At 38.8% G+C, this 72,089-nt stretch overlaps 1 protein-coding gene across 1 annotated transcript; it reads left to right on the top strand.

The window, feature by feature from the left end:
• The first annotated feature begins 27,944 nt into the window (after positions 1–27,944).
• Positions 27,945–60,588, top strand: Pum3 (pumilio RNA binding family member 3). Its single transcript, XM_048340565.1, has 18 exons — positions 27,945–28,003; positions 31,784–31,875; positions 32,808–33,026; positions 33,509–33,644; positions 34,210–34,285; positions 38,163–38,256; positions 38,511–38,577; positions 39,778–39,952; positions 41,088–41,191; positions 42,073–42,151; positions 44,395–44,493; positions 45,246–45,299; positions 46,588–46,668; positions 52,314–52,456; positions 53,128–53,350; positions 54,200–54,287; positions 56,877–56,967; positions 60,307–60,588. Exons 2-18 carry the CDS (start codon positions 31,791–31,793, stop codon positions 60,437–60,439), a joined length of 1,947 nt encoding a protein of 648 aa, XP_048196522.1. The 5' UTR covers positions 27,945–28,003; positions 31,784–31,790; the 3' UTR covers positions 60,440–60,588.
• The last annotated feature ends 11,501 nt before the right edge of the window (positions 60,589–72,089 follow it).

The following is a 72,089-nucleotide window of genomic DNA, read 5'->3' as shown; positions in this document are numbered from 1 at the left end:
GAGAGACAAAGGGTAAAATACAAGAAACAACAACAAAAGCAATACTTGCAAAACTGTTTGGTGTAAGTGAACTGAACACCTCAGGGGGGGACAGGGGGAGGGGGAGGGGGGTATGAGGGACAAGGTAACAAACCTTGGTTACAAGAAATGTAACCAATGCCTAACGTGTGAAACTGTAACCTCTCTGTACATCAGTTTTATAATAAAAACTTAAAAAAATAAAATAAATTAATTAAATTAAATTAAAAAAAGAAGCAAAAGTGTTGGCAGTGACCACAAGGGGGCGAAAGAGCACACGTGAAAGAAGGAGGCACGTGGAAGGAGGCTCACTGTGCAGGAAAGTTGGAACTACAGTGGCTGGACCACAAAGCAGGCACCTAACAAATCCAAAATGGAAAAGCACAAGTTCAATAAGGTGGTCTCAGGTCCAAGGCGATAAATTTGGTGGCATTTAGAGGAAGATCTCTTCCTCTCTGGCAGGAGGGTCAAGCCAACATAAGGTCTCATCACAAAATGTTTGAGACTGAAGATGCTGTGTGCTCATTTGGCTAGATTAGGTTATTTGGAGTTTTGTTTGTGTGTTAGAATATGGCAGCCAGAGGCAAGCCAAAAGAGAACAGTCTATAGTAGGCTTCTGTGTCCAGTGCCTTTTCTAGTTACATGGTTGTCAGAGTTGTCTAGCATTCATACTTACTGATTCCTCAATATCTTACTACCTCTTTTTCTCTACAAAGTACTTTGTGGATTCCTCTCTGTCCTACTTCTTCCAGTGGCTTGAGAATAAACATCTTCCTAGCTGTTGATGACTGAGTAATGAACTTAGCATATGATGAGTGCATTCCTGGAGAGTTAGTACTCATTATCTTAAGTCTTGGAAGCTGAGTACAGAATATATCCATATACATTGTGAACAAATTTGGGCTGATTAATGTGATAACCATGAGAGTCAGGCCAAAATCTCAATTCACTTTGTCTGGTTATTTTAATGTGTCTGTTCATACACATGCACACACACACACACACATACACACTCATACACACACACACACACAGAGACATTTCTGAAGACTTATAAGAGATTGATTTACATATATCTTCATGTTTCCAGTTCCATTTATCTACTACCTTTGCATGCAGCAGTCCCAGTCCAGTCCCTACTACAGTTTTATGAAATGTAAGTTCTCTGCCATAGCATGTGCTGAGGCTCCACTGTCAAAGAGGCTGATTAGTAGGCTTTGTTTTGTATGAACTCTTGCAGTATGAAGTCCTGATGGGAACAAAAGCCTGAAGACAGTTCTCCCCCTGGAGGCTAAGGCAGTAACTATCATGACAGAAATGTGAGTGATTATTGTGATTATGTGATGGATGTTTGTTGACTCATTATTATTTTATGCTTGGACTATCAGATTTTCCAAGTATGTGACCCTTCTTCCTGACTTTCTAGAATCTTCAACTGTTAGAAAATACTTATCCATCTTATAATGATTGTGCCCAAATGCCTCAGGTGAAAATATTTCTTAAAACTAGACTCTGGCCATCTTGGCAAGACATAAAGGTAGATGTGAGCTTTCCAGACTGATGCCCAGGAAAGAGCCAGGGAATGGAATGAGGACAGAAGAGTGGCCAAGGAAATCAATATTAGCCCAACACTAGGGACAACTAGCCAGAAGTCACCCAAACCATATTCTGACCCTGATATAAAATAAGAAGCTGGGATGGGCATAGGAAACAAGAGAGGAGAATGAATACAAAGAAGAGGTGAATTAGAGGAAAATTATAGATGAATCAATGGAAATAGTAAAGACTTATCAATAGACATTTCCTTGGGTGGCTGAAAATTCATGTGTGTGTGTGTGTGTGTGTGTGTGTCTCCATCTACCCATTGAGCCATCTACCTGTCCATCCATGCCTGCCATTTTGCAAAGGATTTAAGCTAACTCCCAAAGACAAGTTGTATACGATGGTAGACTATAAACAAATTGGACAATATAACACAGAAATACAAGAATATAGACACAATGGAGTGAAAAGTGATCCTGATAACTCACACACACTATAACTGGACTTGCCTGTGGCAGAAGCAGTGATGTATATGAGAGAGTCATTGTCCTGCAAAACTCAAGGGTATTGGGCCCTGGCAGGTCTTTCTGTCCATACCCACTTCTCTGGCTGTACCTTGCTTGGGCTCAACCATACCCATGTGGATTTGGGGGAGGTGGTTTTCAATATGCAAGGGACAGAGGTACAGTAGTGAAATGTGTGTGTTTGTGAGAATTATGTATGTTAAAATCCAAATATAAAACTTGTTCCAGTTACATAAGGCAAATTAACAGAAAGAACAGAACCTGCTTAACTTTGGAAGAACAAAAACTTGTCAGAGGTTATAAAACAGCATTAATTTTTCTTTCAGAGATCAAAAATAGCAAATTCCAAACCCTTTTTTTGTTTTTCAGTTTTTGAAGTCAGAAAAAAGAAAAGAAAGAAAAACAGATTCACAAATGCATTGACAGGGTCTCTGATGTTCTTTGCTTGTCTGACAGCTCCCTCTACTGACCATGCCCTTCTGTCCCCTCACAGCTCAGCAGGGAAGTTCTTTGAAAGTGACAGGCAGGGGAAATGCCTTTGAGTCCTTGCTTACAGATTGGACAAAAGTCAGGTTCTGTAAGGGATGATCATAGATCTATTTGACACGGGGAATTAGAGCCATCCAAGTTCAGTCACTGATAGGGTCCCCATGCCTGGAACTGAGGAGATCTGAGACAAAGGTAGATGTGGGAGAGTGGTCAACACACTTGGATGAAAGAAAATAAGAGGAATTTGTCCTGACCTTGAGAATAGAGTACACAAAGGCCAGGCAGACGGATGAGACCAAACAACACAGATTCACTCATCTCCTACCCCATGAAGCATGGAAAAAGGTGAGCCCTCATCTTTGGTTTATATAATCCCAGTGCTGTGAAACTCACTCCTTCCTGGATGTATTGTTTGATAGGTTTTATCAGAACACAGTATTATGTTGGATGAGTTGAAATTCACCTCCCCACAAATTCCATCCTTTTTCGCCTCATTTTGACATTGTTTGGGATAAACAATGCTACCTCACATACTAACCCAAGGATGCTTCCTGGACAGGAAACCTATGAGACAAATATTGTATAAAATGTTTAAACTCTCCCAATCCACTGCCTACTCCCTATCCCATTCTCTCTCTCTCTCTCTCTCTCTCTCTCTCTCTCTCTCTCTCTCTCTCTCTGTCTCATACTAGAAGCCCTTGAAAACAAAAGCTGTCTTAATCTTTTCTACCCTAGGCCCCAGAATATCAAACACTGGAAACTTCCATGAACTAGGTGCTTCTCAGGCTTATCCTTATGCCATCTGTTAAATACTTAAGGAAGGCAGCACTATTTCCTCTGTTTACATGTGGGGAAGTGTATGTTTTATAGACAGATGTGACTTGTACAAGGAAGGCGGTGGAGCCACTCAGTGATAGAGACACTGGCTTGAAAATCAGTTTCCTGACCAATGGCCAGGCAGTTGAGTCAACAAGACTCTGCCCCTTTTGCACCTAGACCACATTGCATATAGAAAAAGCCCACAGTGGTGTTCACTGGATGGCACCAAACGGTGCTCATACCAACCCAAAGGTAAGAAAAATAGGCAAAACAAGGAAGACTTAAGCTTGACCCCCAACCTTTGTTCCTCATCTCAGTGCCAGCTTCCATAAAGCAGCCTCCCTTTCCCATCCACTCGTTCCATCCACTTATCAGTTTTGACTTTGTTTTGGCCCAGCCACTCCTCCATGCCCTTGACTCTAATTGCTTCTTCCATGCAGGATTCCTGTCTTCCTAGTGTTCTGGTAAGTACCTCCAGCTCCGATTATTCCAAAGAGTGGTACATTCTTGATTTAAGAAAAAAAATCAACTCCTCATTATCCTGTTCTTGTAACCTTGGTAGATTATTTAACTCCTTTGAGCCTGGAGTTTCTTTTTTTTTTTTTTTTTGCCAGTCTTGGGCCTTGGACTCAGGGCCTGAGCACTGTCCCTGGCTTCTTTTTGCTCAAGGCTAGCAATCTGCCACTTGAGCCACAGTGCCACTTCTGGCTGTTTTTCTATATATGTGGGTGCTGGGGCTTCATGAATATGAGGCAAGCACTCTTGCCACTAAGCTATCCTCCCAACCGGAGCCTGGAGTTTCTTTTTTTTTTTTTTTTTGGCCAGTCCTGGGCCTTGGACTCAGGGCCTGAGCACTGTCCCTGGCTTCTTCCCGCTCAAGGCTAGCACTCTGCCACTTGAGCCACAGCGCCGCTTCTGGCCGTTTTCTGTATATGTGGTGCTGGGGAATCGAACCTAGGGCCTCGTGTATCCGAGGCAGGCACTCTTGCCACTAGGCTATATCCCCAGCCCCTGGAGTTTCTTATCTTTAAAATAGGAAGCAGAACTCATGCTTGACAATGTACTGAATGGAGCTGAAAATCTGAAGTGAAAAGCCCAACACAGTGCTGGCACCATATAATATCTAAAAACTAGAAACAATCGGTTGTGGGTAGAAACAAAAAACAAAACAAAACCTGTACTTGCTCTTTCTACCTGGGCAGAGGAACAATGCAACAATGCTAGGAAAACAAGAAAATTACAAGAGTATGAAAGTAAATAAAATTCAGGATCATGGGCTGAGAATGTGGCTTAGCAGTAGAGTGCTTGCATAGTATGCATGAAGCCCTGGGTTCAATTCCTCAGCACCACATAAACAGAAAAAGGCAGAAGTGGCACTAGCCTTGAGCAAAAGAATCCAGGTAGAGTGCACAGGCCCTGAGACCAAGCCCCAGGACTGGCAAAAAATAAAAATCAGGATCACAGAAGCCATAGTATAAATGTAATCTTCACTTGTTATTTTAGAGCAGAGGATCAAGAATCTCTGTCTTAGGTTTAGGCAAGTCATAGCAGAGCGTCACAAGAGCCCAATAGCTATACCCTTATGAACACATAAGATGATGCTAAGTGAAATGAACTCCATGTTATGGAAACGATTGTTATATCACAGTTGTAACTGCTTTCAATGTCCCATCTGTATCTGTAGCTTCTATTATTGATAATGTTCTTGTATCACCTTCCTGTGGTTGTACCTACACTATTTCTGTAATCTTATCTGAGTATATTGGAAATCGTGTATACTGGTATTAGAAGTAGTAGGAAATTGAAAGGGAATACCAAAATTGAGAGACACAGGGTAAAAAAAAGACAAACAACTACAAAAGCAATACTTGCAAAACTGTTTGGTGTAAGTGAACTGAACACCTCAGGGGGGGGAAGGGAAAGGGGGAGGGGGGAGGGGGATATGAGGGACAAGGTAACAAACAGTCCAAGAAATGTATCCAATGCCTAATGTATGAAACTGTAACCTCTCTGTACATCAGTTTGATAATAAAATTTTGAAAAGAAAAGAATCTCTGTCTTGCATTTGGCAAAGATACAAGGGGCTTTAAAGGCCTTTTTGATTCCACTAAATAAGTAAAGGTAGAGACAGATAGCAGATATGTAAAGAGAACAAGGTCTCTAGGAACTGAAGGAAGCTATTGGTGAGTATATGTGAAGTATGGTGGGAAAAATAAATAGGGAAGGGGCAGGGGCTTGATATGCCATAGATGATGAAGGTTCACAGAATCAGTGGCTCAAGGAGCAACTACAAACATGAAGATGCTGAGGGTGAAATGATGACATAGACATTGTGTTTTTGGTCATTGCCATAGGAGAAAAGTTGGATTGTGCTTTATTGCTAGCCAATATTGAAGTGCACCTGAGCCCCAAAAGCAGAAGATAAGTCTCATCACTTTTGATTGACGGTGGCTTGTGAACTTTTTCAGTGTGTCCTCCAATGGTGGGAGGTCTGAAATTAGGTGTGTATTGGAGAAAACCCAGAAGACCAACAGCTGATCACTAAATCATAGAACTGCATCTGATGAGCCTGAGTATTTGGAACTACTTGGGAATATCTCTTGAAATCTAATCCTTATGTGGACTGAATTCCCTGAATCCAGACCTCCATTTCCTAAGTTCTGTCAGAGATAAAGTTGTACGGATGGGATGCCAAGTAACCAACTATAAACCAAGACATCTTGAATTTGAATGTACCTGAGAATCAAATGCCAGAAAAAGCAAACTCTGGTTAACTTCTTATGGGGTGAGGCCTGACTCTTTTATTTGATGCACAGGCATAGTAGTATATTTGTAAGTTTGGGCACTATTGTACCCAAATATACACCCCCCACCCCATGACACCAGGTAGATTCTTGAGACATTATTGGTGTTCATTTAATTTTAGGACTGATTTATTTTTTTCCTTTTTCATAACCCTTCCCCAATCCTTGCAAAAGAAAATGCAAAGAAGAAAAAATTAGTAATAGTAGATGCTTAGAATCCCAGATTATAGATTACTGGTATTTCACCCAATATTTATCTGAAGGAAAAAGTATTTTTCCTTTATTTATTTATTTTTTTTACTTTCATAGTTTGGCACTAACCCACTTTTGTTGATTTGGCATTTCCTCTGTGGATAAACTTTCTGGCTTTGGGGAAAAAAGCCTCCTTTCTTTTCTGAGGCACTTTTAACCTGCAGGATCTCCATTTAGCTTAATTGGCATATTTATGTATTGAGATGGGTGCCTAGAGGGCTTGGGCCACAGCATCTTTTATATAAATTGAAAAAAAATGAAATGAGCTGTTCTCACAGTTGTGTGCCCTTCAGTCATGGAGTGTGCTAAAAGGCTCATCATTTACAGGCTGCGAACGCTCAGGAAGATCAATAGGCATAATGCAACCTGGAGCCATTTAGAAACGCAGAACACGGGGTTTTCAAAGCCCAATTACTTTAGGAGCTTGGCCATTACTAATTCCCTGTTAAATCCTTCGTAGGCCTTCACTTTGGTGTTAAGGAATGGCTTCAGGTCTGGATGAATCATCCTCTGAAAGCTAAGCCAGGAGCCTTCTCCTGAAGGTTGGACAGCCTGTCAGCCTAGAGTAGCCAACACTCCTCGCCAACCTCCTCTGGTCATAAGCCCAGCTGCATACTGTCACTTTTCAGGTCACTTCTGAAGCTCAGCATGCTTGGAAGGCAAGTGTGGGGATTGATTCTTATTAGTTTAATACAGCTATGGTTAATGGCTTATAGATTTTTATATACTCTAGCCCAGCTCAGCATGTCCATTAAGTCTCTATTAAGGTTGACAGAAAAGAGAGAGATGGTCAAAGGGCCTGGGACACATTCATAGCTTTCCTGCAAGCCAGACTGAGAAATGGCTCTTGAACAGGAGTTCTTATGACTCCTCTGGAGACTAGAGAAGGAAGGAGAGTAATTTTTGGTGGATATCAGGGGAGCTGGGGATCTGAGCTTGAGAATGCCTGTCTTAGTAGAGGCAAAGTTAGTATTAGGATAGCACAAATGTTCTATGGCTGTAGGTTGATAAAACAGACATAGGTAAACAAGTTTTAAGGATTTAGCTGCTGCTAAGATGGTCACAGTGGATTGTATGTGGCTCTGCAAAAGATGTGTCCATCTGGAAACTGAGAAGGCAGACGTACTTGTACACTTTTTTAAAAGATAAATATTTTTTCAGATTCAATTTGGAATCTCAAGATGAAATCATGTTGAATTACTAAGTTGAAAACTAATAACAAATGTCCTTGTAAGAAAATAAGATAATCACGCATAGAAAAAGGCAGAGTTGAAAGCTATGCACCTACAGGCCAAAGAGTATGAAAGACGGATAAGAAAGACCAGAAAATGGGAGAGAATTATGGATTACCTTTCCTCTCACAATGAAACAATGCTGAAAATTCCTTGATATTTGGACTTCCTACTTCCCTAGTCCTTGGCAATTTGTGGCAGTAGCCCTAGAAATCTAACACAATGATAAACTACCCAGGCTGCTAACTTCTTTCTCTACATTTGATCCAAGAGGAACTCAAGTACCAGGATAGAACAGAGGTGCTAGCTCCTTATGATATATAGTGTAAGATGACCCTAAGGAGACAATTGTCATGTTTTACACTGGGACACGCAGAGGGCTACAGCAGAGAGGAAGAATAACAATAACTTGAATCAACAATTTAAAAAAAACACCTGAGTGCTGGTGGCTCATGTCTCTAAGTCCTACCTATATAGGAAAACTGAAATCTGAGGACTGTGGTTCAAAGACAACTTAGGCATGAAATTTCCATGACATTCTTATCTCCAATTAATTATCAAAAAGCCAGAAGTGGAGCTGTGGCTCAAGTGGTAAGGTGCTAACCTTGAGCATAAAAAAACTCAAGGTCAGCGCCCAGACTCAGAGTTCAAGCCCCAGGACATGCCACCCTCACCCTATAAGGGTCAAGGAAATATTATTAAAGTCTGATTGTGCCTCTCCTTGAGATTATACAATCACAAATGAATCCTTTGATTTTAAAACATTCCTATAAATTTCCAGACTGTCTGTGCCAGGGTGCACAAGATTATAAGGACACAAGAACCAAAGCCTTACAAGGGTGGGGTACTGAATGGAACTATCTGAGCATCTATTACTTTCTTCCTTTTTCAAAATCAGAGTGCTTGAGGACATCCCTGGAGGCAGTTGCCTTCCCCTACTGCCATTTCTCTCTAGGATTTTATAAGTGTGACTCTGACCAGCTGCCTAGCAAGATGGCACAAAGCCCATTAAGATTACCAATGGCCTTAGGATCCCCAGGGCTTGTTTCTGGGATTTTCTTCTCCCTTTCCTCCAACTTGTTGGAACTCACACTGGTGAGCCCTTCGCCTTCCATCCAGAACAGGATTATAGGAATAAGAATTTAGAAGAAACATGAAAAGTGCTTATAATATGGAAATAGTTTATAGACCTTTACAAATTTAAAGAACAAATGCTAACAATTCACCTATTATTTTGATTTAATTATTTTCTTTTAACATCTCCCTTTGAAGTATAGGTTGTCCCTGAACTCACCATCTTCCTGTCTCAGCCTCTCAAATGCTAGGATTACAGGTATGTTCTACCATGCCCAGAACTAGCTTTTAACTATGCAAACAACATGAGCAATGATTTCCAGTAGAAATGCAAATATATATATATATATGAAAAGTCAAATTTCCTAATAATAAGTGTAAAATGTAAAAATGGAATAATATTTTATTTATTTATTTATTTATTTGCCAGTCCTGGGCCTTGGACTCAGGGCCTGAGCACTGTCCCTGGCTTCTTTTTGCTCAAGGATAGCACTCTGTCACTTGAGCCACAGCGCCCCTTGTGACCATTTTCCGTATACGTGGTGTTGGGGAATCGAACCTAGGGCTTCATGTATGGGAGGCAAGCTCTCTTGCCACTAGGCCATATCCCCAGCCCCTGAAATAATATTTTAATACCAAGTTAAAAGGGTATGAACAATCAACTTCAGCTGTCTTTGACAATTGTGTAACTATAAATACCACTGGAGGGTGGTGGTGTGGCTCACATGGTAAAACGCCTGCCCAGTAAGCACAAAGCACCAATTAGCATACTTAGTTATTGTGCCTGACACCAGAACATACAGAAACTTAGAGGAGAAGGCATGAGAGCACCAGGGGGATAAAGATAAGACCAAGCATCATCAAAGGCCAGAGAAAGAAGTGCATTTTATACATTGTTAATTTGCAACTTCCCTAGAGAGTAATTTTAAAATATTTGTATATTTAAAATATTTATATAAATATTTATATTTATTGTGATTCTTTTTTATCTATACTTCTATATAGATGTATGCAAACATTAATGGCATCCTACCTCTGCTTTTTTTTTGGGGGGGGGAACAGTGCAGGGAGGAATCTTCCTTTTTTTCTTTCCTATTGATTGCAATGGCAGCCTTTTCCTTCTTGCATTCTGGTGTTCATAGAAATCTGTCACTTTGGTCCAGGTTTTATTAGGCTTCAAGAAGGGCAATTGTGGAGGCTGAGTGTGGTGTTTCAACTCTTCAGTCCTGGATCCTCAGAAGGCAGAAATCAAGAAGGGTAGCTCTGGGCAAAACTAATGTTATGGGATTCAAGGGAGGAGGTTCCATGTTCCTCCAAGAGTCCACCACTCAGAGACAGTCTCAAGCAAAAAGATGGACTTATTGGGGAAGCATAAAATGAACTGACCAGCCAACGACGCAGCACAGACTCGGGAGCTGAAACTGCAACAGTGAAAAGTGGGCTGACCCTCCAGGGACACAGTGCAGACTCGGGAGCTGCCACCGTGACCCCAAGCAGTCCTCAAATTGGGGTTTATAAAGGTAAAAGTGTAGCACAGATGTAGGGAGTTGACACTGGGGGTACAGCAAACAACAAGTTAAGCAAACGTAGCACAGATGTAGGAGGTTGACGCAAGGGGGGAGGGGGGTAGAGCAAGCAACAAACAAGTTAAGCAAGCTATTTACAGAAGCAGAATTTTGGGGTCAGGTTGACCTAATCTAGTCCCCCAACATTTCCTACCATGTTTCCCTAGTCAAGATGGAGTCAGCTCTACTCCCTACAACACTAAGAGACCCTATCAGAAAACTAATTAAACCAACTTTGAAGAAAAGGCATGAGAGTATGGAATATGGAGAGAATAGAGACCAAAACACTACATAGCAGGGCAAGAAGTACTGGGAAGAGTGAAGGAAGACATGACTAGGATCAACAAAGAGGTCACCCTAGGTGTCAGAAAAATGAAGGCAGAGTGACACTCTGCTGTATTAAACCATCTTATTTAAATTCATATGAAATATAAAAGTTAGTTTGAAGGACTTATTGAGTTCTCATAAATGAGATGTTACAACATTAGGGACAGTTTTTCTTTATTCTCTTTTCCACCCCATTCAGTATGTAAAAATTTATTTTTACTAAAAAAATTAAGAACTTTTTTATTTTAAATCTTCAGAGTCTGAAAGAAAATAACAGGAATTACAGAAGAAGACTGTTGTTATAAAATCAACTTAATGAAAAGACATCCTACGAGCAAACGTTTAGTGGGAGAGAAAGAAAGAACTCAGTAGATCTAGGCTTTCATTATATTGAAGATTCTGTACAAAATGCAAAGGGTGAAGAATTGCCAAGCAATTCAAAAGAACAAAATGGGAACTTTCTGTATCAGATATCAACACTATTATGCTGCTGCAAACATTGAGACATGGAGGTATTTGTGCAAATATAGAGAAGAAGAACAACGGTACAAAGCACATTTCCCGGACATTGATACTTATATAAGTGATCATTAATTTATAACTAAAGAATCATTAAAAGTGATAGAGAAAGGGGAATCTTTTTCCATAGTGCTGAACCACTTGAATATCCTTATTCGAGAAAAGGAAGAAGAGAGGAAAAGAAGGAATAGAACATCTTAATTCTTACTCTGAACCAAACACAACTTAATTTTACAGCATTAAGATTTGAATAAGAAAAGCACACAATAAACATTTTTGAAAGAAGCACAGTAGAATATCTTTGTAATCTTGGGGTATGAAAAGATTAAATAGAACCCATTAGCAAAGGAAGCGACTAATAAATCAGACTCTGTTAAAATTAAGGCTTTTATTCATCAGAGGACACCACTGTAGAAGGAAAGCAAAAAAAAAAAAAAGATACCCAAAGTACATGTAACTAATAAAAGGCTTTAGTTAAAGATATCTGAATTATACCTAGTATACATAAAAAATTACAGTTCAGCTGTAAATACGAACAAGGACATGTACAAAAGATTTAGACACATAACAAATGAAGAAATAAAAAAAATAACTGCACTCACTTAAAAAAAAACCAAAGCCACAGTGAGAGGTCACTACCTATTCTCTATATTATCTAATTTTTTAAAAAGTTGACAATATCAAATACTGTTGAGGATGTGGAGAAATGTAAACTCACACAAACTGTTGGTGAGGGTATAATTTTTAATGCGAATTGGAAAATAATTTATCTGTATTTAGTAAAGCATTAGATATGCATAAGGTAGTAAGATGTAACAATCTTACTCTTAGAAATGAACTCTAGAAAATGTCAACAGGAGACATGTAGAAAAACAATACCCAGAACAAATCACCATTGAGGTAAAATTAATACGTGGTGCAACATTTATTAGCATGCCATAAGACAAAAAAATCAATCAACAATTGTACATAAAAATATTTTTTAATTGAAAGACAAAGAAAGGCACACAAAGTAATTCCTTATTATTTAATTTTATGAAGTCAAACATTGAAAAAAATGGGCATATGTAAGGCCCTGGGCACAATCACTCACCCTTCAGGGCACAAAGTCAAACACAGTGTTGAGGATGACACTTATGAGGCAAAAATGAAGAACAACAGAAAGCCCTGAGCACTAAAAGGGAGTGTAAAAGGAATGTGATCAGTCTTGATGCATGGGGATTTTTTGGGGTGCTGAAAATGTTGTATTTCTTGACATGGCGAGTAGATTCCCAGAAAGTCACTTTTAATTATTGATTCAATTACATACAATCATAAATGTATGTTTTAATACATTTTTGCTCTAATTTTTCTAAAATAAAGGGTAAAATACATTAGACACTGAAAAAAAGAAAGCTATCCAATTTTGGAACACATATGCAAATCAGGGAATTATTGGTAAAATGGATAAATAACTTCTTCCTACTTTAAACAACATAGTTGGTACTTTGGACAATAGGTTGAAAGAATTCCCACCGTGGAATATTCCTGGACAATTGTGAATGGGTCAGTAATTATGGAAAGGATATTTGACTTTCACAAAGGTTTCATTTCACATAAATATCCAACTCATATCATCAGTGCTTCCCTGCATGAAGAGACATAAATAAGAATACTGTGGGCAGTTCAGAGCAGTAACCACTAGGAAAGGCATCCATCAAAGTCAAATACATAACTTGTGCTAGAACATGGTTATATTCCACCACAAAGTAGAAGCTACTCACAAGAGTCAGGACTCATCTCTTTTTCTCCTTTCTACCCAGAATATTGGGCAAAAGAGGACAAACACAAGAAGATACTTTTTTATTGCTTCATTTTATTACTATCTTTAAGTGGTTGTACAAAGGAGTTTCAACTCAACATGTTAGTTTATGAGCATAATGCCTTAAAAACCCAAACACATGAATTTAAACTGTAGTGTTTACTGTTTGGTACTTCCAAGGTAGAAAGTGAAGGAAACGTGATGAGCAGAAATAGGCTTACAGGGCCCATTCTAGCACAACACAGGTAAATCACATACACAGGATCTCATTCCCTAATACTGCATAATTAATTTCTAGAATCATAACAGCTCAGGATTAGTACTAACTTTAAAGATCACTAAGTAGACCTTTGGGTATTTTTATTTCAGGTTTTAGAAATGTCATATCGTCCTTACAAAATAAGAAATAACGAATATAAACCTGCTTTGTACAACTCCTTAAGGACAATATAAATAACAAAAATAATAATACCTGAACAAATAATCCTTTAAGTTGAATATGCATAGATTTACAAATGATGTTGTCTCTATATTTGTAAGGCTTTAGTAAACATTTTACAAGAGACTGTCACCACTCTGTAGTCTAGTGTGTGATAAGTTTTGACATCCTCTGCCATTCATCCAGTACTTGAGCTTTCTCTCTCGAATCCATAAAAAGAAATGCTAGAGCCTGTTTGTACTAATCACTTCCGGTGAATGAGAACTCTCCATCTCTTAACAACACCTTCTCATCTTTGAGCGACTGTGACTGAACCTTATTCTGATCAGAGACTAACCTAATTCTAGTTGTTTCCCTTTGCCTTTCTGCCCTAGTTGGTGTGTATGAACAGAACACAGTCTTGCACTGGTCAGCTTCAGGATTTCAGCAGGATTTCCTTCCCATGACTCCTGCTTCTTCTCTTGTTTAAATAGCCCTGGTCTTTTGTGCAAATTACCCATGAATATCCCACATCTTCAGTGTCTTGACCCCATTTCTGGTGATATTCCAAACCGAGTAAAACTTTCCAGGTGATCTGGGATTTAGTCTCATATATAATATAGTCTAAAGTTGCCCAAATTGACCCCCCTAGTCCTATCGATCCAGTGGATAAAAATAAGTTGTTGCGTTTTTTTTGGCCAGTCCTGGGGCTTGAACTCAGGGACTGAGCACTGTCCCTGGCTTCTTTTTGCTCAAGGCGAGCCCTCTACCTCTTTAACCACAGTGCCACTTGTGGATTTTTCTGTTTATGTGGTGCTGAGGAATCGAACCCAGGGCTTCACACATGCTAAGCCACATTCCCAGCCAAAAGTAAGTTTAAATGTCAGTGTAAGCTCATTGAAAGGGCAGAATGCATATCTTATAAGTTGATAAGATATGGGCAACTATTTTTTAATGGTCCTGGTTCACCTAAATATTTTTAGCATGTATCTCTCCATTCTTTTTGGAAAGCATTACATTAGTGAAATGGTCAGACCTGGATATATCAGGCCAGTCTAGTTAGCTCTGAAGACTACACACACACACACACACACACACACACACACACCTATGTGTGTGTGTGTATGTGTCTGTGTATTTCCCAGAAGACATATATTATGATAGAAGATAACAAGGTCTCAATAGTATCAATCCAGAGATCTCATTTGCATGTTCCCTTAGTAAAAGAGACCCTCATTATCTTAGGCCATGAGGCACAAAGTTAAATTGATTAGCTATCCTTATTCATTTTGTATAATAAGAATTTATCATAATTATTTATGAAAAACATAAATTACTAATGAAAGGTCCAACTTTTGTTTGTATTATGCAGTGTTAGTTGATTATACCCATATCTCTTCTCTGTTTGTCTGTTTCATTTGTCTCACTTGCTAGAAAATTTACATAGCGTCACACACACACACATATACCCTGATTCATATTTAATAGAAGTGTGCCCATAACCTATAAGCAGTACAAGAGTTTAATAATTCATAAAAGAAGGAAACATTTGTTTTCATTAAACATTATCTAGCTCACATAAAAAGGCAAAATGTATTTACACAAAAATAAGAGATTTATGAATCTTGTATTATTTATAGCTACCAATCTCAATCTCTGTTTTACTGCTTTGACTTGTGTGGAGGAGTAGAGATGGGGGATTCAACTCAGGACCTCATGCTCTTGAGCTCAAAGCTGGCCTTCTAAACCTTGAGCCATAACTCCACTTCCAGCTTTCTACTAGTTAAGTGGCAATAAGAGTCTTTCATATTTGGCTGCTCAGGCTGACTTAGAATAGTTTTGCACATATCTCAGCCTCTCAGTAGCTAGGGTTATGAATCTAAGCACCAAGGCTTGGCTTAATTTGAGTTTTAAGAAAACACCTGCTGCACATGCTAACATGACTCTCCATAAAAACTGACCCATGAGACTAACTGATGCTATTTATGGAGTCAATAAAAGACAATAGTGGAAAGAAAAGAGAATAAAATCTTGAAATTCTGAAATTACTGGCACCTATTCCATTCCCATCTGGTTTATTCCTTTATAACTATGAACATCAACTACCCATCCAGCCCTGTGCTAGACATCAGAAGGGAATGATGTGCAAAAACAAACAAACAAACACAAATCCTCTGTCAGGTAATAGAAATGTAAATATCCACATTAATAATTTCCGATCAAGACAACGGCTTTGAAGACAATTCTGCAGGATAGAGGATGTTTTCAGTAGAATGATGGAGATATTCAAAAGCTACCATGTTTTCTATGACTCTTCCACCCTCTGTCCTCCTCCTGGCCTCTGAAGAGAAAAGAGAGAAAAAGAGAAGCAAAGAAGGAAGGACAGAGTGGCATTCCTGGTATTCCTGGGGCTGAGTGACATTCATGTCACTCAGGTGAAGCTATTACAGAGAGGAGCCAAGAGATCCCAGGCAATGGCTCTGGTTTCAGGTAGCAAAGAGGAAAGGAGAGACTCAAAGAAGGAAACGTGGTAGGGAAATCCTAGTGCTCCATAGGTAAAACAAGAAGAGGAATGACAGGAGGAGAAATGGACTGACTGTCCACAGCAGGGATTTGCATTGGAAAAGAACATGTCAGATCTCTGAAATCAACACATTCCCTCTTTAACTTGAACCTGGCTAACGTGAGGGAGGATCATTTCCTTCAGTTAGCAAAACATGTGATGGTTTTCTTTAAAAACAAAAACACAAGCCGGGTGCCTGTGGCTCACATCTGTAATCCTAATTACTCAGGAGGCTGAGATCTGAGGATGGTGTTTGAAGACAGCCCAGGCAGGAAAATCCCTGTGAGACTCTTATCTCCAATTAGCTACTCAAAAACAAAACAAAACAAAAACGGAAGTGGTGCTGTGGTAGAGTTCTAGTCTTGAGCATAAAAGCTCAGGGATAGTGCCCAGGCCCTAAGTTCAAGCCCAATGGCTGACCAACGGGGGAAAAATAATTACCACTGATTTAGTTCCAAGAACTGGCTTTCATTCATGATTCCTTAATCCAGCAACTGTTAGGGCTGACCTGAAAACTGGAGTAACTAAATATAAGTTTAAGTGTTAAAATTATAACAGCTTCTAAATTCTGGTTATGACTCCATGATAGAGGGCTGCACCCCCACCCGTGAGACTAGTTTCTTATAGTTTGACATTTAAACATGTAGGGAGCACTTGTTCACCTCTATACCTGGGTAACAACCATGGTAACGGACAGTAAAAAATGATCATAGTCATAGACTATAGAAATAACCATAATAGTAGTAGAAATGCCATGGTAATTGTTGGGTTGGTTTACTTATGATTGACTACTGGATTGTTTTAGCCCACTCAAGCTTGCTTAGTGGTAATGGGAAAACATGGTCGCAATTGTTAAAATAAAGTTGGTACTAGGTCAGCCTGACTGCAATATTCTGTTTCTGTAAATGGCTTGCTTAACCCATTTGTGACTTGCTCTACCCCCTGCACTAAGCCCCTGCATCAGTGCTTCATGACCACCTGTTGTCAATTCCTGATATCGAGGCCAGTTCCCGATATCAAAGCCAAAATAGATAACTGAAAGGGTAGATAGCCAATAGAAATAGGACAAGACTTGCTTGCTAAATGCCATCCAATCAAGTATCTGCCAAGTTGGAAATACCCTGCCCCTGTTGTAATCACAAAGAAATCCTGCCTATCTGAGGGTCAGGACTCTCAATCCAGATCTGCTGTGTTGGTGATGGTTGGGAGTCCAGGCTCGAGCTTGCAATAAAGACTCTCATGCGTTTGCATTGGTATCGGCTACTTGGTGGTCTTTGGGGACTGGAAATGTCGGCATAACACAACCACTGGAATCAAAAGAGGTTCAGGGAACTCCAGTGTGCCATGTGGTTAAAGAATATATTCAGACAGAAAACAGAAATGACTTACGGGAAACAGAAGCAAGGTTTGACCACTGGTAGGCTACAGCGCATAGAACTCAGACTGCCTCCATGGTTTGAACAGGTGGTTGCCTGCCCTGGCTGTATATAGCCAATCACAGCTCATTAGCTGATTGAGTGAAACTCAGCTAATCACTACAAAAATGCACTCCTACATAGGCTTTCAGTAACTTTTTATACTAAATTAGGTTGGAGCAGTTACATAAGGACTGGTATAAAGGCCTGCTCACATTAAGTTCAACTGGCTCATTAAAAAAAAAAAAAATGGCACACTGGTGACTCAAGCCTGTAATCCTAGCTACTCGGGAGGCTGACATAGGATTCTGGATGAAAGCCAGCCCTTGCAGGAAAGTCCTTGAGATTCCAATTAACCACCAGAAAACTGGAAGAGGTGCTGTGACTCAAAATGGTACAGTGGTAGCCTTGAGCAAAAGTGTTCAGGGATAGCACCCAAGCCCTGAATTTGAGCACCCTAACTGACAACAAACAAAAAAACCACACATATTTAAACAAGATTATTGTCCTCAGTTTCTTGGAATATTCAAGAGGTCCATAGACAGAATTCAAAAGATCCATGAAATAATAAGGGAAAGGAAAAAGGAAGAAAATAAGGGAGGAAGGAAAAGAAGCGGAGAAAAAAGAAAAGGAGGAAGAGGATAAAAAGACAGAGGCTGGCAATATGGCCTAGTGGGAGAGTGCTTGCTTCACATATATGAGTACCACATACATAGAAAAAGCCAGAAGTGGGGCTGGGGATATGGCCTAGTGGCAAGAGTGCTTGCCCCGTTTACATGAGGCCCTGGGCTCAATTCCCCAGCACCACATATATAGAAAATGGCCAGAAGTGGTGCTGTGACTCAAGTGGCAGAGTGCTAGCCTTGAGCAAAAAGAAGCCAGGGACAGTGCTCAGGCCCTGAGTCCAAGCCCCAGGACTGTCCGAAAAAAAAGAAAAAGCCAGAAGTGGCACTGTGGCTCAAGTGTTAGAGTGCTAGCTTTGAGAAAAAAAAAAAAAAAAAGCCAGGGACAGTGCTCAGGCCCTGAGCTCAAGACCCAGGACTGGCAAAAAAAAAAAAAAAAGATAGAGAATACATCTTTATTTTTTTTTAATTTTCACTAAACTCAAACTAAAATTGAAGCAATTTTTCAAATACTATTGTAGGTAACAATATCCCATTATGGTTAGAGTTTTGGTTTTTTGTTGGCTTTTTTTTACAATATCATTTATGCTCCCAATTATTTCAAAAGTACATGGACAGTAGACATGTCCCTAGATTTTATTATTCATTTCATTAGTAAAGATGTACATATATTTGTCTTACATTTTCCTAAATATTATGATATAAGATCTCAGTATGATGAGCTCTTGTAATCCTATGTGTTTTGTGGTATTCATTCAAAAACAGTGCTGAGAAATCAGAAGCCTCATCCAAATGCCATCAGATACTTTGTATTAGAACCTACTGTAAATCTGGTTTGGATGTACAGAATACCTCAAGTTACTTCTTCCTTCAGGGGAACTGAAGCCTAAGAATAGAAAACAAACCACATTCACCTCTTGTCCTCTTTGGGGGGGGGCGTGGCTCGAGGTTCCTTGTTTTAGAGGAAATGATAATAATATTAGTAATTCTGCTGGAGCTTGCCTACCTGGAATCCTGGGGAATATTCCATCCTCAAGGTTTCAGTAACATTTGACATTTTTTGGGAAATATTGCCATCTGGTGGCCTATAACCCCCACACTTAAGTTTGCCTGGCAAGCAAAACATCCATAGCAAATCCCAGATGCCAAACTGGTCTCCAGACCTGTCCACTGAGGTTGTACAGTCTTGTCAATTCCCCAGCCTCACAAATGTGTGGATCAATGTTCAAGCTGGCTTTTGCTGAAGTATTTTTTTAAGATGTTCAGCAGAGGGCAGTAATGGGCAACATTTGAATCCCAGTACTTTCAAGGCTTCGATGATTAAAATCACTTTCTTTCAAAAGAACAAGAACAAGAACAAGAACAAATGTGATCATGCCTGAATAGTTTCAAATACAAGGCCTACAGCAAGATGGGAAGTACTATAGAGGCATCCATTTTTCTGTCCACAGGTGGCTTCAAGGGACCCAGGTCCTAGTGGACCCTCAGGCTACCGACAACATGATCATGGGATTTTCCCATCCTCTATTGTGTTCAACTTGTCTTTGTCTCAGCTCCTATGGTACTGACTCCTTACTTGGGCTCTGCTACTTCTCTACTGCTCACAGCCACCAGCCAGTTCCTCTTTTTTCCCCACCTTTGTGACTGCCCCATATAGAGTTAATTCTCCACATCACATCATGGTTCTTTAAAAACATGAACTGAATCTGAGAATCCCTCGGCTGATCATCCTTCTCTTTCAGAGTGAAATGGAAATCTTCTCAATACCTCCATGAGCTACAAGTCACTTCTGCAAATAACTCTCTAAATTTGTCATCTCTTTTACCAACAAAACTGGTCTGCATCTTCTTCAGATAATGTGTCTTGGATATTTTCCTTTACTGTTCCTTCTGTACAAAATACTGGTTTTCTGAATAGCAACAGAGCTCTTTCTTTCTCTACTTTTTCACAGACCTCAGATTCTCTACACCCTTCCTGATTGGATTTTTTCCCTATTACTTATTAACATCTAAGATTTTATGCATTTTGCTTGTTTTTTGTTTGCTTCCCCCCTTTCTACAACATAGTCTCCAAGAGAATGAGGACTACTGGTTCTTCAGCTTATTGTAGCATCCTCAGTTGCTAAATCAGTTGGGTCACAGAGATGTGAATCAAAATGTCTGTGTGTTCGAAGGCTCACAGAGCCTGTCATCAGATCATTCTGCTCCTATTGATGGATTCTCTTTGACTCTGTCACAAATGTTCTCTACTTTACTTTCTTGCCCTGGACTTTCCTGGATCTGTAAAATGATCATTCTCGATCATTCTCAAGTACACTTGGGCCATGTCAGGTTTCTCTGCCACTTACTGCATAAAATCCAGGTTCCAAAGGCCCAAATGACCAAACCTACATATCATTTCAACTTTAAGCCAATCTTGATATACACTTAATATCATTAGTGACATTGCAAGTTTTTTCTTTCTTTCCCTTCCTTCCTTCCTTCCTTCCTTCCTTCCTTCCTTCCTTCCTTCCTTCCTTCCTTCCTTCCTTCCTTCCTTCCTTCCCTCCCTCCTTCCTTTTCTTTCTTTCTTCCTTCCTTCCTTCCTTCCTTCCTTCCTTCCTTCCTTCCTTCCTTCCTTCCTTCCTTCCTTTCTTCCTTTCTTTCTTTCTTTCTTTCTTTCTTTCTTTCTTTCTCTTGGGGCTTGAACTGGGGGGCTGGGTTTTGCCTGAGCTTGTTTTGTTCAAGGCTAGTGATCTACCACTTGACCTACAGCTCCACTTTTGGCTTTTTGGTAGTTTATTACAAATAAGAGTCTCACAGAATGTTCTGCTCTGGCTAGTTTCAAGCCACAATCCTCAGATTTCAGCCTCCTGTGCAACTAAGATTACAGGTGTGCACCACTGGCACTTGGTCAGTCTGGTTACTTTTAAACAAGTAGCAAGAGATAAAAAGACAATGTTTGTGGGGCTGGGAATGTGGCTTAGTGGTAGAGTGCTTGCCTCACAGGCATGAAGTCCTGGGTTCAATTCCTCAGCACACATAAACAGAAAAAGATGGAAAAGATGGAAGTGGTGCTATGGCTCAAGTGGTAGAATGCTGGCCAGGGACAGTGCTCAGGCCCTGATTTCAAGCCCCAGGACTGGCAAAAAAAAAAAAAGACAATGTTTGTGTGGCATGTCTTCATTTTAATTTCTCCTTGGGATGTTTTAACATTGTTATTTTTATGTGTATCTTTGAGACATCATAATTGTATATATTTATGGGCTGCACTACTTGTCTACCATTGAGTAAGACAACATCAAACCTACCAAGTTAATAGCTGAGGTTGAGAGGAATTAGAATGGACAGTGGAGGTAGTTTACCCCACTGATCTCCATCTTCTTTTACTAAGGATGAAAGTCATAGAGACAATGGGAAAACTGCTTCCTTAGCACAGATGGGAAATCAATCAGTATTGTGTAAGGGCTAGACTCTGGTAGCTATGGGAGTGAACTGGTGAAGTTTCCTTTCAAGAGATAACAGCTGTGGTCTGACAGTTGTTATGACTGCAGGTTTCATGCTGAAGTCATATTCTTCTTGGGTTTCCCTAAGCCAGTAGAATATAGCAGGAAAGTGTAGAGGCAGATTGGGTCTCCTTTTATAGAAAATATTGACTCTGAGCTAAATATCTTTACATGGTATCCTAGCCAAAATGTTCTCAGTTTTACTGTAATCTGAAGACTTATATCTTCCTTTGTCTCTCTCTCCACAAACTGAGATAGGTGTCTCAGCCTGAAGTGTTTCCAATGGATCCTTTCTTCTATACCCTTGATCTTCATCAGTCTGTCTCACAGAAAAACCTCTGTTTCCTAACTTCAGCTAGGCATCTGCTTCCTGGAGAAAAACTATCCCACTGAGTTTAGGTAAGTCAGGCAATGTTTTTCTTCATCTTTTAAAAGGAAGAGATATGTGGTAGGGAGATAGGTCTAGGTCAATACCCCAAGGCCCAAATGTTTTAATTAAAAATTGGGGAGAATAGTTAGAAAACTGTTGGCTATTTTTGTCATATTTGGAACAATTAAGTTTCATAGTTGGTCACTGTTAAGTCTTCCCAGGAGAACAACCCCCTTTCCCTCACCCACTTCATGAAGGACAGCATGCAGCCTTACCACAAATCATCTGCCTGGAACTGTCAATCACCGGTCAACCATCTGACTGTGAGTGAGCATGTGCTATGATCACACTTACTCCTTGCCCTTACCTATGTAATTTCTCTCTGCCATTAGTTCCCTCTCTACATGCCTGCGTTTTGTGCAGGCTGGAGGGCTGTTTCTCCCAATAAGCTCTCTTCTGTCTGATCTGAGTGGTGATCTCTTTTCAGCAACCCCTATAGTCACCTAATAAAATACATGCTCAATCATCAAGTCCTTCTTGCTGATAAATGAATGAAATCACCTGGTAAAACAATGGCTTTCCAAAGGAAACAGCATAAAAGCAAAATTTTATAAAAAGTTTAAATCATAAACATGTTAATTGTTCCAATGATAAAGTGAGTACATGTTGCTTTATTATTCTTTTATAAAACCATAGAACATTGTAGATATGCTACATATAAGTGATTTGTTGGTTTAAGTGATATAAGTGAATTCTTATTTCATTCCTCCATAATGGGCTAAAACAATATTTCATAAAGGTGACAATACTATCAGGTAAACTTTCATCTTGCTACTGCCAAACATATCATCAAGGAAAGAAAATTAGTTACAAGAGGGTTACTATTATGCTTAACAGACAGCCACCAGAATATTATAAATGCTCAATTAATGCACAGGCTATATTAGTGCACTTTGTAGCAAATTTATGGTATTGAAAAAACATAATTCTAGCCCTATTCAGAGAAGTTCTTTATTGCTAAAAGAAAATACTTTGGCAATCACTCTTTCCATGGATTTATCATTCTAATAGTTCCTGAAAATAAAACTTAAGTCTTTGCCATAAATCTCATTTACACTTTCTATAAAAAAAAAACATGCATTTTACCAATGCTTATGCAATTGGGAAACAGAAAAACAAACCCCAATTAATTAAAAATACACTAATTAGAACTTTAAAGAACTGATTTGAGGGAGGGGATATGTGTGGGAGCTGACACCTAACACACTCTTTCAAAATATTAGAAAATTCTACAAAATGATAAAGAATTTATGAGAAAACCAGCTAACACTTTCATTTTTCCAGGATAGGGTTGAGAGTGTGTAGTTCAAATTTCAACCTTTTGTAATGTCTGAAGATGTTTAATCACTGTAGAAGACATCAGTCAACAAGATACAATTATGTCTGTAACATTCTCCACACAGAAACAAGGCTATTTTAGGCTTAATTCTTTAATTTTGTTCACTGTAATAAGAGTAGATACCACGAGATTCCAAGGCTTAATTAGAAAAGCAAATGGACAACTTGAACTCCATTCCTCAAACAAGTGGCTCTTGATTCTAGCTGCCACATTAGTACGACCTGGAAGCTTTCCGAATCCTCAACCTCTCACTCCAGATCCATTAAATGAGAATTACGGAGTTTCCTTAACTCTACAGGTGATTCTGATATACTGCCAAGACTACTGATACACTCCCTTGACTCCTAGTTATTTTTGACGTTTTTTAAACCAAACTCATGTATGTTACAAATTAAATATCTTCTGCTAGGTGCAAGAATGTTGATTCCAAATAACCTTTAATTTTACCAGAATACTTGAAAAGAATGCTATCCAAATGCTGAATTGACATTATATGATCTTTCATTCCTGGTAGTGGTTATGAACCCACTTCTAGGGTTATTGAAACAAAAGGCGATCCCTCCAGGGTCTTTTCATTTGGGATGAGGACCGAGTCCTACTGGAGGGCATCCCTTTTCTCATCCTGCTTCTAGGCTCTGCTATAAATCCTGAAACTGAGGAGTAGATCTGGCAATCAGAAAGCAAGAAGTGTTAAGAATGAAAAGTCAACCTGTTGAGGATGGTGGTTGGACCCAGAGATGGAAAGATTTTGGATCTCTGATGATACTGTTAAGGCACTGAATAACAGCAATCAGCTCCCTTTAGGATTTTCATTGGGTGAAGCCGTTATTGCTTAAGTGGCTATTGGCCAGAAGTTCCAGTGGATATTTCTGGATTCTCCCTTTAGCTATGAATTTCTCAACATTCATTCAGGATTTTTAGAGGCATCATCACTGTTGAGCAGTATAACAACCCCAAAAGATTGTTTTTACACTACTTTATAGCTATGCAGAAACTGAGGTACATTCAGGCTATGCCACACATGACCACAAAAACTTGAATATTTGGCCAAATTCATTTGCTTCTAATGTCAGTGCTCTTGATCACACAGCTACAATAGTTATTAACCTCTTGGATGTGTATAATTATTCAACTAAATTGTTTGCTGCATATTTATATTTTTAGAAATACACAAAGTGGTCTACATTTAGATGATTAGTTATTTGAAACATTAAAGGGCTACAGGGTTAAAATCAAATTATAGCCAGGTGTTAGTGCCTCATGCCTATAATCCTAGCTACTTAGGAGGCTGAGATCTGAAGATCACAATTCAAAGCCATCTCAGGCAGGAAAGTATGAGACATTCATGTTCAATTGACTACCAAAAAGCCAGAAGTAGAGCTAAGGCTCAAAGGTAGCGCTAGACTTGAGCAAAAAAAAAACACAGGGATAACATCCAGGTCCCAAATTAAAGCCTAGAGTTCACACACACACACACACACACACACACACACACACACACACTGCCAATCTGTAGGATATACCTTTTGTGTTATTCTATAAAACTGGGAGGTACTTTCTACTCAACTCCACCCCCCCAAAAAAAATTCACTTAATGCAATCTACTTTTTAGATCAATCCACTTTATGGTAGCACAGAACACTTGATAATAACATTATTAAATCTAGTTGAGGTTTTTTGGTAGCTTTTTCTTCCTCTTGGTGAAAAAGCAAATGAATAATAGATTTCTGTTGTGTGTATTTAGGCAGCTAGCTATTTGAATGTATTTTTCAGGATATGGGCTTCTGCTCTCTATGAAGTTGAACAGACAAATGTACCCATTCCCAGGACTGGAAAAGGGTATGTTGCAATTTCTTGTGGCCAGCATTTTCTTTTATTTTTTAAATTAAATTTTGTTGACAAGGTGATGTACAGAGGGGGTACAATTACATAATAAGGTAGTGAGTATATTTCTTGTCATATTGTTATACCCTTCCTCACTTTTCTTTCCCTTCCCTAGTTCAGATAGCATATATACAATATATACAGTGACCACAGGGGGGTACGCCAAAGTAAATTCATCTAGTACATTAAACATAATGACAACAATAAAATCCTTCTGTTTCCATCTTTTGGATTTCATTTTGCTTAGCCTCATTTCATATAATCTTATGTACGTAGCTGTTGAGCTATTGTGATCCTCTGATAGGTCTATCCTAGACCTTTTTATGTTTATTTAGTGATTGTTTGGTTTTAGAGACATAATGTAAAGTCGCTGACCAAAACAAGTGGAAATACCATTTGAAAAGAAGTTTGTTATTTTACAGACATGATTTCTACTGTTTTCTCCCTCCCCCACCAACAACCACCTATAAGGGAGATTATGCGCCTATGTTCTCTGTGTTCTAGGCTTGTCTCGTTCAACATTATTTGTTCAAGATCTGACCATTTCCTTCCTGTTATCTTATAATTTCTAATCATGGTGTAGAATTCCATTATGTACAGGTATTGTGGCCAGCATTTTCTTGTCAAAGATTTTAAGATGTTTCATAGCCCCACTACATTATTTGCTCAATAAACACTGAGATGGGTCTCCAGCAATTCTGTTTCCATATTTTTGTGAGTTTTTACCAATAAGTTAATAGAGTGGAGAAAGCAGGTCAGAGGCAGCTATGTTGAGGCTCTGGGGACAAAAGTCAGTACTTCCCCTTTCTTTATAAAATGAGAAAACACTTGTTCCGAGACTGTCCTAATAATCATATATCGAGTCAGACAAGTACTTATAAAACATGTGCTGAGCAGCAGTGCCTGGAAAGGATAGCTTCTGTCCAGAAGTCACCTACAATCTAGTAGATTACCAGTCTCAAACCTAATGCCTCCAAAGCAAGAAACAGAGTGAACTGGAAGGCAGTGCCAATTTTTCAACTCTCCAGATAATGGAGTTGAATAGTTTCCAAAAAAGTATGTCTATATCCTAATCCCCAGAACACCACCAAAAAAGGTGACTTTGTTTGAGTAAAAGGCTTGTAGACTTTATAAGGCTAATTGCCTTGCAGTGAGATTCTCAATGACACTTTTTCTTACAACATACAGAAAGAGAAGTAACAGACAGAAAAGAAGACAGTTTGGAAAGCAGTCCTAGGCTGAGATTATGCAAACATGCATATACGACAGTTTGGAACCACAATACCTGGGAGACAAGAAATGTTTGGATAATGTTTTCACAAGATGTTTGCCCTAACTGGCTAACAACTTGATTTCAGATTTCTAGCTTCCACAACTATTAAAAGAATTAATTCTGTGAGCTGGGTGCTGGTATGTCATGCCTGTAATCCTAGTTACTCAATGGCTTAGATCTGAGGATCACAGTTCAAACCCAGTTTGGGCAGGAAAGTCTATGAGACTCTTATTTCTAGTTGATTACCAAAAAGCTGCAAGTAGAGCCATAGCTCAAGGGGTAGAGTGATAATCTTAGGCACAAAAGTTCAAGAACAGCAACAAGGCTTTAAGTTCAAGCCCCAGGACTGGCACAAGCAAACCACAACAAAAATAATAAGTTCTGCTGTTTGTTGTGTCCGTTTTGTCATCTGTAAAATGGGGTAATATCTGACCTGTATTTCCTGAAGTAGAAAACAGGATCCAGGAACTGGCATACATTAAGAATGACAAATGTCCACGTTCATTGCTGCTCTATTCACAATAGCCAAGTTACAGCAACAGTCTAGATGCAGTATGATAGATGAGTGGATCAAAAAAATGTAGTACTTATCTACACATAATGAAAATGTACACAGCCATTGGAAATACTAATATGTCATTTGCAGGTGAAATGGATAGACCTAGGGCAAAATTATGTTAAGGGATCCAAGCCACGCGCAGAGAGACAAACACCGTGTGCTTTCTCTCAAATATGAAAGCTAGATCTGACATGCACCGGAATAGGGTAAATTATACAGGATTCTTGGCATCCACACAGAGTGATAACAAAGGATATTCTTTTATTTATTTGTTGTCAAAGCGCTGTACAGAGGAGTGTGGAGAGGCACAGGTGGTAAAAACTGGGATTTATGTAACTGTAACCCCTCTGTATGTCACCTTTATAATAACAATAAGCAATTTAAAAATGATAACCGTGTACTGAGAATTTTTCACGACCATTCGTTGTGCTAAGCCCTTTGTATGTACGATCTATCTCTATTTTATTGATCAAGAAACCAAGCGTTAGAGAAACTTAGTAATTTTCCTAGAGCTACACAGCTAAAAATTAAAACGCAACAACAAAAACATCCCAGGATTGTAATTCAAACCGACTCTCAGGATAGGTCTTTCATCTCTCAAACGACACTGCAACGCAGATGTGCACGCTCTAAACCGGTCAGCTCTTTGAGTATCAGGTCAGACTACAGACAGAAGCAGCTTCGGCAACCACGTCAACCAGGTCTCTCCGCCAGCCTCCCGCGAGAAATCTTATTCTTCTCCCCGCACGGAAACTAATGGGTGAATATACGTCACTTTCAGGCGCCGCCAACGCGTTCCTCCGCTAGGGGGATCCTCTCAGCGGCCAAAAATCAAGAAAGCGGTGCCTATCTTAAGCCGTAGACGGCCGTGTTACCTGCGGACCAATAGAAACACGTTTTCCATAAGTCCCGCCCCTTGACCCTCCCGCTCCAAGGCAGAAGAAGGCTAAAAGCGGATATGGGGCGGAGCTAAGCATCGAGGCAGAAGAGGAAGCGGAAGCGGCAGTCTGGAATCGACTTCCTGCGTCGGCGCCCGCCCCACGTGTGCGGTGAGTGGTGCGGTGCGGTGCGGGTGGGGCTGGCGGGTTTTGGAGTTGCTCGCCCCGGGTGCTCCGCCGGCGTTAGGAGTCGGAGAAGCGGGGCGGATGTTTCTCGGGTTTTCCGTTCTTCTGCCGGTCAAGCAGCGTTCTAAGGGCGCATTGTAGGCCAGGAGTGGGAAGAGGGTAGGTTGGGGAAACTTGGCCAGCGGCAGGCCCGCGATCCCTTTTCCTACCACGTTGCCCCGAGTGCTTGGACTGCAACCAGCCGCAGAATTCGGACACTTTCAGTACCAGTCAGCTCAGTACCCTCACGCTTCCAGCCATACGATCTGTGGTGAGGTTACAGCCTGACACGGTTGTAAAGCACTGGGAAACACTGAGATGGTTAGATCAGAGAATCTGAAGAAATGATCCATAAGCCAAATCCTGATGCAGGACTAGAGGCGATCTGGAAGGGCCAAAGCCCAAGAAAGAGGACTTTGAGCAGAGGCAGTAAGGGGCTGTGTCACTTGGGCGGTAGTTAGTTCAGTGGGTGGAACAAGTTAAAATTAGAGGTTAGGGTGGAATGCTTTTTTGGTGTGCTTTGGTGATTTTAGTATGGGCTTTCTTGATTTATATTCAATGAGAAGCATTGCTGTTTACATTCTCATGCATAGAAACCAATGGTGGTTTACAAATAAAAGGTGACAGACCCGGATTCTCTTTAGAAATAGCACTTCATTTGGAAGTTCAGTAAATAAGTCTTGATAATGGTTTGCATGAGAGGAGTGGTAGTAGAGGTACAAATTGGAGAGTTAGAAATTATTTTCATGAGAACTCAAATAACTGATAGGTTGAGGGGAAATTGTCAAGAATAAGTCTTAAGGTTCTTGCAGTGTAGTGTAGTAGGTTATGTGCCTTTAGCTGAGATGTGAAAGAATAGGGCAGAAAAGTACAGGTAAAATATAGGGAATTATGGCTTGGACATGTGCCTGCTAGACACATAATGAGGCAGCAGGTAGACATTCCCAGATACAAGATGCAGAGCTTAATTTCCCTCCCATTTTGGGGTAGATTTAATTAATGCCTTGTTTCCAGTAGAGTATAGAAAGGAAATAATAGTAATTCGACTGATGAGCACTACTTTGACAAGTAGGTTGGAGGCATAGCTCAGATGGTAGAGTACCAGCCAATAAGTGAAAGTGTCACATACCCACCTCTAGTCCTGCTCTTGACTCTCAGACCAAAAAAAAAGATAGTGGTAGTTAATATTACTGTTAGTCATACCAATGTCATGTGCCTCTTGATGCTATGAGAAGAGTACCTTTTTGTGGTATTTTTCAACAAAAAACAAAGTCTAGTGAAAAACATTTCTTCCAATGAAGCATACTCTGCAAAATACAAAGGACACATGGTGGCTAAATTGAGTGTATCCTGAAACAGAAATACAAAAATATCCAAATAAAGCCTGTAACATAATAGTACTATGATAATAGTAATTTCTTAGTTTTGAAAGTTAAATTATGAAAGTTGTTCATATTAGGGGAAGCTGATAAAGGGTATAGAGAACTCATCTGTGAAACAGAAAACATGTACATGAATTGATTGCTAAAAAACTACATGTATATAAGAGCTAAGAAATGGCAAGTATAATTATGATTCCTATAGCGAGGTAATAAAGTAACTCTGTAGTTCTAAATTCCCTAAGGAAACTCAGCAATTTCGGCACCCTCCATTTTTCAGTTTAGATTGAAACAGCTTTTTTCAGTGTGTTCCCTGGAAATGATCCTGGTTCAACTAGGTTGGCAAAATTAAAAAAAAAAAAAAAAAAGGCTTTTGCTTGGCATGGGTAGCTTTAAGGAATCTAAAAATTCTTTTGCAGGTTATTGCCATTTAGCTGTTCCCTCAGCTACATTTCAACCCAAACCCTTCCTTTTTCAAAGTGTATCTCAAGATACCTATCCATCTTCTAAGAAATTAAGTCTAGAAAATTCTGATACACTAATGAAGTACTATCTAGAAATACCTGCCACTTACTCTTTAGGATCAACTTTGGAAATTGAACTAACATACAACTTTGAAAAGTAAAGGAATTAGCCCAATGACTTTTTTGCCCTTGATCCATACTGCAGCTTACAGAGGTCTGGTTTTGTGAAGGTTTGGTTCTCTGTTGCTTGTCCACTGGCACCATGAAGTCTGTTGTCTATAAGTGACCTGTTGGGCAAATACTTCTTACTTCAAAGTTATTTGCTGTTATGACAAGGACATCTGTACTTCCATGTTCATTGCTGTACTATTCACAATAGCCAAGAAATGGAAACAACCCAGATGTCCCACTACAGATGAGTGGATTTAAAAAAATGTGGTATAACCTCTCTCTAATTCAGTTTGATAATAAAAAATATATATATATATAAAGAAAGTCATATGTCTTCAGTACATAAAAAGTTTGAACAATGGCTCTAAATAAATAAATAAATGTATAAAAAATGTGGTACCTGTATATAATGGAATTCTTCATAGCTATTAGAAATGATAAAATAATGGCATTCACAAGGAAATGGACAAGACTAGAACAAATGCTGAGTGAGACAAGCCAAGAACAGAGAGACAAGTGGCGCATGGTCTCCCTGATGTGTGCGTGTTAGAATTAAATAAAGAGATATGACAAAGAAAACAGGACTCAAGATACCAATTCACAGTGAGACCAAAAAAGGTCATTCTTAGGAGAAAGGCACCAGAAAGTAAAACCCAAACACAACTTTGTTATGTACCTAAAATAATATCGACTGAAAAGAACTCCAAAGATAAGGAAGCAAAAGACCTCTTTACCTCACACATAGTGTATACACGTGCGAATCAGAGGGAAGCTGGGAGGAGGGCACAGAATGAGTGGAAAGTGGGTGAAAAAAATACTGTAGAGGTGGCCCAACACCTGCAATGGGTATTGATGAGAGCAAACTAAGCAACTCAAGGGCAGTGGAGGGAGAGAAATGAGAGAAAAAGAGGGATCAGATTACACTAAGCAAAAGGAAAGAATGTACCTGTCACCTGACCTGGAAGGAATTGTTTTACGGTTAATATTCACAGAGTTTATAAGCATTGTAGACTAGAATGATGATGTCTATAATTGGGAAGGTTAAAAAAATGATAAGAAAGGGGGAAGTTGGGGGAAGAAAAGAGAGAAAAATGAGGAAGGGATAGTAAGTATGACAAGAAAGTATTCACTACCTTAAGTATGTAACTATAACCCCCTGTATATCATCCTAACAATTTTTTTTTAAAAAGTGATTTGCTGTGAAGTTTACTATAAGTTGCTTGACCACCTCTGAAATTATTACAAATTGAACAGTAACTTTTTTTAAAGAAACTTTGGGATATATAAGGATCTTTCTGTTAACCCTTTATTAAATTGTATTATGTGCTAAGTACAGCCTATTATTTGTCCCTGGATTTTAGAGTAGAAACTTAGAAGACAAATGGCAATATTGTCAGGTTCTCATCACTAAGTCTTACAGGTTACAAAATGTGGACACTGAGACTAAATGACAGTCTGGTTTTTAGTATGGTTGCTGAAGTGCCTTTTCTAGATACATCACACAGTAGCCAGGGTACATGTATGTTCTATGTTATTGTGTTATGCCTTTTTCATCCTCCATTTTAAATACATCTTAGAAACTAGTCAATGATTACTACACTTGTGTAGTTTATATGCTGAAACTGGATACTTGATGCTGAATATAAATTCAACACTATGATCTTAATTGAGGAGCAAATAAATTATTTGTGGTTTTGGTGTTTGTTTTCCAGAATTGCTATGATGGAGATCAAAGGGAAAAATAAATTCAAAGGAAAGACTACAAAGGCATCGCAAGAAAAAAACAGATTTCATAAAAACAGTGGTAAAATTGTCATTTCATTATAACTGGGATGGAGGGGTATGTAGATTCCAATCTGTATTCCAGGACTCAAACTAGGATCAAAAATAGGGAGAACTCATTATTGATTCTGAGTTAACAAGGATTTCAGCGAAATTATCAGAATAATAGAGGATTGCTCTGCTTTATAAAAGAATTCCCTCTCAGCCACTGAGGTTGTTTCATTTCCTTCACACCTGCTCATTGCACATTATATCCCAACATTTGGTAAACTAAGGAAACATGTACTTTTAGCTTTAGGATTTCAAGTGGTCATACCTTTATAATTCCATCAGGTGTCAGTATTGTAAGTAGAGAAGTTATAGGTTGCATATATAGCAAAATGTCTCCTAAGTAGTGTTTATTCTTTCCCTTGTTATAGTCTCAGAAATAGATGTCTTGTCTCATTTCTTAGTTATTTCATTTGTAAGCTTTGCTACCAAAACTGTTTAATATTTTATTATAGACTTAAACCCCCATTCTGTTATTAGACCATTGAACATTGTATATAAAGACTAATGATGTATCATTAAAGACATATAAAGCTATGCAAGCAATGTATCATATCTACTGTATGCTCAGAAACTACAGAAATACACCAAACCAACAGCAGTGGTTATTTAACAGTGGTTAATTGTAGTTTTTATTAGATGTCTTTCTACTTTCTAAGCTTTGTATCTTAAATCGATGTTAAAACTTGATAATCAGAAAAAGGGTTTTATTGTTTGAGTTTGATTATTTTAATACTGTGTTTAAAACTGAACGCTGTATATCTGAGAGGAGAGATTTCATCCTACTAAACCTATATATAATTCTGTGTAATAAATATAACTCAGTACTTGAAGGAGATCTAGGCCCAGGATCATTAATTCAATAAAGTAGTAGTTACTTATTGTTATCATCATCATCATCATCAGGTTCTAGCTCTTCAAAGAAATTTCCAAGGAAGGCTGGCAAAGAAGATGGAACTAAAATTACACCTAAGAACTTTGAGAAAAGTGCCACAAAACCTGGCAAAAAGGGTATCAAGCAATTCAAGAATAAACAGCAGGGGGACAAAGGACCAAAGAACAAATTGCAGCAAGCAGATAAACTCAACAGGAAGAGAAAATTCCAGCCAGACAGTAAAAGTGATGGTAAGCACTGCTCCCTGGTGTCGTCTTTGCAGAGGCCTTTATGTGTCAAGTAGTGTCTGAACCTTTGTGTGCAGGATCTCTGGGCATAGCTTTTTGGGGCAAGGAAGGAAAGGCAGATAGGCTTAAGTAAACAATAATATCTTCTCAGCACTTGGGATGAAGAGGCAAGAGTACTTACTGTGGTGCAATCCTGTGCTATACAAGGTCTTTCCTCTAACACCACCCCCCTACACACATACCCCGCCACCAAAAAAAAAAAAAAGCTGCTAAATGAACAATTGGATGTTTTTAGCCAAATTTAAAATGTGCAGACTATTCAAAAACTTTATATAAAGTTTAAATTTATAGAAAATGGTATTTTCCTCTTGTTTCCACAGTGAGTAGAAGCTAATCCTGATTAGTTATCCTTTGTACTTAATTCATAGTCCTGTATGCCACTCAGAATGTTAAATCTATTTGAGAACAATTTCTATAATGTTTAGAATCTGCAGCCAAGAAACCCAAATGGGATGACTTCAAAAAGAAGAAGAAAGAACTGAAGCAGAGCAGACAGCTTAGTGACAAAACCAATTACGATGTTGTCGTTCGGGCAAAGCAGATTTGGGAAATCTTAAGAAGGTAATGCCACTTATTACCACCCTTATGGTCTTTGGAGGTGATAGAAAGTAGCAATGTGCCCCCTGTTAAGTAGAAATATAGGCTAAAATAAAGACATAGCACTTGAGTTCTTTGGGGGAAATACCCAGAATCCTCTGGTAGAGGCAGTAGTGTTTAGATACCTGACTATTGCAGAAATATGTGGGATCATTAGGAGAGTTTCAGGATATCAAAATGGATTTAATATTTCCTGAGCAATTTCTGAGAAAAGGAAGGGCATTTTATCAGCTAGGTTCTGCGTTGCTTAAGTATTTGCTATCTTAGACTTGCTTTCATTATTTTTTCTTTTTCTGAAATTCTGACTGTTAAGAGTTAGATTGATGCATAAGATTATACCTTGTGAGATGAGTTTCTCCCTCTGAGAAAATTACTTTTGTCTGGCTGCTCTGGAATAGCAATTTTAATGTCAGAGGTTTGCTGGTTTTGAAAAGGAAATCCATGCTGAACTGATGAGCACATATTGGTATAGTGCTTAGTTTCATATGTTTAAAATAACTTCTTGCACCGTGTTTCTTCTCATTTGTAGAAAAGATTGTGACAAAGAAAAAAGAGTGAAGTTGATGAGTGACTTGCAGAAGTTGATTCAAGGGAAAATTAAAACTGTAAGTAGAGTGAACTCATTGTTTTACTTTGAAATCATAGAAATTTCCTGGCTGTTAGGAAAAGGCGATTGTGACTTGAGAACTTGTGGTTTCCAGTGGTTTTGTCTAGAACTTTCAAATACCTTTCATAACTCACTATACAAGAATTGAATACAGATAACATATGCTTTGTCTGACATACCTAGGACCAGGAGAGTTTTGGACTTTTTATTTTTTGTTTACATTTTGTAGTGTGTGTGTGTGTGTGTGTGTGTGTGTGTGTGTGTGTGTGTGTGTGAGAGAGAGAGAGAGAGAGAGAGAGAGAGAGAGAGAGATCTTAGAGATGGACTCCACTGGAAACATAAAATCCATTTGAGTTTCATAGGTACTGTATACACATTGCCTGAAGATTATTTGTATCCTATTTAGGAGTACCTTTGTTTTGACTACAGCCTAGTGTCACATGAATTCAGGTATAAAATTTCCACCTGTGCCATCATGTTGGTGCTCTGTCTTTCCAGTTCTGCATTTCAGATTGTACTTAGGGGCCCTTGCTGCTAGAGTATTAAAGACTCAAGCTGGCTGTGACATTTTAAAATAATTCATACCAAACAAGTCTTAAAGTTATGTTGAGAAATTTATTTTTTATTAGTCTAGTAATATTTGAATGTCTTGCTTCAAGACCATATAGTTTAATTTGTTCTAAATTGCCACCTATGCATTCTAGATACAGAAATGCTACTGCTTTGGTTTCTTCCTTACTTTTGTAAACAGGCTGTCAACTCTTTACACTATTCAATTTAAGAATTTTAGTTTTCCATATGAGGAAATGTTCAACATCCCTGGCAGTAAAGGAAATGCAAATACCCTGAAATACCACCTTACCCCAGTTAGAATGGCCTATACTCTGAACTCAGGCAAAAACAAATGCTAAAGGGGATGCAGAGAAAGAGGAACCCTTCTGCAGTGCTGGTGTGATTGTAAACTAGTACAATCACTCTGGAGAACAGTATGGAGGTTCCTCAAAAAACTTAGCATAGACATGCCCTATAACCCAGCAGTACCACTTCTAGGCATCTATCCTGAACAACAGGATCCAGGATATCACAGGGACACCTGCACATCCATGTTTATCACTGCACAGTTCATAGTAGCCAAGATATGGAAACCCAGATGCCCCACTACAGATGAATGAATCAAAAGAATGTGGTACCCGTATGTATGTAATTTCTACATAGAGATTAAATATGATAAAATAATGGCATTCGCAGGGAAATGGACAGGTCTTAAACAAATAATGTTGAGCAAGACAAGCCTAGAACATAGAGAACAAAGGTGCATGGTCTCCCTGATATATGGATGTTAGAAATAAAAAACAAAAAGACACGACAAAGCAGGACCCAAGGCACCAATTCATAGGGAGACCAAAGAAAAAGGGAGTGGGGTGCTGCCTTGGGAGAAAGGCAGCCAAAAGTGAAACACAAACTCTAAATTATATGTACATAAATTCATATGTAAATAATTTAATACCCAGGCTGTAAAGAACCCCAAAGATAAAAAGGCAAAATACTTCTTTGTAGTCAATCTTAGAGAAACTAAAGGACCCTATACCCTTTTCCTCACACAAGATGTATACAGGTGCACATCTGAAAGAAGCTGGAAGAAGGACACAATGAATGGAAAATAGGGGACAAATACAGTAGAAAGGGCCCAGTAGCTGCAACGTGCACTGAGGAAAACAAACCAAGTAGCTCAAGGGCAGCAGGGAGGGGTGAAAACTAGAGAAAAAGAAGGAACAGATTACATGAAACAAAAGAAGAGATGCATATGTATTTATCGCCTGATCTGGAAGGAGTTGTTTTATACTTACTAATCATGGAGGACATAAGCATTGTAGACTAGAGTGACAATGGACATTAAGGATAAGATCTCTGTTTATTTTATTTTATATTTTGGTTTTTGAAAAATGATTAAGAAAGCAAGGGGTGGGGGAGGGGCTGGGGGAGGAGAGGGAAGGAGGGAGAAAAATGAGGAAGGGGATAACAGGTATTTGGAAATGTATATGTATTCACTACCTTAATCATGTAACTGTAACTCCTCTGTACATAATCCTGACAATTAAAAAAATGAAGAATTTTAGTTTTCATTGTTTCTGCACATTTCTGTTTTGTAGTAAGCTTCCATTGTGTATTTGGATAAGTATGTGGTGACAAGTTACTTGTAAAGCAACAACTCCAATAGTTATACTGTTGTACTACAGCAAGTCACTGACTCTTTCTTATAAATTTAGTAAGATCTTTATAGAATACAACATTTCCCACAGCTCTAGCAGTAGTCTGGTATGCTCAGGTTGTAAATAGTTTACAGTTGGGCTGGGTGGAGTAGCTCAAGTGGCAGAACACATCTGAGTTCAAACCCTAGGACCACCAAAAGAAGAAACGAATTTCACACTTAGGATCATTTGTCAGGTACGCTTAAGTCATTGTGGTATGACTGTAGATGTGAAGTTAGTTTGAGGCTCGAGTTCTGACCACTTGGGTTTTTGTTGGTGGTGGTGGTGGTTTGTTTGTTTTGGACAGTAAGTATTGGTCAGATTTTGCTGTGGAGGCATTGTGCAGTGCAGATCCTGTCTCACTTAATTTCTGTCTTACTGTACATTTAATATATGGGGCTGATAGTAGTTAACTTTCTTCCTCAGGGTACAGTGTGACAACTTTCCTATCTTCTAATATCTTACGTCTAGTCTCTCATTCTTACTTGGAGGTCTAAATAAGAAAAGTATCTTTAAAGCAAGCTTATTAGCCATATAGTGGATAATCCATATTGTAAATCAACATAAACAGCTTTGATTTTTAAACAAGTTAATGAAAGCTGGGCACTAGTGTCTTATGCCTGTAATCTTAGCTACTCAGGCGGCTGAGATCGAGGATTGTGGTTCAAAGCCAGGCTGGTCAGGAAAGTTCTTGAGACTCTTACCTCCAATTAACCACCAGAAAAGTGGAGTGGTGACTCAAGTGGTAGAGTGCTAGCCCTGAGCAAAAGAGCTCAGGGACAGCATCCAGGCCTTGGGTTCAAGTCCCATGACCAACCACCACCAACAACAACAACAAAAATTAACCAAAGATTTCTATACAAATCTCCCTTTAAGAAATTCCGAAATCTAGGACTTTGATGGTGACTTATTTTCGCCTTTTGATATAAAAAATTTAATTAAAAAGTTTGGAAGCCAAAATAAGAAAACAAATACTTTTGAAGATGCCTGCTACTGTTGCTTTATAAAAACTGTGATGTGACTGGTGATTTGTGAGGGGTGCTGTAGACTATTAATCACTGGATCCTTCGTTTTGGAGGACCAGATGTAGCTGGCATATATGTATAGGGATTACAGTGAAAGCATGAGAAATAAATACTATATGTGTTTATGATTATTTATGTGGCAAGACTTCAAGATTGTTCAACTTCTATCTGTATATATTTGTATATCTTTGGTTAGCATAGCCATTGTTTGATCACTTTGGTGGAAAACCTAGGTAATAGACTCTTAAAACTAGAATTTTCCTTTTAAAGAAGACAACTTCCAGACAAAGAACTAAGGTCCATATAATCCTGAGATGGTGTGGTAGTTTTCACTATGATGATAGGAATATTGCAGAATGATCTATCCCTGCCTCCACAGCATTACCAATTATACCTATCACATGTGATAGGCAGAACCAACTAAATTATATTCTACATAATTAAACACATATTTCTACTCTTGGACAATGTAGATACAATTTTACCCACAATGGGCTATTTCCCTTATAACAACGAGTTTTCAAGGAAGTAGCAAAAAAAGAAGAAAGAAATGACTCCTTGGAAAGATGCAATCTAAAAGCTCAAACTGTGTCTCCTACAGATTGCATTTGCACATGATTCAACGCGTGTGATTCAGTGTTACATTCAATATGGAAATGAAGAGCAGAGAAAACAGGCTTTTGAAGAACTGCGAGGTATTTATTATATATTGAAGATAGTTGTCAGTTGTCTTTAGTCACTTGTTTTTCCTGGGATACCCAAGTGTCCTAAAAAATAATCTTATGGCAATGTCTTCTGCAAGACCACTTTTAAAAAAGTATTGGTTCTTCCTGGGAAAAACAGGTAGAGATACTTGTGTTTCCAGAATGGTGCATTTATTTAGTTCCTTTGTCTCTGAACATATGAAATGGGGTTGTCAAATGGTTGTAATGCCCTTTTTTTTCTCCAGATGATTTGGTTGAATTAAGCAAAGCCAAATATTCCAGAAATATTGTCAAGAAATTTCTCATGTATGGGTAAGTTGCTATTTATTAGAATATACTTAAAAAACAATCTGTGGACTCCAGCTGTGGTTGAGTTACTTGAAAAGGCTGGTCAGGCTGGGGTGTAACTCAGTGGAAAAGCACTTGCCTAACATGCACAAGGTCCTGAGTTCAGTTCCTAGTACCATTAAAATTCACTGTTAAAGAAGTTCATGGTCATAGAGAGATGCTTATTTTTATTTCTAGAGCATATTACCTTGTAGCTGTTATTGAAATTAATATAAAATTATGGTATGACTTCACCATTGTTAAGGACCTATTTTTACATCTCAAAGTTCTAGAAGAGTGATGGAGTAATCACATAATTAGTTACCACTGTTTAGAGGATAGAGACTTAGGAACAGATGAATAGAGTGGGGTAAGATCTTTGGGTTAAGAAATATGAAGATGGAAGAATTTCTTAAATTAGGTGGAATTGGTACTTGTCTTGAGGGTAACAACAACAACAAAAATGTGACATATAGTTGACAGAATATTGAAAAAAAAATCTTTGCTATTGTTAGTTGCTTGGTTATTTTAGACTAAACCAGGAGGTTTAGTCTAGCTACTCAGCAAAATCACATGTTGAAGCCAACCTGAGCAGGAAAGTCCATGGCACCCTTTATTTTCACTTCACTACCAAAAAGCTGGAAATGGAGCTGTGGCTCAAATGGTAGAACACTAGCCTTGAGCAAACAAGCTTAGGGACAGGTCCTGAGTTTAACTGCAGGATCTGCACCCCGCAAAAAAGAGCATGTAGAATGCTTTTTTCCTATTTCCCTGCATCTTTGTCTTTGACTTTCTCTCTCCTTTTTTCATAGTCTCCTTTTTCCCAAGCTAAAGAATTTAGTGGGATTGATATGGGCACTTTGTATTCTTTGAATCCTTTTAGTCCTCACAGAAACTTTATTTCTCCTTTATGGATGAAGAAACTGAGGCACAAGGAGGTTACAGAACCTGCTCAGCTCTTTCAGTCAGTCAGCAGAGCTAGGTTTCTCACCTAGGAATGCTGACTGTGGAGTCAGTTCAAGCTTAAAGTGAAAACACTAAGCAGTTTGATTTTTGGACACACAAGCTTTTCTCTATGGAAGACACTCATTGATTAGTTGGTATCAGGATGTGTAAATTATGATTTATTGTTACCTCCCTTTCTCTTTCTGTCATCTACTTTATCCATGATTCTGTTGAGTTTAGAAGTAAGCCACAGATCGCAGAGATCATCAAAAGTTTCAAAGGTCATGTGAAGAAGCTGCTGCGGCACGCAGAAGCATCCGCCATTGTGGAGTATGCCTACAACGACAAAGCCATTCTGGAGCAGAGGAACATGCTGACAGAAGAGCTGTATGGGAACACTTTTCAACTTTATAAGGTGACATTTCTAAGTTTTTTGTACTGTCTCTTTTTATATACTTTTCTTGAACTTATTTTGCCTACTTTTAGAACACATTTGCCTAATTTTTGCCTTGACTGGTCCTTCAAGAGACTGTCTCATACCCTTTGTGTGAGCAAGTGATTGTACTTATAATTTTCTTCTTGAATGTTATCTTGAAATCCTCTTCAAATTAAACTGTTACTCCCACCCAAGTATTCTATGTGACGTACAGTCAGAGATCAAAAGTTAGCAAAGCATAGCTACCACCCTAGCCAGCTGTGGCCAAGTTTGTTAGACTCCTCCCACTCTTCTTCATGTTTTTGCATTACCGTTATTCACATTTTGTCTTGAGTGAAAAGAGAGTAAGTAGATGTGGCTTTGGATAAAGCACAAGATTCATTCTGAGAATAGCCAGTAATGGGAGTAGAATAGTTTGAGGAACTATTTTCCATCCTTTCAAGGCATGTGCATTGAGTACTGAGTTTCCTCCATTAGATTCAGTTCCTCAGCTAAACTTGTTGCTGTTATTTATTTTTTGTAGTATTTAAATTTTAGTAATATCCAACTAAAAACTTACCACCACAAAACACATGGTAGCAAGATTTATGAACTGACTACTCAGTTTTATGATTAGTCACATAGTAAGTGGTTGGCAAATACACATTGGGCAGGTGGTTGATTATAGTTGTTGTTAAGCATGGCATTTTTGGAACTGCTGGCCCTCAACCAACCAGAGACCAAAAAATTAAAAAATATATGTATATATATGTATGTATTCTTACTGTACTGGATATGCATAGGTTTTTCTCCCATACCATTTTCTCAAAAACAATACCTCGAGATGATTTTAAGTATACAGGAGAGAGTATATATGAGTTATTAAAAAATGTTATTTTGTGTAAGAAGTTGAACATTCCCAGATTTTTTTATCCACAGGGATTTTGGGAACCAGCCCTAAAAAGATACCAAGGAATGACTATCTTAGAATATGTTTATAGAGTGAGAATCAGATAATGTCTGATGGACATCTTAAACTCACTTTAAACTTATTTTAAATAGCTGTAATTGTTCCACATTCTGAAGTGAGGAAATTGATTGACTTTAGAGGAGTTTGATTTTTCTTTTGTTGCAGTCAGCAGATCACCCATCACTGGAAAAAGTATTAGAGGTACATCCAGGAAAGCTAGAACTTATTATGGATGAAATGAAACAGATTCTAACGCCAATGGCCCAAAAGTAAGAAAGCTTTTTTGTTGTTTTTTTTTTCTTTACAAATTTGCAAGAGACATTTGAAAAAGGGGGAAGTTTTGCATAATCTTTACACAGAAAAGGCAGATATTTCATATTTATTATTAATCTGTCCTAAATGAGGATATAAAAATTTTGTTTTAAAACCATTTTTCCTTCAAAGGGAAGATTGTCTCTAATCTCGTATCATATTGGATAATGTATAATAGTAGTTTCATCAACTTTCTTAAAAGCAATGAACTATTTCTTCCCCAAAGCTCTAAGCCCAGCAGGGTATCTGAGGCAAGAGGATCATGAGTTTGAAGCCAACCTGGGCTACATAAGCAAAACTTTGTCTGAATAAAATCAAGCTGAAAAAAGTCCCCAAATATTTTATAGTTTATAAGACTTTATAGAAGCCTGTATGTATGATACCCATTGGCATTGGTACCATAGCAAAGCAATTGGGACCAAAGCTGGGACTGGATTGCTTAGATGTGATTCCTACTGGTATAAAACATGTAACCTTGGACAGCCTAATTTTGCCCCAGTTCCATATCTATAAACTTGGGATAGTAATATTCTAATGATAGTGCCTACTTCATAGTGCTCTCTGATTAAATGGGTTGAAATGATGATTTTATCTTGACTGATTAGATACTAGAAATTCATTCTCTGTCTTGGTCATAGATGACACTAAATCAATTTTACACTCTGAAATATATTTTTTTCTTCAGAAATCATAGTATTGCTGAAAGATACAATCGATCTTGTGACAAATTATATGTGGAAAAACCACTTACTTGTTTAGATCCTATTAGTAAAAACCAGGTTACCTATCTTTGTATGACTGTTTGACTAGAACTCATTTTTCTCTCTTTTGTTTTCAGGGAAGCAGTGATTAAGCACTCGTTGGTCCATAAAGTATTCTTGGACTTTTTTACTTATGCACCCCCAAAACTCAGATCAGTAAGTTCTTGCATTTTGTTCTTAAAGTTAAGCATAGAGAGAAAGCTATGTAGGAATTTGAAGAGCTGCTTTGTTTTACTTGTCTCCTAAGAATTTTAGAGTTGCTTGCTTATTTAGAACAGATAATTCACTGAACTCGGATTGAGTGGGTCTCCTATTATTTCCTGTGCGGCTTTTTTTTGTTTTGGTTTGGTTTTTTGCCAGTCCTGGGGCTTGAACTCAGGACCAGAGCACTGTCCCTTGCTTCTTTTTGTTCAAGGCTAGCACTCTACCACTTGAGCCACGGCACCACTTCCGGCTTTTTCTTTATACATGGTGCTGAGGAATCGAACCCAGGGCTGCATGCATACGAGACAAGCACTTTACCACTAGGCCATATTCCCAGCCCTGTTCAGCTTTTTTTTTAAAATACAGGAAACAATAGAGATTCCTATAATTTTGTTAATGCCGTTGGAATTTTATATTTTAATTATAATCCAAAGTAACATATGAATATTCAGTATCCATGTAGTTTTAAATTAAAATATGCCAATGCAAAACAATAGTAATAGTAATAACAATAATAACAATCATGCCTATGTCAAAGGTTAGGGGAAGATATTTAATGTAAAGCTAAATGGACCTTAGAAGAAGGAATGGAGAATGTAGTAAATTGCACTGCCCTTCAAGTGAGTGATAAAGTACAAATGGGAATTCATAGAGGTCTGTGAACTTTGCTGCCTCATCATGCTGTGAACACCTTGTCCATCCATCCTCATTTTCAGTATTAGCTTGCAAAATAATCTCTCAGAAGTACCCCCCCCCATCTGAATTTATGGTTGGTCCACTTCCCCCTATCTGAATTTATGGTCGGTCCAGTGACTTGAGCAGCACCTCCTCTTGGAGAATTTCTCTTTTCTTGCACTACTGAGTATCTTACACTTCTAGATAGCCTTAGGCAGATCTGTATGTCCTGACAAAGTGTTCATTTGAATATATTCAGTGATACAGAGTATTTTATCTTTTTGGTGTTGAATGTGTTCTTACAGCAAAAACAAACAAGTGAAAGAAAAAAAATCCCAACATTTGTAATCCAATAATCTTGTCTGACACTGAGGGACATTTTCAAAAGAGATTAAGAAAAAACTGGGAATATAATTAGAATATATCCATAGCTATAACTAGATAGCTTTAAAGAAATTTGTAAGTCAAGGTATGTTGTCCGAAATACATTCTTGAGATGTATGCTGGCAAAGGATTATAAGACATTTAGGGATGAAATTGTTTGTTCCTTATTGATGAAATTAGATAGCTACTTTTCTCTTTCCAGACCTAATGTAAAATTTTTAATTGGGGACAGAATAAATGGGTTTCTGTAACTATTATCTGCCAGAACTCATTTACATCCTGTGTGCTTACTTACACTTTGAAAATAGGAAACTATGTATGTTGAAAATGAAGGAGAAAAATTATATTAAGTTAAGCTAGTAGGAAATTTTTTTTTTTTTTGGCCAGTCCTGGGCCTTGGACTCAGGGCCTGAGCACCATCCCTAGCTTCTTCCCGCTCAAGGCTAGCACTCTGCCACCTGAGCCACAGTGCCCCTTCTGGCCGTTTTCCATATATGTGGTGCTGGGGAATCGAACCGAGAGCTTCATGTGTAGGGGGCAAGCACTCTTGCCACTAGGCCATATTCCCAGCCTGGGAATTGTTATTTTTAACAAAGAGGTTATTTATAGGTGAAGGCTAAGCCAAAATGCTAATACAGAGATTCCTTGGTAAATGTTCCTTGAGTGGTTCTTTGTAAAGAGTTAATATAATTTGTGGAGATAATCCACTGACAAACTAAATAGGAATCTCCCCTAGAAACAATTTATGACATAGTTGTCTCTTAGAGAAGAGCATTTGCTTTACTTACTTTTTACTTTAGCTAGCTCATGTGTTAAGAAAAAAAACTTGCTTCTTAGCACTTCAACTTCTTGTTCTAAAAAATCATTTAGAATATTATACATATAGCCTGTGACCTTTTTAAAGTAGCAATTGGTAAAAGTCTAATGTTGTTTGATAGAAATTGCCTACCAGCAGTTTGTGATAAAAAAGACTATCAAAAGAGATTGTATTTGTTTCTGTACTGATTTAAAAATTCTTTGCTGCCTGTGCGCTCTTCATTCTCTGTACCTGACAGCTTTCCTATAGACAGATATGGCAGCATAAAGAAAGAAAAAAGAACCTAAATAAACATATAACCTACCATTTTCCCCCCTAGGAACTGATTGAAGCCATCCGCGAAGCAGTGGTATACCTTGCACACACACACGATGGTGCCAGAGTAGCCATGCACTGCCTGTGGCATGGCACACCTAAGGTCAGTGTGTCAGCACTCACCGTCTTCTGCCTGCACTTGCCACACTTTGGTCTTTCCCCAATTATGCATAGACGATATTCATGCCTCAAATTCATGCCTCAGGGTTTCATGAGAATTTGCTGTTTTCTTTGGGCCAAGCATCTCTTCTCTGCCTTAATAATATCTTTAGGCTTTATTGAAACAGAAGAGATTAGTCAAGCAAATAAACTTGATAGGTTTATTTCTCACTTAATGATCATATTGGTTGGGGGTAGGAAATAATAATGAGTTGGTCATACTTATGCTTCACTGATAACTTTTGGGGGAGAAAGGTTAAGTTTGCTATTGATAACTAAATTTTAACAAGTGAATTTTCCTCACTGTAGCTCCTCTTTCAGAAACTGTTGTGTTATACGTTTTCCTTATTGAAGTTTAAATTTTATTCAGTGAGTACAAGATTGGATAGTATCTGTTTACTAGACTTGTATGTTTGAAGACATGTCAGACACTGGAAAGAGTACTCTGATGTTTCACTGTTGTAAGTGGTAGTTTCACTAGCTTTGCTTTGTAACTTGAAATTTATGGTTTCATATTTGATTACATAGGAATTATATAAACATATTTCAATTTTTACATCCTGACTCCTTAGCTATTATTTTTACTAATAAAAATATGACAGTTATTAAAGTTAAATATTGTCTAATATGGTTCTTTTACCTATGAAATAAGCTTAATCTATAAAAGTTCATGGGGGCAATTTTTCCTTTTTCAAGGACAGAAAAGTGATTGTGAAAACAATGAAGACTTATATTGAAAAAGTGGCAAATGTAAGTACAGTGGAAGGACATACTTTATTATTTTAAATAGTAAATGAGTTCATGTCTTATAGGAAATTGGATAATTCAGAAAATTGGCAAAAAGAAAATTGATATAATTTGTTGTAGTCTATGCATATGCCTCTGTTTTCCTATTGTTTACATAAAATTAGGTTCATATGTTCTTTACTTTCCTCTTTTGTGTGGCTATAAGAGTATGTATCACACATATGCTAAAACTGATATAATTTTTTATTACTACTAAACCATAGCAAGTTAAAAAGTGTCTCTTTTTCTTATGATAAGTCGAAGTGAAAAATTTAACTAGTTATTTAGCTCCTCCTTTATTCCTTTGGAGATGATATAATAGCTTTTAATGGAGTTACTGGGTACAAAAGATATTTTTTCCTGAGGACTAATGGCCTCAACAATAGTGCTTATATGTATTTAGATATAAAGGATTTAAATATAATCTTAATTTTTGTATTACTTTGATGATTTAGATTATCTGGAAATAATTTCATAGTCAACAACTTATTCCTACAAAAAACACTCCGTGGAAACTACTAACAATGCCTAATAGAGCAAATGCTAATTCAAATTAAGATAAAATTGATTCTATGTGGTTGTATACTCATCTGTTTTGTTCTGCAGTGCTGGGGATTAGAGGAGCTCGTATGAAACCATTGAACAGGCAGCTAGCTTTGCTGGAACAAAGTAAAATGTAATGTTCTGTCATGAGCTGCTTTTGAAGTCTGAGTGTATTTTATGATTCCACTGTTAATTTTAAACTTTGAAATGAGTAAAAATAGAATGCTAATAGAAAGTTCTAAACTGTATGAATAGACATTTTAAAGTAATTAAATTAATTAGATTGCCTTAATTTTAGACTTTGCTTATGTCAGGAAATTCAACAGTGGTTGAAGTTTGTATTTTCTAATCAGTAAGAGTGACTTCTGAAAAGGACAATAATCTGCAAAAACCGATGGATTTGAATCATTAGTTGCTTAGAAGTATTATTTAATTTCCAAACATTGGTGGTTCTTGGTCTGACCAGGATGTAATAGTAATAAAGAATGCCTGTTTCCTTTTTCCTTTTTTTTAAAGTCAATCTTATCTCTAGAATATAATTAACTAGGTCCTGATAAAACAGAAAGTTCATTTGTATGGCTTTTATTCACTTTTGTTTACATTATGTTGGACAAGTTGTCAATGTCAGTAACCTTTATACAGTGACTGTAGGAAGGATAAGAGGCAAAACCTTTGCAATATTTCTCACCTCTCTGACTTCCACTTATAGGGCCAGTACTCTCACTTGGTGTTGCTGGCAGCATTTGATTGTATTGATGATACTAAGCTTGTGAAACAGATAATCATATCAGTAAGTATTTCTTACAGGTTTTGGATTCAAGTTTCATTCTGCCTCAGTAGTGGATGCATAAATTTGATTTCACATATGCTGTGTAAAGGCTTCCCTGTGTTTCTTACCAGCTTTTTCTGTTAAGTTTTAGTTCTCAGTTAAGCATTATTTTGGAGTTTCCCTAATCCTATGGAAATCATAGCCTTGCAACTTAGTACTAATAACTGTTTAAGATATTTAAAAGACTGGTTAAATTAAGACTCATTGCCTTTATTTTGGAGTAGATACCATACATAGTATTTCACACTGTTAGAAATACTAAAAAATGGAAGATTAGTGGAGCAGTGTTGAGATTCATTCAAAAGTTGGTTTGCGTAGCAATTCTTCACTTGACATTCTCTCCACCTCTGTAGTTCCTCACTTACAGTGCGTCTGGGCTGGGCTGGGCTGAGCTGGTGAAGAAAGGCTCATAGAATTCAGTTGTGGAGCTTTCTAGAGCCATCGTGAAAGCTTTTGTAGCGCCAAAATAAAAGTTCCTACTAGAATTAAAGAACTAACTTCCTTTTACATTTCAGCAATTCATTCAAGTCTGGTATAGTGTCCGTAAAGTTGCAAATGCTGCTGTCAAGTAGCTTGCTAATGAACTTACCTTTCAGAAAAACTGAAATAGTTGTCGTCTCAGAAAACTGTTCCTAAGGAGACATTATATTCTGAACTATTGGTCTTTCCTTTATCCTGCAATGATTGTCCCTTTTTCTGACTGATTCTATGATCTCTCTCTCCTGTTACTTTTAGTACTCTAATGATGTTGACAAGATGGTGGAGAATGCAAGGGTGGCAATAAACAATTTCAGTCTTGGTAGACCAGAATTGTAATATCTTGAAAATCACATAATCTATAAAATACATTTTGTTCATCTGAAGATTAAATAGGCTACACTAGTGAATGTAGCCCTTGGAAAGTCTTGGTGACAGATGGTACCATGGATGAATCTGGAAAATCTACCTGTTGTCAGGTGGTTGTGCTGTGGCCCCCCTGTAGCCCATGCTGTGGACTAGTATTGTTTGGTGTTGGTAGCAAGTTTATGAGGGTAATAGAAGGAAGATTTGTTTTCCTAAACGCCAGCTATCAGTTCATAGTGTGAATTTCTCATGCCCTTGCTGTCATTTTCTAGCTTCATTCTTTACTATTTTAAGATTATGATGACTTTCCTTGGGATAGGATTGTGGGAAGAAACCAGCTGGCGAGACTTGCATGTCACAGATCCAGTATTTTGACATTTTCTGTGTGACTCTATTACCCTTTGACTCCAATCAATAGTGACTGTTTTTCATTCCTGTGACAGAGATGAGAGGCCATAGAATTGGCTAATGAATAAAATTGTTTCACAGAAATGGAAGCAGGCTGGGCTATTGAAAGTTTGCTTTTGTTGAATATATTTACAACAACTGCAATTTGCATAACTGTTCCAAATGGATTCAAATTTCCTTCTAGATTCCCCAGAATTATGTGTTAGATTAATTTTTCCCAAAGATTTCTTCCACTTAAAGTTTCTGTCAAAACAGTTTCAATTCCTGTGCTTATCAGCTCAAAGACAACAACTATTTAACCCACATTCTTAAAGACTCTTATTTAAGACAGCTTTCCTGGAATGGCTGAATCTGCCAATCCTGCCTTTCATCTGCCTCTCATTGACAAATGCTCCACAGGTTCTGTATATTATTAAACTATGTAGCTAGTGATAAAACTGTGGAATGCTAATTGCTCTTGCTTTTCCCACCCATTCACCACAAAAACCTATTGCACTGTGCCTTTAAAAAAAAAAAAAGAAAGAAAAAGAAAAACAGGAGAAGTTTAGTGTTGCAAAGATTCAGGGTACCCAGATTACCTGATGTTGAGATTGCAGCCTGGTCAGCTGAGCCTTTCTCCCTTTCAAAGTGGATACAAACTGTTTCTCTTTTGTTTTACTTTCTAAAATAAACATATTAGAAAATATGCACACTAGTACTTAATTTACCCCTTTTGCTTTCAGATTTTCAGATTGCTTTCAGTTTTTTTAGGTAGAATCTGGGACTAACTTTCTCCTGGGTTAGTCTCAAACTTTGAAAACTTAAGTCCTCCTACTTGAGGTATCTGCCACTACACTCATCCCTAAAATACCCATGTTATTTTTAAAAGCATGAGGCTGTATGGTACTCCAACCTTCTTTTAATGTTTCTGTTATTATCCATCATTTAAATTCCTTATATTTTTTTAACATTCCATTAACTCATCCATTTTCTAGATCTTAGCTTCTTATAGCTAACATCATTTATATTTTTATCCCTGTACATGCACTTTGGCTGGTTCTTGTATTTCTGTCTTCTGTGGAAAATCTGTTTGCTCTGTTTATTTCCTGTGTGTGTCTGATTTGACCTTTACCTGGCCTCTTTGAAGAAGGTTGGCAAAGAATATGCCACAGCATCTGGCAGGAGTTCAACACCAGGAGGCCAGAGCTGACCAGAGATATCTTCAGAGGGAGACCATTCCTCCCATGCTTCTGTTTTGTTCACGTGCCTACTCTAAAAGACAAAATTGCAATAAAGGGCCTCATGGTTCTTAGTTTGTTCTTCGTGAGTAAACTAAGACAAAATTAAAAATGTAATCATTATTGGTACTGTTTCTCATAAGGGAGAAAGCTCATGACTGCCAGCATTATTTAATCTCCACATTTAAGGTTGCTATAGAGTGACTGGCCTGTGTTCAGTAGGAAAACAATGACTTTATGGCAGTGTTGAGTTTGTGTGCATTTTCTGGTTTGCTGATGGGAATAGCCTGTCGGTCAGGCTGGCGTGTCATTTCCTGTACAGATGAGGAAGCTGAAGTGCCTGGAGCATGGAGGATTTTCAAACTTGCCAAAGTCAGTACATAATCATCTGCCATCAATAGATGGCTCTTACCTGTTTGCAGATGTTAAAGGAATTGTTCTCTCCAGATAATAATCTAGAATTTCTATCCCTTTTCTCTGTAAAAGAAGTTAAAAGAGAGTAGTGCTGCTCAACATGGCATCTGTTTATGTTTTTTAAGTTTAATAAGGTTGTTTATAAATGTTGTACACATTTAAAATTTTTAACTTGAAAAAATTTGAGTTTAGAGTTTGAAATTCTTCAGCCTGTGGCAGTGAAGTTCGGGGTACCTGGGGACTCGCCCTGAAAGCATTATGTGCAGATTTTCAGTTTTTGAGAAAGGGTCTGCTGTGTAATGCAGGCTAGCCTCAAACCCAGGATCCTCCTATCTCAGCTCCCAAGTATTGGCACTAGAGGCTTGTAACACTTTACCTACCTTCCAGTGCCCTTTTTATTTTGGTAGTGGTATACTGGAAGTTGAATTTGCCTTACACCCATGGTGCTAGCTAACTCTTTTTGCTTTTATTATTTGCATAGTCTTCAGGATCCTCTTAATTACTCTTCCTACATAGCTGGGCTGCACTGTTTTATATTGGTTGAGATGATGGTCTTGTGAACTTTTGGTTCACTAAAGACACAACATTGATCCCCTATATTTGTGACACTAAACACCGCACTATCAAAAACACATGTAACAAGATGCAGTAGCTCATGCTTATAATCCTAGTTACTTGGAAGGTTGAGAGCAGAAGACCATCCTTGGCAGAAAAGTTCATAAAACCTTATATCACAAATAAGCAGGGGCTGGGAATATGACTTAGTAGTAGAGTACTTGCCTCATATACATGAAGCCCTGGGTTTGATCCCTCAGCACCACACATACAGAAAAGGCCACAAGTTGTGTGGGGCTTAGGTGGTACAGTGCTAGCCTTGAGCAAAAAGAAGCCAGGGCCAGTGTTCAGGCCCTGAGTTCAAGCCCCAGGACTGACAAAAACAAAAATAACAAGCAAAAAGCAGAGCTGAGAGAGTGGGCAAGCAAGGTTGAAACCCTGAGTTCAAACTCTAGTACCAACCTCAACCTCTTTAAAACACATGTTACAAATATATACTTTTAGACTGAGCTTGATTCTGTACAGTAAATTGTGTACCTTTTTCAATTCTCCTTTTCTGTCTTCCTTTGGACTACTGAAATTTTAAATTCTTTTTCCTGGGAGGGTAAAATGCTATATACATTTTGAGGTGGTTAGAGCTGTTGAGTCTTTCCTGAAAACTTTTTTATGTGGAAATCATTATGCTGACTTTAACTTCTTCAAAAGTATTCAAGAGAACTGGGGGGGGGGGGGGGCGGTGGGAGGGTAGAGTCCTGGGAAAAGGACACTGGTGGTGTGAAGATCATTTAACATGGCAGACACACAACTCTCAGTAGTGTTTGTGCCAAGTAAGCACTTAATGAATGTTAGCTACTGTTGCTGATTATCAGAAGTACATAGGGTTTTGTGCAAAAACTTAAGGAGGCTTAGGAGTTTGCAAAAAGAAACATGATGTGGAAGGATCTGGTGCTACAGCATCAACTGTGAGATCCTGAATTTTTTTTTTTTTTTTTTTTTTTTTTGGCCAGTCCTGGGCCTTGGACTCAGGGCCTGAGCACTGTCCCTGTTCTTTTTGCTCAAGGCTAGCACTCTGCCACTTGAGCCACAGCACCACTTCTGGCCATTTTCTGTATACGTGGTGCTGGGGAATCGAACCCAGGTCTTCATGTATACAAGGCAAGCACTCTTGCTGCGGGGCCATATCCTCAGCTTGAGATCCTGAATTTTTATGAATGTTGATTCTATGGTTGATGGATGACTTAGTTTATATATTGGCTTCTAGCACTAAGTTACTAATGTTATCCCAAAAAATAGACATTTTTAAGTAAAGCAGACCTGAATATGTCATCACAGAGTATTACTATCCTTCAGAAGTTATGTAGGTTTTATTTGTTTTAGAGAGATTTGGAGAACCCTGCCCCTCATTACACTGTGTCCTCTCCTTTCTGAACTTCTCCCCTGTAAACCTGGCCAGTTGAACTAAATTCTTTCTGTGACCCCAACCTAGTTAAGAAGAATCTATGGTGCTATAAAGTTTGTTATAAGAAAATAGAAAGATAGTAGTGGAAATTTTGATGATTTTTTTCTTTGTGTTTCCTTTATTTAAAATAAAGCAGTTTTTATAAGCAGTGATTCTCTGTAGAAACCTCAGTTTGATGTGGAAACTTAATAGGATCCAGGCCGCATTGCTTTTGTCACTTGGTTCAACCACTAGGAAGGGAGGGTCTCATTCCTGGGTATGTGGAGGAAAAGGCCATACAGAGATTGGTAACTTCATGGGGACATCTGCCCTCCTCTACACACTTCTCGGTTTTCATTACAGTAGTCAAACTTTCATTAAAAGAAGCATGTCTATCACTGGGCTCAGCTGCAGATGAGCTATATCTGCTCAGTGATCCCAACCAGTGCAGTCTCTAGTAATAGTGGCCGTAGTGCATGAAGATAAAACTCCTTAAGTCCTTGGGCTTGGTCAGTGACTATCAGTGGGTGATTCAGTAATACCTGGCACTGTATTGACTGTGTTCTAAATGTAAATCTCTTTGTGCCTTACTGAGATGTTTTCCAAACAATTAACTCCATCTTTGCCATTAAGTATAATAGTTAAGTATATATTCTTCATTACTATTCATGTCCAAGCATACATGAAGAATGTAGCTAACAGTTCACTTTTTTGTGTGTGTAACTTTATAGGAAATTATTAGTTCCTTGCCTAACATAATAAGTGATAAATATGGAAGAAAGGTCCTGTTGTATCTACTGAGTCCCAGAGATCCTTCCCACACGGTCCGGGAAATCATTGAAGTTCTACAAAAAGGAGATGGCAATGCACATAGGTAAAGCCAGTAAATGACTTGACTCATATTTCTCTACTCTTGACTGCTCGCTAATTCTAAGAAGTATATGCTTTCAGAAATGGGCTCACTTACACACATATGCAAACTCTCACTTCTTCCTTCCCTCTATCGGAAAATGAATTCTGTTTTTAAGCCTCTAGTTTTGACAGATTAAGTTCTCAGAGGATGTAAAATATGCATGCCAAAAAAGAAAAAAAAATCTGAGTTATTAACACGTAGCCGGCACTCAGTTATGGGATCTAGTTTCTTTTGTTCCTCTTTATTTTCCAAGCTACTGGTATCATGTGTTTTGAGTATTCTAGAGAAGAGGGTCCAAACAAAAGTATTGTAAACATGTGCTTTCTTGTGGGAAAATTTATTGTGTGTGGTTTTAGATTGGTTTGGAGTGTGTGTGTTTTATTTCATAAGCCATACTTCATTTATTAAATGCTTGTGTATGTAGGCACTATTCAGATCCGGGGGATACAAAGAAAAAAGGAACCTACCCTGATATTACTCATTTGTCTACAAGCTTAATGTGAAGGTAGACAACTATTAATAGAAGGTGACCCAGACTGTGATAAGCTTTTCAGGATTTTGTGATAATGAGATCACCCTCTGTCCTTTGCCATTTATCTCAATGTACCACTTCATTCAACATATTCCGACAGTAAGAAGGATACAGAGCTGCGCCGTCGAGAGCTCCTGGAATCCATTTCTCCAGCATTGTTAAGCTACTTGCAAGGACATGCCCACGAGGTGGTGCTTGATAAGTCTGCATGTGTGCTGGTGTCTGACATTCTGGGATCTGCCATTGGTGACGTTCAGCCTGCCATGGATGCCATTGCCAACTTGGCAGCAACGGAACTGCATCCTGGAGGCAAGGATGGCGAGGTAGTATACTGTTAGAAGATGATAAGAAAACCACCAAGGGTATAAAAACTGCCATCAGAGAAATCGCTTCTCTGAAAGACCTTTAATAGTAATTAACTGACATCATAAAAATTATCAAAATGTTATCCTTTTACCCAGATGCTGGTGGCTTACGCTCAGGATGTGAGATCAAGAAAATCTTAGTTCAGGAAAGTTCACAAGACTGAAGGTGTGGTTCAAGTGTTAGAGTACCAGCCTAGTAAGTGTGAGGCCCTGGGCTCAAATATCAGTACCACTAAAAATGAAAAGAAAAAAAAAAGTAGAGAGTTCATATTACCACAGTAAAACCAAAATCCTGTGCTTCTGTTATTCATGATTGGTCTATACTGGATAAAGAGAGCTATCTCACCCAGCCTAACTCCCCCCAACCCAGGTACTATGGGATGATTGACATGGCCCTTAGAAAGCAGGGAGGTTGTGCTACAGCATTTTTTTCCTGGATTCTCAGATCATTATAATTATATATCTTTAAATATTACATCTCGGGTTTCTTTGTACTTCAGAATTCTGGTTACCACCTGAAAAGTGCTCAATGAGTGTGACTTTAGATGAGATTTGTGGTGTTGAAATTCACCAAGGCAAGTCTGAACAGCTTTGTAGGGACTGCAGTCTCTTGTGTAAGCACATTCATTTTGACCTAGCAAGTAGCAAAAATGTCTGGTTTCTAGAATGCTGTGCATTCTAGATAAAGACCTTTTAAGCCTTTAAAGTTGGCTGACTTCTTATCAGTATGTGGTGATAGAGATGGAATTGTGGGCCAGAGATGGATGAAAGCAGCTTTTGAATGAACATGTTCTTGATTCATCATAGCTTCATGTTGCTGAGCATCCTGCAGGACATCTGGTTCTGAAGTGGTTAATAGAGCAAGATAAAAAGATGAAAGAAAATGGAAGAGAAGGTAGGTTGTACCTTTTCTTATATCTTACGTAGAATTTCTGCAATTCCTGGCACCCATGGAATTTTCACTGTCTTTTGAGTCCACATATGATGTTTGTCAAATGCTTAAAACTCATATATAAGAAATATAAGAAATGACCTAGTGATTAGGAATGGTGCATTTTCCCTAGGGGAACTTGTGTCCAAGATTCCTTTAAGGTTAGTTTTTTTGTTTTGCATTTGGCTTTCTTATTCTCCCTTTTCTTCTCCCTTTCAACTACTTCAGACTTTTACGTGTATTTGGTCAGTTACCTAAAATGCCATTCTGTTCCTTGAGGATGGTGTAACATTGCCCCTGATTGAAAGGTGTGATTTTATCTTTGGTTTGGAGAAAGGTATAAGCAAAACAAAATTACCCTCATTAGAATTTTGCACAGGTGCCCGTTTGTTTGGCATTGAGATACATGTGATTGCAGAGCAAGCCAGTCCTCGGTTCTTTCTATAAGACAAATTGCTCTGAAGAATCTCAGCTCAGCTCTGCAGCTTGGACACCATCTTCTATTCAAGTACCATTCTTCTTTCAGACTTTTCTTTAACCATGTTAAATTCTAACTCTGTTGGATATATGAGCCACTAATGAGGTTTTCCCCACAGGGTTAAGTCTGTTTCAGCTTTTTATTACTGTGGCCAAAAAAAAAAAGGTGAGAGATAAGAATTCATGAATTGTAGGCAAGCTGAAGTTGTTAGGCCAGGAATATAATAGTAGAGCTGTTATTCCTCACTCTACCATTCCGCATAGGACTATTTCTTCATTGCGATTTTTTAAAATAAAAAAAGCAGCTTGTATTGAAGAAAAGGCATGTAATAAAGTATCTTTCTCATTATTAAAAACAATGATATGAAGTTGATTGTGCCAGAGGAATTGTTAAAACCCAAGAAGTATTCTAGTGATTTTTCTTAATGAGAATATGAATAGAGAAGGAAAGGCTAAGGGAAGAGACAAGAAAATATAAAGAGGGAAACAAAGGGAAGGAAAGGAATGTTCTGATATTCCTATGCCTGTGTGGTCCTGATGTGTTTTTCATTGTCAAGTAGTACCAAATGATTGTGTCTAGCCATTTTTATCATTGCTGTGTCACAAGCCACCTCAAAACTCAGTGGTTTCCAAAGCAATCATTTGCCCCCAAGTTTGGTGGAGCTTGCCTCTGTCTTGGAGTTGCTCAGTTTCATATTGGAGTATTCACCACTATAGCAGCTCACTGTTAGGCTGGCAAGTTGGTACTGGGTGTTGGCCAGGAAACGATAGTTTCAGTTCTTCCTAGGCTCTTGAGCTTCCTCACCCTGGTTTAGTTCTTTTTTTTTTTTTTTTTTTTTTTTTTTTGGCCAGTCCTGGGCCTTGGACTCATGGCCTGAGCACCATCCCTGGCTTCTTCCCGCTCAAGGCTAGCACTCTGCCACCTGAGCCACAGCGCCCCTTCTGGCCGTTTTCCATATATGTGGTGCTGGGGAATCGAACCGAGAGCTTCATGTATAGGAGGCAAGCGCTCTTGCCACTAGGCCATATTCCCAGCCCCCTGGTTTAGTTCTTTAGAATCAATATCCAAGGAAATAACAAGATAGTACTTTCATGACTTATCCTCAGGAGTTGTCTGGTGTCCTCACCATGATCTGCTTTCAAGGCAATCATGCCTACTACCTAGATTTAACAGAAGACCTAGATCCCATTACTACATGGGGAAGTGCAGTATTCTAGAAGTGTATTCCGCACAGAAGATGTTGCTGTGGTCACTTTTTGGAAACAAGTTGCCCCACTAGCTGATCTCTGTCCATCTGTAAGCAAGTGCATGGGAGACTGGATAGCCATAGGTCCTGTGGCTCTTACAGGGACTTTTACTTTTGGTTGTCTTTGAATTGTACATGCTACCCAACCAAAATGTTTGCATGTAAGATAAGCCATCCCTTCTTCCATCTGTACTAAATTGGAATTCTTCTTTGTCAAAGAATGAGTCACACTTGTATGACATAGATAACATAGAACTTGAGACTCTTGAACTTGAGTTCTTGAGTACATACTAGAGTGAAGATGAATGATTTCATCCAGTCACTAGGTGCAGCTGTCAAACATTTGCTTCCTGAATAACTATCAGATCAGCTAGTGTGCAATCAGTAAATACTGTATAAAGAAATGCATATATGACCAAGGATTTGTTTTTCTTCAGGAATTACTGCTAAACAGGGGTTTTGAGATCACAGTTAAAAGAAATGAATTGGCAAGGTGTTGATGGCTCACACCTGTATTTCTAGCTACTCAAGAGACAGAGATCTGAGGATTGTGGTCCAAAGCCAGCCCAGCTAGGAAAGTCCATGAGACTCTTATCTCCAATTAGCCACAGGAAAACTGAAATGGAGCTGTGGCTCAAAGTAGAAGAGTGCTAGCCTTGAGCAAAAGTTCAACAACAAAGGACCAACAACAAAAAAGGCTGTGTTAATATAATATACAAACTCGCACAGGAATTATTGGTATTTATTAAAACTTTTGCAAGCTTAAAGGTGGTAAGGAAGAGGAAAAGGTTTGCCAATGGTGTTCATTAATTTTGCGTGTAATTTACAGGTTGCTTTGCAAAAACACTTGTAGAACATGTTGGTATGAAAAACCTGAAGTCCTGGGCTAGTGTAAATCGAGGTGCCATTGTTCTTTCCAGGTGTGTATAATGTATGTCTTTCTCTGATTATGCAAAAAATAGAATTCCTTCCCATTTATGTCTCGAATATAGTATTTTTCCCAATAATTTGATATTTCTCTCTTTCCTGGTCTATGGTCCACACATGTCCACCGCATACAGTTCCTTCAAAAAATTAGTTCTCAGGATTTCTTTTAATTGTCAACTTTTAAGTGTCAAAGATCACAGAATTAGGACATAAGCAGGGTATCATGTGATGCATTTATAGTTAAAAGCATAAATGTATATGATACCCCTATTCCAGAGCTTCAATTCAGCCTGGAGTTCTTGCTTGACTTGCTCATAGCTAATGTTCTGCAACTGAGCTATGTTTCCATTCTGGTTTTTGCTGGTTACTTGGCAATAAGAGTTTTGAGATTTTGTCTGCGTGGCTGTCTTTGAACCTCAATTCTCAGATCTCAGCCTTCTGAGTAGCTGAGATCACAGATGTGAGCCACTGGCACCCAGCAATATTTTTTTGTTCATGGATAAATTCTGACCCCATGAAAACTATGACAAATTATTTTTTATGTGTAATTTTCTTGAAATCACTATAGTGACTTTTAAGAATTCAAGACAAATTCTTAAAATCTGTACGTTCATTGTCTGTTTCTAATGTAAAATGAATGGAAACTGGTGAGAACTGGGGTCCCTCTTAGAAATTGTCCTCTGGACTATATTGAGTTTTATAATTTGCAGGTCATTGAAATTTCCTTGCATTTTATGCTCAGATAAGCCCCTTCTGTTAAGAACATTCATTTTGAAAGATTTGTGTGCTGCTTTGAGCAGTTACTTGATTTTCTTCCCCTGCTGTGTTACCAAGGTTTCAGAAAACAAATGCAAATCCAAGTTTGGTTTTCCCACCACATTTCACTTGCAACTTGCTAATATAAGTTTAGATATATGGTTTGCAAATGTTAGGTTAAATATTTCTTCATTGTATAGCGTGAGCTAGTATGCATGCACACAGATACTCGAGAACATTTTTATTTTTCTTTGGATCAAGGTCTTCATACAGATCCTTTTATTCACATCTAATTAAAAGTTGTTAATTTTTCAGTAGATATTGAGTGGCCATAATCCATTATCTAAAATTAACTTTTTGTCGTAAGTTTCTTTATTCGGCCTTTGGAATGCTAATACCTTCTGACAGATTCTTTTCTTATCCTCATTTAAGTAGAAAATTCAGTGATGCCATGAAAATTAATTCATGAAGCTCTATCAGAACTCCCCTTGGGTAGATCTCTGATGTAAGGATAGTTTATAGGTTAATTGTTTTTAACTTTGTTTTGCGGCACTGTGTGGAACTACTATAGGAACATATGAAATACTTGATATTCTGAGCAGAAATTGAACTATTTTGTGTTTAAAATTTAGTCATATTTGTTTTTTCGAATAGTGTGTCTGACTTCGTAGGTAAAATTACCTGCTTTACTGAAGTTTTACTTAAAACTCAGGTTTCCTTTTTGACTTTTTTTTAATGTATTTGTTTCTGTTGTCTGTTTTACTTGATTTTTTTTTTTTTTTTTTTTTTTTTTTTTTTTTGCCAGTCCTGGGCCTTAAATTCAGGGCCTGAGTACTGTCCCTGGCTTATTTTTTGCTCAAGGCTAGCATTCTGCCACTTGAGCCACAGCGCTACTTCTGGTTTTGTGTATATATGTGGTACTGAGGAATCAAACCCAGGGCTTCATGAATACAAGGCAAGCACTCTTGCCATGTGGCCATATTTCCAGCTCTCACTTGATCTTTTTACAGTAATGGAAAAGAAAGAATGAAAAGAAAGTCAGCCTGGTATAATGTCTTAAAAAGGGCTTAGGGAAACAGAATATAATAGAATCTAGCAGCACTGGCTCTAGACACATTGCCTGAATTTCAGTCCCAATTTACTTTCTATCCCTGGGAAAATTCTTGAACTCCTGTAGTTTTTTGTATTTGTAGAAGAAGCATGGTTAACAATCCTAAAGTGGTTGTGAAAAGTAAGCATATGGCATGTGCTCACTAAACATTTATTAGAATTAGTGTTATACGTTACATAACTGTGTGCTTAGCCAAGTTGCATAAAAATTTTAAATATGAATCAGAAATCCATTAAAAGGGCACTTTACCAGCTACCTCTCTCAGTTCTGAGATGGCAGGCTATAGAATATTGCCTCTCTTAAGCAGTAGAATGCTGCATGTGGCTGATAACCTATCCTTTTCTTCATTGACAAGATAGATGATATCAGGACTGAGGACTTGGAAAGGCCACGAGACTTCCTTCTAGAAATAATAGGTCAGCATTTACACATGGTCTGAAGAATTAGGAGAGAGAACAGGAAATTCAGGCCAGCTGTTAGTCTCCAGGGTCTTATGAACTGTAGTGGTAGGCTGCTGCTGCTTGGGCAAGGTTGTGGAAAGCAACAGCTAGGATTATTTTGTCTAATAGCTAACATTTGTTGAGTGCTTACTGTTAGGGCCTGCCTTCAGATACCAGATCATTTGAGTGTCACAGAAAATGTCTGGAGGCTGAAGGTATAGCTCAGTAGTAGAGCCAGCGGATGCTTAGCTTTCTCGAGGCCTTGGGTTCAGTTCACCTACCATAACTTCTCTGTGAGGGAGCCTTGGTTCTGTTGTTACCAGTAGAAGAAAAAAGTGTCATGCCTAGCTTTTAGCTTCACACCATTCTTCTCTGCACCCATTCACTTGGGTAAAATAAGTATTAAGGGATTTTTTCTTGCGCCACCTGCTCTAGTCAAGTGGTGCCATGAATAAAGAAAAGAAAGCACAGGTGTCTGCTCTTGCTTATAATCTGGATAGGGAAGTAAAGCTACTCTGTGTAGTTATTTTAAGGCAGGATGTAGTTCTAAGATAATCAAAAGTTAGTCAAGCCTTTGCTTGAGTGACTTCATCTTCAGGATTATAAAACATTTTTATGGGCTGGGAATATGGCCTAGTGGCAAGAGTGCTTGCCTCCTACACATGAGGCTCTCGGTTCGATTCCCCAGCACCACATATATGGAAAATGGCCAGAAGGGGCGCTGTGGCTCAAGTGGCAGAGTGCTAGCCTTGAGCGGGAAGAAGCCAGGGACGGTGCTCAGGCCCTGAGTCCAAGCCCCCAGGACTAGCCAAAAAAAAAATTTTTTTTTATGTGATTTTAGAATATAGTATATTGCCCTTCCTAATTCAGTTGGATTTTTTTTTTTTTTTTTTTTTTTTTTTTAGTTTTAGTGTACACTCTGTTTACAGGAGTTAAATCAGTAAATTCTTTGGGTAGAAGTAGTGAAGATTATCTAGGCCTTGTTATGTAACTTAATATTGGTTACCTTTTTTCCCCCTCTTTAGCCTTCTACAGAGTTCTGACCAAGAAGTTGCAAATAAAGTCAAAGCTGGACTGAAATGCTTGATTCCCACACTGGAAAAAAACAAAAACAGCAGCAAAGGAATAGAGACTCTGCTTGAGAAACTGACCGCCTAGATGGAACCAGTTCAGAGCAAGATAGAACCAGTTTTGTTGTTCCCTGGTTCTCTGTTCTGCTTTCCCAGTGCAGCAAAGGGGTGAGGGGAGCTCTGTACATGTGTTTCTTCTTTATATATGAATCTATTTATAAAAATGGTTTGTAAAGATGTCTATTTTTTTTTTAATCCCTGCTGTTTCTGTCATTGGATTCCAAGCAAATCACAGTGTGAGGCAGTAATGTGAAAGGCTTGTCAATCATGTATACTGGGGTAAAATACATACAGAGAGGTTGAATGAGTTCATGCCTCTAGACAACAGTAGTTTGAGAAGGCTTCCTGGAAGAGGCAGAGCTTAAAGGCAGGATATGGAAAAAAGCCAAGAGGAGTCTTGGGTAGGCACAGTAAGATGAAAATGAATGGATCTGGGCTGAATTGCAGAGACTTTGATGGGGGCACCTTGCGAAGAAGGCAGCTAGCTTTTTAGCTGTTCTATACAGTGAATTCTGTGTTAGGTTTTGTTTGAAATCAAATCCAGAAAGTTTAGCTCCTGGTGAAAAAGAAATACCCTAGATGAATGAGATTGCAGTGGTTCTCAGTGTTTAGGTCAGGGTCACAGGAAAAATGTCTTTGTCTCTGGTTTTTTTTTCTTTCCAATCCATGTAAATAAAGTAGGTCTTTGGTTTAGGCATTCTCCCTAGGGGCTGTCACCAAAATTGTTGAAGATCAATGAATTTGAGGAAAAAGGAAGGTGTAAATTTGTTACAGTGCAGAAGTTTTGGGTGCAAGTAGGATATTTGAATAAACTGGGGCTGACTTTTAGCTCAGCTTAGAGGAGTTGTAGATCATTCAGGCTCCTGTTGCCATGCTGCTTGCAATTCAGAGAATTGGGTCCTTTCTCCAAATAGCCTAATGTGATAGGACACCCACTCAAGTCCCACTGTAGTGAGACCCGTGGGAGAACTGACTCTGCCTTTCCTGTCTAAACTACAGGGTCCCAGGACTGTTCCCACCCTATAGCTGCCAGCACTCCCACTCTCCCAAAGAGCAAAAGAGCTGATTCTTCTTCTGACTTTGCCCCAACTGAGTCTTGGGGTGTGGGTGGGGGAACTAGGCAGAGATGAATGGGGCAAAGACAACATTAGAGCTCTCCTTTGTTTGACTAATACTTTGTGATTTGTGTTCTCCATATAAAGGACCCATTCAGAAAGACTATGAAAAGGCCTTGCTATTAGTTCCATTTTTGAACCCCAAAAGAATAAAATAACATGCTCTTAATATTGAAAAGTACCTTTGTGAAGCTTGTAACAAAAATCAGCCTCCCTTGCCTTTATCCCTGCCTTACCAGTTATTCTTAACTTCTTCAAATTTCTAAATATTCTCTTTTCGTAGTGTAGAAAATACAGTGTGATTATTAATTTTTCTCCATTTTTTTGCCAGACTATTTAGCTTCTTGTAGCCTCTATTAGCAAATACTCCACAATTTTCATCCTTTTTTTCAGTCTAGTTAGGCTCTCATGGTATTCTGGTGTGTACTTCCCATGTGTTCACATATCGTGAATGGTATAATTCTTTTGCCGAGTGAATCTCAAGTGGTTCCTCAGAGAGATTACTCAGCCATATGTTATTATCTTCAGGTCTAGTGTATCGATGCATGCTAGTGTGAACTAACCACCAGGGACCATTTCTGAAGTCCAATGATGGGCTTAGCAGGACCGCAGCCAGTAAGCATTGGAAGATTGATGGGTATTTCTGGGAAAGGTTTCTGAAATGACAAGCCTGTAGTTCCTTCACTTCCCTCCAACTGGTTTGATTCTAGGAGGTGTTAGACCATCTTTCAGAGAGAAGATAGCAAATGTTCTAAGGGTGACTGAGCAAGAGGGAGAAGGAATCTAGAAATGAGGATACTGTATCAATCAAGAAGACTAGCTCTAACCTTGGGTTTCTAGTTATTTGGAAAAAATAGACCCTCATGTTTGGTTAGGTCATTGTGAATTGGGTCTTCAGAAACCTACAATCAAAAGTATGTTGACTTGACTCAGTGAATACTAATGTCCACATTATCTGTCCAATAAATATATCAGGTCAGTTCACATTCCACTTCCTTCTGGAGATATCCCTCCTGGTTTTCTGGAAACTTTAAACTGCACTGCCACATCATTCTGCATCTTCCTTTCACTGTTAAGGAAAGTCCATTTTTCTTATTCCCTGCATTTCTCCTTGCCTAACACCCTTATTTGAATGGGTTATAATATGCTTTCTATGAAAATAAATAAGATAAAATTGTAAAATGCTTGCACGACTGAATGCCTATTTATTTTGACACCCAGATACCTAGTTTACCTGGGTATAGGATTTATTGGCCTCAGATTTTGGCAGTATTGGCCAATGCCTTTAATGTGCAAGGTTGAAATGGAAGTTCAATGTCATCTTTACCTCAGTCTGGGATGGGAGCAAGTGAGAATAGACTTCTCTAAATTAATAGAGGGTTTGTGTATGTATTGGTACTAGGGCTTGAACTCACCCAGGCTCAAACTCAGGTTGGGAGCTCTACCATGTGAACCATGCCGTCACTAACGTTTTTGCTGGTTAATTGTTGATGGAGCCTCATAGAGCTTCCTGGTCAAACTGGCTTTATTCTATGATCTTCCAGGTCTCAACCCCATGAGTAGTTGCTAGGAATATAGGGATGGACCACATACACTTTAAATTTGTAGCATTAAAAAAAATGCCCAGGCTTCTCATATTTGAGGAAGAACAACGATGTACTCCCTGCAATAGAAAAGCACCTTGGGGATTGGTGTTTTTCCTTGAGAGGTTTGTGGTTCACCTTGTATATTGCAGACACCTGGAATGAGAAAGGAGGCAAGCTTTCATGCTCTGCTGCTTGCTCACAGTGATTGTGTAGATCCTGCTGTTTCCCTGAAGTCCTCTAGGTGTCAGTATCTATAGGCTTCGTTTACTTGCCTCTAGAGAGCAGTCTCCCTGCAGTATCCTTCCAGTCCTCAGGTTTTTCAGAACTGACTTGTAGTACTGTGCTTGTGGAGAATTGCCTTCTGCTAGGGTGGGGTAGTGGTCATGAAGGTAGCACCAGTCCCCCCTTACTTTCTTTCCAAGGCTTACTCAAGCCTTCCCTGGGATGTAGCACCTCATTTCTTCAGTTCCAGGCATAGCCTAGTGATAACAGAACCATACCTCTGCTTACACTGGGTCTTCAACCCTCTCTCCACCTTTCACCTGCTGTTAGGTGCTTTTGTTCACCCACTAATGGCTCCTTTTCTTCTCCCTGTGGGCTTATACCATTTTCACTCTTTTTAGCCTTGTATCAACTGCTCTGGAAGGAACAGAGGGAACCTTGACAATACACTACTGTTGAGCATCAGCCTACAGTCATTTTTTTTAAGCCCCAATCTACAGACATGGTTTAATGGAGGGCTTATTTGCCATGGACAAACTTATAGGATAGTTAGAAAATGCAGCTGTTTGTAGTTTTCACTTTGCATCAGTTCCATGCTTTTCCAGGAACCAGATGTCCACAAGAAAGAACCCCATTTTCCCTTAAATGTGTACTAAGCATTTATATAAGGGAATAATGGTCTCTTAGAGGACGTGCTTCCTGCATGACCTAACTTGGATTGCTCTTTAAGACAAGGGTTGGTACTGTGCATTTTTGCTGGGATTTTGTAAAGGCTGCATCTTAATTATAGCAGGCTCATCTCTTTAAGGAGTAAGTCTTGCACAGATTAAAGGTAGATATTTGGGATAAAGGCGAAGAGAACACAAAGTCTCAGGGCAGCAGTTAGAATAGAGCCACTACTATCATCTGTTTCAAGGCTGAAACTACTGAGCCACACAAAACTAGAACACTACAGTTGAAACAGTAGTCCTGTCCTTGCAACAGTTAAAATACCACCCACCATTGTAGTGGCTTAAACTTGGGAGGCAGAGATCAGAGGATCACAGTTTGAGCCCAGCCCAGGCATAAAAATTCGGGAGAGGAGGTTCCATCTCAGTCATTGGGCACAGTGGAATACACTGGGCGGGGGAACACAAAAGGTAGGCACAGTTGCTCTCACCTCATCCCTAGCAACACAGGGAAGCATAATATCACAGCCTGAGACATAAAATATCTACCTTAAAAATAACCAAAGTGCCCCAAAGCTCTGAAGATTTTCCTAGGTTAATTTTAAGATGTTAGATGAAGATCCTCACCCAGGAGATAACTGTGCATTTCAATTGCCTGCTTTTGATGAATAGTAAATAAATGGCAGTTGTGTATTCCAAGTGTGAGCACACAGACACTACATGCTGTGTACATGATTCACCCAAGACAAAACTAGGCGAGACACTGCAGATACCTCCACTCATGTTCCTGTAAAACAATGGTGTTTGGAATCTTACATTAAAAAATGAAACCTTTTTAAGAATGTTGTGAGCAAAGATTCATGCCCATTACCGAATGGAAGTTGGTAGATAGAGCCATAGAACCACCAAAGTGTAGGAATGGGAAATTTTGCTCCATGCTTTCTTGTTCTTGGAAGATTAATTGCATCATGGGAAGAAATGATTAGCTCTCAACCTGACATTTGACAGCTACTTGAATAGGTGATGAGTATTTTGTAAGGTCATGAGAATCATCTGACTGCTCTTAATGACTACAATTAAGCAGAATGAATAATTTAGATATATTAAATGACTTCCAGATGCCTGAAAACAGACTTTCCTTTTAGATAGAATATTGCATTAAAACCTTTTCTAAATTGGTACATCTACCAGTAAAGATATACTAACGCCAGAAGTGGAACTGTGGCTCGAGAGGTAGAGTGCTAGCCTTGAGCAAAAAAGCTAAGGGACAGCACCCAAGCCCTGAGTTCAAGTCCACATTACCTGTACAAAACAAGCAACAAAAAAAGACACTATTCATATGTTTCACACAGAATTTCAGCAGCTGGGGCCCCTACCAACATAGTATTCCAAGGGAATGAGGCTGTGCTGGTTTGTGCTAGTTTCTGGGATAAGTGTTTTCAGGCCTTTTACTTCTTTCTGCAGGTTAAGAAGCCCTTAGTGAAAGAAGCACTTGAGCACAAATACGCTCTTTTTAAAATGCAAATAACCTTGATAGGAATAGTACCTTTTGCTGGTGCCTGTCACAACACCTTGTGAAGTCTGTCAGCTTGCTTAAGTAGAAGATGATGACTTACATATGCTAGAGAGAGAGGCTGCTTCTGTGGGGAACAAAAACAGGGGTGAACTGAGGTCCCTTTTCTTGCCCCATAGCAGTGGATGCAGCCAAGGACTGGGGTCTTCTAGTAGCACAGTGGTCTTGATGTCCAGAGATCCTTAGGGTTGTCCCCAGGGAACAAAGAGGGCCAACTCCAGGTAGTTACTTTTAGAGGAAATACACTTGGAGAATGTAGATACTATTTGGAGTCTTGTCAACTCCCTGAGCAAGACACCTCGGTCCTCCGTTCCTTCATCTGTAGAGCCAAATACTTTTCTTGAGGTCCCTGAATTTACAGAGGGTTGTAGTTGTAGTTTAACAGATTAAAGCAAAAGAAACAGTAACAAAAGCTACTACTGTTAGGCAAAAGTAAACAGGATCTAGAAATAGATCCCATCCAAAGGCATGCTGTAGCAATGCCTACAAAGCCACTTGGGGTGGTAGACTGTGTGTGTGTGTGTGTGTGTGTGTGTGTGTGTGTGTGTGTGTGTGTGTGTGTGTGTGTGTGTGTGTGTGTGTGTGTGTGTGTGAGAGAGAGAGAGAGAGAGAGAGAGAGTGAGAGACTGATATACTGTTCCATTCATTAGGGCTCTGACTCTAGAAAGCTGGAAAATAAGGTACTGAAAATCTGTAAGTTTTAAATGATCTTCCCAATCATAGAACTGTTCCCAAGATTACAGTTTTATTGGTCAACTGAATATTACTTGATGTTGACCTAACTGCAGTATTTTCCAGTATCGTCAGTGAAAAGACTGGAATCTCACATATTCAGGTCTGCTGTACTTTTTTTTTTAATTGGCTTTTCCATTCTTCCATTCCCCCTTGTTTTCTCATTGGTGAGTTACATAAATCTTCCATTCATTCATTGTATGACTGTATGTGAATCAGTTAATGGTCTGAAAATAATCCTTTGGACATTACTTTTCATTGTTTCTCTATAGTGATTTAAGTGCAATCATGGTATTTTATAACCTTTTTATAAACAGAACCTAGGAAATGCATTTATGCCTAAGAGGCAGCACCCAGGCAAGCCCCTTGCCCAGAGAGAAACAAAGTTCCTAGTTGCTGTTCTGTTATCACCTGTAGCCTTGATGTGACTCTTCTATAGAAAACCATTCTGTTACATTCAAATTCCGTTTTAACTTTAGTTTGTTTTGAAGGGAACATTGGAGATTTGCAGTTTTAGCTACTGAGTAACATTAAAGGCTCCTTACCTGCTTATTCTAAGTGAAATTGAGGACAGCAACAGTGCTGGAAAATTTTTCCACTCTCATTAACCAATGAGGTTCTAAATCAGGCCTTTTTGCCTATATACAATTTCTCAAGAATTGTTTGAATGAAGAAAACCCTTGAAAGAAATAGCAGTCAACAACATACAGGGAAGATTTATTGCAAGACTCCAGTTAGAGAGAAAGCAGTGCTACTTCTATGAAAATGAGCATTGAACTAAAATGTCTCTCTGCAAAAGTTTCTTAAGGTAAAGTTCTTCTGAGGATAGAGCATAGGCAGAAAAAGACATGCAATGCGAGTGGGGAGGAATTAGTTTACAGCCCATACTTACGATCATTGAAGATAGAAAAGAAAACACATATTTACATGTGATATTTTGTTAAGCATCTTCAAGATACCAGTGTCTCATGATTATAATTGTAGAGATCCATTAACCCAGATAGAAAAGTCTGTGAGACTCCATCTCTAATTCACCAGCAGGAAGCCAAGCTGGAGGTATTGCTTATGTGTCAGCTGTGAGCAAGTAAAGCCACTAAGCTCAAATTCAACTCCTTTTAAGCCCCTGGTACTACCCAGAAAGAAAAAGGAGAGAAAAGAAAATCGTCATAAGGTGGCATCCTCTGTATTTGTAGATTTAGCAAACCATGGATCAAAAATATCATTAAGCTGAATGCTGGTGCTCAAGCCTGTAATCCTAGCTACTCAGGAGGCTGATATCTGAGGATTGTGATTCAAAGCCAGACTGGGCAGGAAACTGTGAGAATCTTTATCTCCAATAAGCTACTCAGGAAAAAAAGAAGTGGAGCTGTGGCTCAAGTGATAGAGCACTAGCCTTGAGCAAAAAAAGCTCAGAGACAGTGTCTAGGCCCTGAGATCAAGCCCCAGGAATAGCACAAAAAAAAAAAAAAACAACAACCATGGTTTAAACAGAACATGTACAGACCTTTGTACTTGTCATTACTCCCTAAACCAGGAATGGGAAACTTTTTATTTTTCAAGGGCCATTTAGATATTTGCAATATCACTCAAGGGCTATAAAAAACGATCATCTTAAAAATCAGCCTGCTACATTTTGTCAGACATTTCATTAGCTTCCCCCTAATGTGATGTCAGGAACTGCTTCTCTTTGAGGTAGTGTGTGATGGTAGCTGGTTGTGATGGTGTCTTTCTTCATTGTGTTTCCAGATTTTTACCTGTTATTCCAGAGCATTGCCAACTCTTTGCCATGGTAAGATTTGAAAAGAACTGCTCACAGCCATTAGCTTTATGAAGCATACCTGAATTTTTCAATGTGGGAAATTCATCGATGCTTATGTAACCTTTGTAGAACTGGAGCAGTGGGAGGTGGCTGCATTCAGTTTTCAGCTCATCCCTGCTTTATGGCTGAATGATTTCATGTTGTAGGTTATCAGGCAGATCTCCTGGTTCCACAGTGAATGGTGTAGCAAGGATGTTCAATTCCATCTGCTTACTTTCCACATCCTTCAGTCTTTCATTAAATGCCATTACATTCATTGAACACATTCGCCAGCATGATCACATATCCCTTCAAACTTTGGAAATGTATTTTGTTATTTGCAAAGGGCATTTTTCACAGTGTTAATTTAGTTTCAGTGTTCAGCGTTATGTTCAGCTCTGTTAGGTATTTGGTAATGTCCACCATGAATGCTAGACCACATATATACCTGTTCATTGAGTTCCCTGACTGGGTCTTCCTTTCAGAATTGCTTGACTTCATTTGTGTGTGTGTGTGTGTGTGTGTGTGTGTGTGTGTGTGTGTGTGTGTGTGTGTGTGTGTGTGTGTGGTGCATGAACTCAACCTAGATGCTATCTCTGAGTTTTTCTGCTCAGGCTAGTGCTCTACCACTAAGTAGAGCCACAGAGCCACAGCTCTACTTCTGGTTTTCTGATAGTTAATTGGAGATAAGTGTCTCACAGGCTTTCCTTCTGGTGCTGGCTTCAAACTGGGATCCTCAGATCTCAGCCTCCTGAGTAGCTAAGATCACAGGTATGAGCCACCAGCACCTGGCCAGCTTGATTTCATCTTGCAGTATCTAAAACCTCATAAGCATTTTCCTATAATGCAGCCACCACACTTTACAGGGATAAACAAGATCACCACCCTCAGAGTCAAGATCATTCAGATCATTCATTCTGCTTTTGAGATAACTTATGTATGACATTACTGCTGACATATCGTTGAGACTGTAAAGGAGCTTTCTTGGTGAAACCACTTGATTCAAGACTGATGGGTGATAGTTTTGTCCTAACAAGTTCAATAAGTACTTTTGTCAAGTCAACCATGACTTTTATAGTAAGGCTACTTTTTGAACTTCAGCTCAAGCTTTTTCATTGATAAAACACAAGTCTCTCAAAGAAGTCTTCATCTCTGTACTGCCATTCATGGTTCCCTTGACAGCAGTTCATCTTGAGTGTTAACCCCCCACTGCAGTTACCCATGACCAAAATGGCTGACTGGGCAACATTAGTTATGCATATTGTCTTATCACAAGCTGTACAGAAAAACTGGAAAACTGCTGAATTCAATGCTTGTTTGTTTTGTTTTTCAATAGCTTGTGTTACATCAGTAATCAGATCTGAGATGGTCTCCCCGACAAAAATAATGCCCTGAGACAATTTTAATTTGATGTTAAAAAAAAGTCTTCAGTAAGGTCTGGGAGGTAGCTCAGTGGCAAAGTGCTTGTCTTGCAAATGCAACATCCTGGGTTTGATCCCCAGTACCAAAAAAAGAGACCAAAAAAAAAAAAAAAGTATTCTGTAGCCACCATTCTTATTCCACAAACTTTCTCTCTAGATGAGGCTCAGCTGCTTTATGCTCAGCTGGCTCGATAACATAACTCACCTAAATAATGTTGACTGTGAGGCCTAGTGAAGCAGCATGCTGTGATTTCAAACTTCACTGAAGAGTACTGATTTTATCTAAATCCATCTGGCATCCCAATTCAGTGACTTAAGCATCTTTGGAGCTGTAATGGCATCCTAGATTGACTTTTTTTCTTTACCATTAGCACAATGCCATGAACATAAGCACAGAGGTTTGCCTTTGACTACACCCCCCAAAAAATAATTATCTATTACTCTTGAAAAGATCACCATTCTACATTAACTTTTCTTTGTCATCTCCACTTTTTAGGATGTTAGACCACTTCAGTTTTAATAACTATCCAATGTGTATGTGTCACTAACAACCTTTTCCTTTGATGCCTGTTCTAACCCTACATGTTAGATTTGGAACATACCATATCATTCAGCTCTGTGTTCTCTCCTGTGTACTGTAATTCCTTTAATTCTCACCTGAGATTCGGTTTTTGTGAGACTGAATGGATAAAAGCTGAACTTGTCATCTGTGATGACAAAGAAGTTGAAGACATCACTGTGGATCACTGAAGGCAAGATCATGAACATTATGAGGAACTCTCCCATCTCTTCTCTTCATCATGAGACCTCTGAAGTTGTGCCACAGTGCATTAACACTGCTGCAATATGTATACTCTCAGCCTGCCTGGCACTGACTGTCCTCTGAATCACTACAGTACAGACATATGGGCTTCGGGCAGCCAACAAAAGGCATATGTGTTTGTCCTGTCATGTACTTACATGTGTCCTGTCTATCTCATAATTAATGGCCCTTGCTTGTGCCTCAAACTTCATGTTATCTTTTTTATTCTCTTTTTTTTTTTTTTTTGGCCAGTCCTGGGCCTTGGACTCAGGGCCTGAGCACTGTCCCTGGCTTCTTCCCGCTCAAGGCTAGCACTCTGCCACTTGAGCCACAGCGCCGCTTCTGGCCATTTTCTGTATATGTGGTGCTGGGGAATCGAACCTAGGGCCTCGGGTATACCGAGGCAGGCACTCTTGCCACTAGGCTATATCCCCAGCCCTTTTTTATTCTCTTAATCTATGTTGCTATTTACAAAGCTCCTAGATTCATGGAATCTTGAATCTCACCTGCAGTTGTCTTCGCATGGCCAGAAAAAATTATTTCTGGAGCTTTACATGGCCCAGAGGCTAGCTGTTCCTCACCCTGTCATAAATATTACAATATAATATTTAGTTATATAACATTCACACTAGCTATTATAAGTAATTTCAGGTGATTTAAACTCCACAGGAAGATGTGCTTTGGCTCTGTTAGAACTCACTCTTTCATATAAGGATTTTGAGCATCTGTGGATTTTGTTGTGATAGCTTAGAGATCCTGGAGCCTGTATTTCATGTTGTGACGCCCTCCCCCTCTCTCCTCTGCCTCTCACCTTCCTTCAGGTGGGTCAGAGACTTAGCCATTGGGGAAGAATGGGCTGAAGGGGGTCAGTAGACTGGCAGTTCAGGATAGGAACGTCCTATGACATAAGCGGAGAGAGTGGCCACCTCTCTTCTTCTTCTTTCCCTACCCCAAACTGCATAATATCTTGTGACTTGAGTCTGATGTGCTAATAAATACTACCTTGTGGGTGTATGTGTGTGTGTGGCGGGGGGGGGGGGTACACATGTGTGCCAGTTCTGTAGCTTCAGCTGAGAGCCTGGACACCATCTAGAGTAGTTTTGCTCAAGGCTAGTATTCTACCACTTGAGCCACAGCACTTTTTCCAGCTTTTTCTGGGTAGTTTACTGGAGGTAAGTGTCACAGACTGTCCTGCCTGGGCTGGCTTAGGCCCATGATCCTCAGATCCCAGCCTCCTGAGTAGATTATGATTATAGGCATGAGCCACTGGTGCCAAGCAAATACTACATTTGAGATAGGTGAGAGAGGCGTTTTGCAGACTAGCGTAGAAAAAAGAGGATTCTTAAAATAATAATTTTGAGCTTTAACAGTAACAAAGTAGCTGGGTGTGATGGCTCAAGCCTATAATCCTAGCACCTTGGGAGGTAGAGATTGAAGTTTAAAGTCAGCCCAGACACAATAGGTTCACAGGATTGTGTTATGGCTACTGGGTATGACAGCTTATTTCTGTTGTCCTTAGCTATGGGAAAACACAATGCCTGGGCATTCCAGAAACAAAAGGAAGCACAAATCTGTTCACAGTCCAGACTAGCAGGGTATAAAGCAAGCCTTTATTTATTTTTTGCCAGTCCTGGGGAGCACTGTTCCTGGGCTTCTTTTGCTCAAGGCTAGCACTCTACTAGTTGAGCCACAGCATCACTTCCATCTTTTTCTGTTTATGTGGTGGTGAGGAATGGAACCCAGTGCTTCATGCATGCTAGG

The sequence above is a fragment of the Perognathus longimembris genome, chromosome 1 (assembly GCF_023159225.1).
Source record: "Perognathus longimembris pacificus isolate PPM17 chromosome 1, ASM2315922v1, whole genome shotgun sequence".
Taxonomy (NCBI): Eukaryota; Metazoa; Chordata; class Mammalia; order Rodentia; family Heteromyidae; genus Perognathus; species Perognathus longimembris.
The sequence above is the reverse complement of the archived record's forward strand: the minus strand, read 5'-3'. Positions and strand labels throughout refer to the sequence as shown.

What these genes read in the sequence shown, in the direction of transcription:
- Pum3 (XM_048340565.1), top strand. Translation starts at nt 31,791, where the DNA reads ATGATGGAGATCAAAGGGAAAAATAAATTCAAAGGAAAGACTACAAAG. An exon ending in TTCAAGGGAAAATTAAAACT is followed by an intron (nt 34,286 to 38,162) that starts GTAAGTAGAGTG and finishes TGTCTCCTACAG; the next exon opens with ATTGCATTTGCACATGATTC. An exon ending in GGCTTTTGAAGAACTGCGAG is followed by an intron (nt 38,257 to 38,510) that starts GTATTTATTATA and finishes TTTTTTCTCCAG; the next exon opens with ATGATTTGGTTGAATTAAGC.